Raw genomic sequence first — 69117 nt, 5'->3', positions numbered from 1 at the left:
TATTACCAGACGGTGGTAGAAAGAGTATTACAGCACAGCATGGAGGCACAGATATACAGCACCGTCACTTCTGATGTAAGCAGTAGCTTTATTCATCCGCAATATAATCACTCTCCACTGATTGACATAGTATAAACCCAAGCACACAATGCGTTTCTGTAGAGGCTGATATGCACAGTGGTTTTCCTTCAGCAGATGGATATAGGCATCTGATACACTTGTCACTCTCTCACAACGAGGACACCGGATTTATTATCCACAATGGGGAGTCTTTCATCCAGCCAGGACTGCTGATACAGTACTCCATAAGAACCCTGAGCTACCCCTCACAGGCTGGAACAATCTCCCTATCTTCTCCTAACTCTCCCTGACAAGCAGGTTAACTCTCTGTCAGGGCTGGCTTAGCCCTTCCTCCCCTGGGCTGGCCTATCAGCTGTCAGCTAATTGCCAGCTCTCTTCTCTTTCCACAGTTACCAGCTCTTCTCGATGATGCTTGTCTGACCTGCCTATTTAAAGCCTTCCTGCTCACTTTTCCATTTGACTTCGCGTTGGTCACATCACAGGGAACATCTGCGGTTTGTTTCAAGACTGGCTTGCTGACATCCCACCTGGCTTCTTATCCTGCTTGCAGTTGCTCTCCTTGGATCCCTGACTTCCGGCCTGGCTGATTACCCGATCTGGTTAATGAACTTTGGACTGGCTGACTACCCGATCTGGCTATGCTTGACTACACTTTTTTCTATTTAACTTTTTATTTTTATTAATAAACAAGTTTGATTTGATTGTACTTCTGTCTCAGTCTGTTTCATGGTTTCTGACACTCTCCCACATGTGAACTGCACTAAACGTGGCTGGGCGGGCCCAGGTAATTGACTCTATTAATGGTCGTCTCCAGCTGGAGCTCCCCCTGTCACCGGAGCTGGCCTTGTTGGGGATTCAGGACGATGACTAAAGGCCCAGATATACCAAATTACTGCTGACCTACCTCTTATTCTATGCCAAAAGGGAAATTATATTGCGATGGAACGCCCCCTCCCCCCCTACGGTTGGAATGTAGGAAAAGTCGATCAATGCGGTGCTCCCGTTATACAAACTCACCTACATGAATAGAAATTGTCCCCAAAAATTCTCCAAGGTATGGATGGCATGGATGGTCTAACGGGTGGGGTTCATGGTGGGGAAGTGGGACCCCAGCATTCTTTTAATTATTTCTTGGAGGTGGAATATGGATGTATGCGGGAGGCGTGGGTTAGCCGCGCTGGTGCTTGAAATATGGTTTGTAACCTGATAAATATGGATAAGAACTGGTGTCTTTATTTCCCTTTCTTTTTCCTTATAACTCTTTTTTTCCTTTTCTGTTGTGCATTTACATGTTATGCCTGCCAAATGTACACGTATTATGTTTTTGGATTTGGTCCATGTTGGACTAATTTGATGTACCATGCCTTAATTGTTTGCAATAAAGGAACATTCTGGTTTGTTAAAAAAAAACGTGGCTGGGCTTTCTTATATCAAGTATCCACCCAAAAATGGCCGTCCAAATCTCTTGAACTTTGCTTGTCCTATCAGGACACTAGGCATCTCCAAAATTGTGCTATAGACAATATAGAGGCCAAACAGCTCACATAACATATCACATAGGCATTAAAAATAAGAATATACACTTGCTAACCCTCTACCTCCCAATTAGGCTGCCCTGCACCACAGCTGCCTACACGTGGCATTGGCCAACTACAATAAACAAGTCCATCAATGTAAGATTAAAACTCCAGTGAAAGCTGTGGACCAAAGTGTGAATTGTAAAAATGGAATGAAACTTACCGCTTGATGTTATCATTGTTTTTTTCATCCAGGCGGTTCGTCTGTCGGTGATAGGCTGCCATCACACTCCTTTTAATTCCCAGAAGGCAGCACATCCTGTCATTGAGCTAAAAATAAAAAAACACCCATAAGATTTTTTTTTTTCATAAACTAGCAATAAAAAAAACAAAACAGCAAAGATAATACAATTGAAATTGCACATACTTGATTAACGAATTCTTTGCCCTGGTCGGAAAGAATTTGTTGGGGACAGCTATGTTGATATATCATGGAGCAAAGACGCTGACCCACCTCAACAGCCGATTTAGATTTTAGAGCATAAGCTTCCACCCACTTTGAATAGTAATCTGTAGCAGTCAGGATATATTGATAACCATCCGCTGTTTTGGGTAAATGGCCTATGAGGTCAATGCCGACCAGCTCCCAGACAGCAGACACCTGTGATGAAAGACTTATGATTGAATGTGTTTTATACATACATACATACCACAGAATACATTTACCTTAAAGGGATTGTAAAGTAAAATTTTTAATTTTTTTAAAAATAATAAACATGTTATACTTAACTCCACTGTGCAGCTCGTTTTGCACAGAGTAGTCCCGAACCTGGTCTTCTGGGGTCCCTTGGCGGCTGTCTCTGCTTCCTCCCGCAGGTACTTCTCACGATCATGCAAGCTCCCTCGCATGGTGAGAAGCACATGGCCCCGCCCCCAGCACCATTGGATGTGATTGACAGCGGTGCGAGCCAATGGCTGCGCTGCTTTCAATCCATCCACTCCAGCCAATCGGCGGCCAGGCTGAGCGGCGAAGAGGACGGCGGGGGCGAGTGCGGGATATTCGAGGGGTCAGGTAAGTAAAACGGGGCGACTGGGGGCGCCGGCACTGTCAGATGTTTTTTCACCTTAACCACTTAACCGCCCATTGCTGATTAACGGCTTCAGGGCGGTTGTTTAACTCTGAGAGGCAGTTAATGAACGGCCTCCCAGAATTCTGCTCTTGCGCGCCCCCTGGGGCGCGCACACGAGAGCATCACGGATCACGGTAATCGCGGCTGATTACCACGTGATCGCTCCGTCAAATGACAGAGTGATCACTTGTAAACAAACCATAACATGACGCCGGTTCCTCCCTCCCCCTCTCTGTACCGATCGGTACAGCGGAGGGGGAAGAGATCGGTGTCATGCATCTGCATCTGCAGTGCCCACATCGCTGCTCACCGAAATGTAACCCCTCAATTCCCTGCCATTACTCTGCAACACTCTGCAATACCCTGCAACACTCTGCAATGCTCTGCAACACCCGCCAACACTCTGCAACACCCGCCAATACCCTGCAATGCTCTGCAACACCTGCCAATACCCTACAACACCCGCCAATACCCTGCAACGCTCTGCAATGCTCTGCAACACCCGCCAATACCCTGCAACACCCGCCAATACCCTGCAACACCCACCAATACCCTGCAACACTCTGCAACACCCGCCAATACCCTGCAACACTCTGCAAAGCTCTGCAACACCCGCCAATACCCTGCAACACTCTGCAACACCCGCCAATACCCTGCAACACTCACCAATACCCTGCAACACTGCAATGCTCTGCAACACCCACCAATACCCTGCAATGCTCTGCAACACCCGCCAATACCCTGCAACACCCGCCAATACCCTGAAACACTCTTCAATGCTCTGCAACACCCGCCAATATCCTGCAACACTCTGCAATGCTCTGCAACACTTGCCAATACCCTGCAACACTCTGCAATGCTCTGCAACACCCACCAATACCCTGCAATGCTCTGCAACGCAATACTCTGCAACGTCATACTCTGAGATACCCAGCCATACTTGGAGATACCCAGCCATAGTCGGTGATACCCTGCAATACCCAGCCATAGACATCCCCTCCCTCCCACCGCCCTCCGGTGCTTCTACCGACTCGCCAATACAATCAAAGCCAGAATCTTTTTTTTTTTTTTCAGACTTCCCAGCCTAGAGGTGAGATGCGGGGTCTTATTGACCCCATATCTCACTGTAAAGAGGACCTGTCATGCCATATTCCTATTACAAGGAATGTTTACATTCCTTGTAATACGAATAAAAGTGATCAAAAAATCTATTTTTGGGGAAAAAAATGTCAAACTAAAATAAATAAAGTAAAATAAACAATAATTTTTTTTTTTTTTAAAGTGCCCGTCCCCATGTGCTCGCATTCAGAAACGAACACATACGTAAGTCCCGCCCACATATGAAAATGGTGTTCAAACCACACATGTGAGGTATCGCTGCGAACGTGAGATCGAGAGCAATAATTCTAGCCCTACTCAAAACATATAACCAGTAAAAAAAAATTTAAATAGTCGCCTATGGGGATTTTTAAGTAGCGACGTTTGGCGTTATTCCACGAGCCTGTGCAATTTTGAACAGTGACATGTTGGGTATCGATTTACTCAGCGTAACTTCATCTTTCACATTATGCAAAAATTGGGCTAACTTTAGTGTTTTTTTTTTTCAGCACAAAACTGTTTTTTTTCAAAAAAAAGCATTCGAAAAATTGCTGTGCAAATATCATGCGAGATAAAAAGTTGCAACGACCACCATTGTATTCTCCAGGGTGTTTGCTAAAAAAAAATATATAATGTTTTGGGATTCTATGTCATTTTCTAGCAAATAAATGATGATTTTTACATGTAGGAGAGAAATGTCAGAATTGTCCTGGGTGCTCCAGAACGCCTGATGGCGCTCCCTGCATGTTGGGCCTCTGTATGTGGCCACACTGTGTAAAAGTCTCACACATGTGGTATCGCCGTACTCGGTAGTAATAGCAGAATGTGTTTTGGGGTGTAATTTGTGGTATGCATATGCTGTGTGTGAGAAATAAACTGATAATGACAATTTTGTGAAAAAAAAAGTAAAAAAAAAATCTTGATTTTGCAAAGAATTGTGGGAAAAAACGACAACTTCAAAAAACTCACCATGCCTCTTACTAAATACCTTGGAATGTCTTCTTTCCAAAAAGGGGTCATTTGGGGGGTATTTGTACTTTTCTGGCATGTTAGGGTCTCAAGAATTGAAATAGGCCACCAGTACTTCAGGTGTCATCAATTGTTAGATATTGGCACCATAGCTTGTGGACTCTATAACTTTCACAGAGACCAAATAATATCCACCAATTTCTACTTATTTTTACCAAAGATATGTAGTAGTATAAATTTTGGCCAAAATTTATGAAGAAAAAATTATAGAATATACAGAATTAATCTGCTAAATTTTATAACAGAAACAAAGAAAAATTCATTTTTTTTACAGAATTTTCTGTATTTTTTCTTTTATAGCACAAAAAAATAAAAAACCGAGCGGTGATTAAATACTACCAAAAGAAAGCTCCATTTGTTTGAAAAAAGGACAAAAATTTAATATAGGTCCAGTGTTGCATGACTGAGTAATTGTCATTCAAAATGTGAGAGCACCGAAAGCTGAAAATTGGTCCGGTTATTAAGGGTGTTTAAGTGCCCAGTGGTCAAGTGGTTAATGCATAGAATGCATTAAGGTGAAAAAATATTTACCTTTACAACCCCTTTAATACGCTCCAATGCCTTTGAAGCTGCCAAAGACTTTCCAACCTTCTGACAATGGTCACATTCCTGGATCTGTTTCAAAAAAAATAATTCAAAAAATAGACCAGTTGGTAAACACGTGTAAAGCTCGCATAAAAAAATGATAGAAGAAAAAACATAAAAAAAATTAGTGTGTACCCAGAGCTCAATATCCTTGCTCATGCCTTTCCAGATGAATCTTGACGACATGGCCATCCTTGTCTTCAAAGTTCCTGAGTGACCGCCCATAGAATGGAATTCTCCAATGATCCTCCTAGATTCTTCCCTGGATCTAACAACCATTTTCCCCTCAAAGTAGACCTCGTCTCCTGTAATGAAAGGGAACAATTAACAGCTCATTCATGAAAAAGCTATATTCCAAAATGAAGTTGATGGTATTTTGTGATAATAACCTTGTATTGTACATTGGGAGGTGTACTTCTTAAGACGGTACTTCTGTGATTTAGTATACCCAGATGGGTATTCTCCCGCTCAGAGAAAGTCGAAAAGGTCTTGCGACTTCTCCATACCTATAAATATAGAAGAGTGTGAGCCATGGGCGTCCGCAGAACTTTTTTCAGGGAGGGGCATCATTTTAAGGTCACCCATGCTCTGACCCTTTTCGACAATGTCATTATCACATTATCACTGTCATAGACTGCAGACATAGTACAGGTGATGGTCAGAGACTGTGGACGTGACACGAGACACTGTCAGAGACTACGGACATGGCCCAAGAGACTGTCAGTGGCTGCAGACATGGCACACAAGACTGTCAGAGATGGCATTCATGGCCCAAGAGACTTTCAGAGACTGCGGACATGGCCCAAGAGACTGTCAGAGATGGCATACATGGCCCAAGAGACTGCAGACATGGCACAAGAGGTGACCAGAGACTGCATACATAGCCCAAGAGACTTTCAGAAACTGCATACATGTGGGGGGGTGACAGAGAGAGACGGGGGGGGGGGTGACCAAAAGGTGGGGGTGACAGAGAGGAGTGTGACAGATAGAGACAGAGGGGGGGGTGAAAAAGACAGAGGGGTGAGAGAGTGGGAGTGACAGAGAGGGGTGATAGGAGTCATCACTCCTTATCCGATCCCTGATTCCGGGGTGGGGGGGGGCACTTGCCCCCCCTTGCCCCTACCTGCGGACATCCATGGTGTGAGCTCAAATACACCAAAATACAGGCAAATCTTACCGTCTGGGAGTTCAGATAAACCAGGCATTGCTAGGCAAAAGATGGTATCAATGCAAAGCCTGTGAGGGAACAATATAATGTTAAGACTGTGAGCTCAGATAAATAAATACTCCACCAAGATATGCTATATACTCACTGTATGGGTATCTGTAAAGACTGGAAACTGCTCGGCAATGGATGTTATCAAATGCAAATCCTGTGAGGGAACAATATAAGGTTATGACATTGAGCTAAGAAAAAAATGTTCTATTTAGTGTAGTCAGTGTTATAAGAAAATACACATTCCTGTACAAAAGAAAAAAAAGGTGTATGGAACACCAGGGGGAAATTGGGACTTTAATTGAAGCACCGGGCAGCAATAGATATACTTGGATGAATAAAAAGGAAATTTATTGAAGGACTAGGTAGAAAATATATCTATAAATGATACTGATGACAATGATACAAATTGTATAAGTATATAAACTGAGGCATGGTAATGCAATCACAGTACAATATATAATGGTAACAATAATATACTATACAGTATGTTGGAAACAATGATGATCTCACATGATATAAAGCATTCAATTCCTTGATTCATCCAAAACAGTACAATGTATGCGATAGTTCATCTATTATTACTAGCGGGACCTATGGTCTCATTGAACCTGGAAAAGTAGAAAATAAATACATGATGGTACATAAACTTGTGAAGTCTTGATAATAGTAAAAACACGGCAGTCGGTAGCTCGACGCGTTTCGTGGCTTGGTGCCACTCATCAGGAGAAAGCACGTGTGATAGTCTGAAAAATTTAACATAAATGTAAAAAAAAAGGATAATAATAACTAGGGAAAGCAGAATAAGGAGAGGGGTATCAACCCCACAACTTAAACTTACTTGTTAAGGTCTAATGCGGTGCCCATGTGGCGATGGGGCAGAAAAAGCAATCCGGACATGGCTCCAAATGGGAGTTGAGGTGGAAGGTCTCACGGACTGGGAAGGGGAGATACCCCAGGCGGCCACGGCAGTTAAGGGTAGACTGGGGAAAAAATGATGAGCTGTTTGTGAACCGTGATGCAATAATATCAGGAGTGTATGGGAAAGGTGGGGAAGGGAGGAAAGGGACAAGACACACTGCGCAGTCTATTACACAAAGCGCATTGTATAAAAAGCAGAGGATGTGTAAAGCTCTTGTATTTCTTGGGATATTTATTTGTAAAGAAACATGTCATGTTTACCACCTCTGTGAAGTTTGTTTAGCACAGATGCACGCATGTTATTTGCACGCATGTTATTTGCTCTACTGCGGTCCCTCAGCAGCGCTCGTGGCTCCTCCTGTTTTCTAATGCTCCATTGGAGGGCGTTCTTCCTTGGGGCACTGTTCTGCTGTGTCCATGGGATGCTCTGTGCCCATGAGACCCGATGTCTGCCAGTGTCCCGCGATCTTGCCACGAAGCTACAGAATGGGGAGGTGCCTGTGTATATAATATGCTCTGCCTGATGACAGGGAGCAGGAGATCACTTTCTGGTCAATTTTAGTCCATCCCCCCCACAGTTAGAATCACTCCCTAGGACACACTTAAAGTGGAAGTAAACCCTCCTATCGTTTTCAGTCAAGGAAGCTGCCATCTTGGCCTCTAATAATTCTTCAACTGCCATAATGCTGCACATGTGATCAGTTATGACACCAGCCATTGGATGGTTTGAAAGTTTGGTTGAGAGCACAGCCAATGTGAAAGTTAGCATTTCCGGGATGCCGGGAATGTAAAAAAAATAAAAAATAAAAAATGCCTTTTTTTGTTTATAGTGCAAAAATAAAAACTGCAGAGGTGAACAAATATCACCAAAAGAAAGATCTATTTGTGGGAAAAAAGGATGTAAATTTTATTTGGGTATAGTGTCGCACGTCATGCACCCCTGCAGTGAGAAGATGTGCTGTATTCTATAGCAACCAATCAGTGAGCAGTATTACTGTACAGTAATCTCTAGCAACCAATCAACAAGCAGAAATCATGTGCTGTAACCTTTCGTAATTAAAGCGGAGGTCCACCCTAAAGTGGACCTTCCGCTCACTGGAATCCTCCCCCCCTCCGGCGCCACAATTGGCACCTTTCAGGGGGGAGGGGGGTGCAGGTACCTGTACAGTACAGGTATCTGCACCCACTTCCGGGATAGCTCTCTGCGGAAAGGGGCGTAGATTTACGCCCCTTTCCGAAAGTCCCCCACTGCCTGCTGGGAAACACACAGATCCCAGAGGCAGCGGGTCCATCCTCATTGCGCAGCGCGACTCGCTCATGTGCAGTAGGGAACCAGGAAATGAAGCCGAAAGGCTCCACTTCCTGATTCCCATACCCAAGATGGCAGCGGCAGCACCCGAGAGACGATCGAGAGATCGGCTTCGGGTGCCGACATCGCGGGCGCGCTGGACAGGTAAGTGTCACTATTTTAAAAGTCAGCAGCTGCAGTATTTGTAGCTGCTGGCTTTAAAAAAAAAACAACGACGGAACTCCCGGCGGACTCCCGCTTTAATCAGTGAGCCTTAATGTGTGCTGTAACCTCTAGCAACCAGTCAGTAAGTGGTAATGATATACTGTAACCTCTGTCAACCAAATCGCAATCGCTGCCTGATCTGATACAGTAAACTGATTTTAAGTCTAGCTGCTATTTATTGTATGTCTCAGAACAGGTGGAGAGTGAAATTGCCTGGAAGGGGGCCCAAGATTTTTTTTGCCCAGGGTCCAATCAATATTAAAGACGGCCCTGGGTGGTGGTGTTAGTTTTCTGCCCCACCAAAAATATTGAGCAGCAGCCGCCACTGTAAACCATATTTACAATTAGGGGGAAAACCTTGACACTAGTGGGGGCTGCAGAGGCCTAGATCTATAGCCATATTTATTCATTACAGGAATTCGCCCATAGTGTGATGCAAGCCAAGTTATAGGATACCATCTTTAGCTGCCAGCAAGCAATCACGACCCTCGCTAACCTTCTGATAACAGGTAACCTCTTATTGAGTTGGTTTCTAAAATTATCATATACCCTAACGGGCTATAAATCATTGCAGACCCTCTAGTATATTGTAGTGCATAGATAGTGTATGTATCACATGTACTGGAAGCACTCTACTACTTTTTTGTAGCACCCATTCATTCTCTGGTGTTCGAATACCAGTGGCCCTGGTACATGGGGGACCTTCCGTGGGGGCAAATTGGGGCTCTGTGGCAGTTGCGCATTTTACAAATCCATCCTACTCAGGCAGATACAACACCTGACCCTCTGCATAGTATTACACGACCTTACTTACCTTTATCGTCCGAGGTGGTAGGTACCATGTGTGTATTTTCTGTTATGTGATCTGTACCTATTTCCACATTATGTATTAGTATACATGAGTTTTAATTTGTATGTACTATTCTATTCTTGTTGTGTATTTTTCAATAAATAGTGTTTATTTTCATACCTCTTCATGGTTTCCTATGCCTTCAAAGTCCGACCTAGCTTTACTGTTATAGTACACCTTTTTTCTTGTTCATTCCCTGTACCTATTTCCATCACAATGTCATTCTTTTTATTAATAGAATACTGTTGAATCTCCTTCCAAAAAAAAACCCCCTGAGGAAAGACCTGAAATGCACCAGTAGAATGGAGAAAGAAAGCAGACCTCAGACGTTTGTCACCTAGATGTCTTTACAATGAGCAGTTTTTTTTTTGTTTTTGCTTTTTATTATGTACATGCTTACGTTTTTCTGTTTCCATTTTCTTAAAATAATTTTAATATGTTGAAATAAATTGATATTTTTTTACTATATATGTTTACTGTGTACTTTTTACCGGTAAAGTCCCAGTCTCTAGTGAGGGACAATTTTGTTTGTTGTGTATTTGGGATGGTGGCAGACAGACACCTGACTTTGCATTAGTGAAAACTTTTGCCAAAAGACTGTATGCAAACTCAGTGCAAAGTATATGCCCATGGGCAATATGTTAAAAGATAAAACTAAAACCTGTTTGGCTCACAGCCAATGTTAAAAAAATCTATACATAATAAGAAAAGAGCTTTTATATATAAAAATTAAGGAACACTATTATCGTTCATATGTTACAAAGACTATAACAGAATATGTAAAAAGGAAATAAAGGATGCAAAAATTCAAAATGAATGACAGATTGCAAAAGATAGTAGGACAAACCCCAAAAAATTCTTCAAATATATTAATAGTATAAATGTCAGGTCTGAGCATGTAGGCCCTTTACAAAATAATAATAATAAAATTGGGTGACTGGGGACAAACAGAAGGCAAGTTTTATTAAATGCTTTCTTCAGCTCTGTGTATACAAAGGAGCATGGGGGGGGTCATGTCCATAATGGGAGTGGTATTGACAGCCCTAACTGATCCACAATAGCTCAAAAGTGATATGGTCCAGAAATGTTTGGACAGAATAAAAGGTGGATGGAGCACCTGGACCAGATGGCATCCACCCAGAGATCCTAAAAGAATTGCGATCTGTAATTTCAAAGCCATTGTTTTTAATTTTTAGGGACTCGTTAATGACTGGAATGGTACCACTAAATTGGCGTAGGGCCAATGTGGTGCCCATATTTAAAAAGGGATCAAAGTCTTTACTAAGTAACTATAGGTAGTTTAACTTCTATAGTCAGGAAGATACTGGAGAGTTTAATAGAAGACCATATTAGGGATGAGCCGAACACCCCCCGGTTCGGTTCGCACCAGAACCTTTGAACGGACCTGAAATTCGTACGAACTTTAGAACCCCATCAAAGTCTATGGGATTCAAACGTTCGAAATCAAAAAGTGCTAATTTTAAAGGCTAATATGCAAGTTATTGTCCTAAAAAGGGTTTAGGGACCCGGCTCCTGCCCCAGGGGACATAGATCAATGCAAACATTTTTTTTCAAAACTGCAGTTTTTTCGGAAGCACTGATTTTAATAACGCTTAAAGTGAAAAAAAGTGAAATATTCCTTTAAATATCGTGCCTGGGGGTGTCTGTAGTATGCCTGTGAAGTGGCACATGTTTCCCGTGTTTAGAACAGTCCCTGCACAAAATCACATTTAATGGAAAAAAAGTCATTTAAAACTGCTTGCGGTTTTAATGTAATGTCTGGTTCCGGCAATATGGATGAAAATCAGTGATAAAAATGGCATGGGTAGCCTCCCCTTGCCCATTACCAGCCCCCTTGGGTCTTGTACGGATATTAAGGGGAACCTCGTACCCAAAGTAAAAAAAGGAAATGCGTGTGGCCCCCAGGCCCTATATACTCCGAACAGCATTATACAGGCAGTGCAAACAAAACAGGGTCTGTGTAGGTTTGTTGTGTTAAGTAGAATCTGTTTGTAATTTTGAACTGGTACATTTTTAAAGTGTAGCTCCAGTCAAAAAAATCTATTTTTAAGCTTTTTGCAAAACATAGGGAAGGGTTATCACCCCTGTATAATTTTTTTGGCCGTCCATTTTTTTCATCTCAGTTCATGTTGTCTCCTTCTGTTTCCAAGTAGGAGACATTTGTAAGTTGGATGTTTGAAAGTAGGGGCCTGCCCTATATGCTCTGCAGAAATGTAGCCCTAAGGTGTTGGTATTACCACGTTAACACTGTAAGCCATCAAAGTGACTCTTGGTGGGCGCTGGAGTGCCCTGCTGTGAACTATTATATCAAGAATTGTAATTACATGCCATTGTTGAACAGTGGTAGAAAAATTGGGCCTTTGGTGGTTGTGGTGGGGCTGCTGCCACAACACTAAGTCCTCACAGTTACTCTCGGTGGGCGCAGGAATGGGCCCTGCTGTTAAATATTATATCAAGAATTGTAATTACATGCTGAAAAATTGGACCTTAGGCACTGGTGCCACAACACTAACACCTCACAGAAACTCTAGTTGGAGTGCAGGAATGAGCCCTGCTGCAAAGCATTGCATCAAAAATTGTAATTAGGTGCCCCTGTTAAACAGGGGCTGAAAAATTGGGCCTTAGACACTGGTGACGGCGTCTAGAACCAAAAATGTGCTTCCAAGCTATCAGCAGGATCATTGAGGAGGAAGAGGATAGACAATCAACATAACAGGATAGTCACTCAGCATCAGCATAGGCAGTCTTGTTGTGGCAAGACTGCCTATGCCTAGGTCACAGGGATGTGACATTTCCAAAAAAAATATTTGGTTACATCAGCTTCAGGTGCTTGGTAGCTGGTGGTGATCCAAGACTGATTCATCTTTATGAAGGTCAGTCGATAAAACGAGTCGGTGGACAGGGGCACCCTGTGATCGGTTACAAAGCCACCAGCAGCACTGAAGGTGCGTTCCATAAGAACGCTGGATGCAGGACAGGCCAGTATCTCAATTGCATACTGTGCAAGCTCTCGCCAGTGATCCATCTTCAAGACCCAGTAAGCCAGAGGATTTTCGGTGGGAAAGGTGTCCAAGTCTGACCTTGCCCCTAGGTATTCCTGCACCATGTAAATCAGACGCTGGCTATGGTTGCTGGAACCGATCATACCTTGGAGCTGCGGACTAAAAAATTGTCTGAACGCATCGGTCAGACGGCCACCTTCTCCACCGCTCCTTCTGACCGAAGCCTCAGCAACACGTTGTCCAGGACCAGGAGTTTGTAACCTCCCAGTCTCTGGGAACGCGTTGCACAGACCTTTCTGCAAGGCCTCCCGGAGAGGTCTCATCCTCTGCTCCCTCTGCGATGGCAAGATGAGGTCGGCAACCTTACCCTTGTACTGTGGATCAAGGAGAGTGGCCAGCCAGTAATGGTCCCTCTCCTTGATCCGAAGAATACGAGGATCCTTCCGCAGGCTTTGCAGGATCAGGGACAAAAAACAAGAAAAATAGCCCTGGGACTTTAAATGAGGTGAGAGGCGTTTAGCCAATGTCCACAGCAAACACTGAGACAAAATCAATTTATTTGTTTCAAAGTGTTCTGTAACAGAGCGGCAACAACAATGATTGTGAGTTACCTGGCATAATAGCCAATGTACACAACACAGATGAATGTAAATATACAAAGATTTATTACAAATGATGTACATACATGAGCGACATTAAAACTTAAAAGTTGGCCTGGTCAGGAAGGGGGGGGGTAAATCTTCCGGAGGTCGAGTGGTTAGAAGCAGTTGTCTCTACAACATTGCACAAAGTGTCAGATTACAATCTGGAATACGGAAAAAGCTTTTTACATTTCTTTTGTAAAATAAACATATCAGTGCCTATGACACCCCAACATAAGAAAGGCCCATCTGTCTGTATACGATGATACAACATTGATTGTATGGTGGAGTGATTGTCAATCCAACTATCAGATCCCTGTATGGTGAGGAATGGTTTGGTAATGGAGGAGGATTACAGACTGGCACTGGACATTTACTACATGACCAGAAATAGGACCCCTCCCCCTAAATAACTGATATGTGTTTGTGAAATTTAACCCCTTCACGTTGACCATATGGAAATATGCCTTCTCGCCTTGAAGGGGTTATACCGGGGTGATATGCAGCTGCAGGCATCACCCCAATACAGCTTTTTAGAGCCAGCAGTTGGCTTTCTAGTGATAACAACCGATGCAGCTCAAAGCTGCTCGGCTGTTATCCTAAGGAGGGGGAGGGGACGTCCCTCCGCCATCTTCCGCGGCTCTCCCGTCCCACCGGGATGCCCAATCAATCAGCCGATACGTCCGCCGGCTGGTCAAAGACCCAAAAAAAGCTGAAATCAGCTTTGGTTCTCTGATCTAGTAACCCGGAAGCAATGTCATGACAATGGCGTCCCCAGATCCCTCCATAAAGAGTACCTGTCACTGACTATTACTGTTTACATTCCTTGTGACAGCAATAAAAATGATCAGATTTTTATTTTTTTTAAAGAGACGTGCGTAGAAGCGAATGCATATGTAAGTCACGCCCACAAATGTAAACGGTGCTCAAACCACACATATGAGATATCCCCGCAATCGTTAAAGTGAGAGCAATAATTCTAGCACAGGCCCTCCTCTGTAACTCTAAACTGGTAACCTGTAGACATTTTTATATTGTCTCCTATGGAGATTTTTAAGTACCGTAGTTTGTCAGCATTCCATGAGTATGTGCAAGCATGACATGTTAGGTATCTATTTACTCAGTGTGAAAATGAAATATGAAGTACTTGTGCGCTGCTATGGACCTCACAACCAACCAAAACTCATATACAAAATAAATACCAAAGAATAATATATCACCCTAAAAATACACATGAAAAACTTGCAACCATTAGAAAGTGACCTCAACACTCTAAAACAAATAATGCTAATAAAAAATGGTGCGCTAATTCAAGTAGCTATGCAGCAAAAAAAGACAAAGATGCTGTAATAAGCAACAATGTGCGATAATGTAAAACAATGATAAAGTACACTAATCAAGAAGTTATGCAGAACAAATAAACAAATATGCATGAATGATTATCCATAATATAAAAAAATAATAATAAAAATGCAATAATGTGCAATATTAAGTAAAACAGTGATAAAGTACGCTAATACAAGAAGATATGCAGAAAAAAAATAGACAAAAATGCATCCCTAATTTAAAAAATAAATAAATAAAAATGCAGCGATATGCAATAATATGTCATAATATGTGAAACGGTGAAAAAGTGCACTAATTCAAGAAGCTAAGCGGCAAAAGTAAAAATAAAAAAAGAATGACTACCCCTAATTAAAAAAAAAAATACAATATATAAGATAATATGCAATAATATATGAAACAATGATAAAGTACTCAGATAAAAAGCAGATATTCATCTGATTTTACATAAAAATATTAGGATAAGTCCCAAATAATAAGGTGCATGTGCATCAAAAAAGTAATGCAATGTGAAGATCAAAAAAAAAAAACAATATTTAAATAGTGTAACATCATCTTTCACATTATACAAATCATTGGGCTAACTACTGTTTTGTTTTTTTCCATTCACGAAAGTGTCTTTTTTTTTCCCCAAAAAAAATTGCGTTTAAAAGGCCACTGTGCAAATACCGTGTGACATAAAATATTGCAACAATTGCCATTTTATTCTCTGGGTCACTACTAAATATATATATATATAAATAATGGTTGGGGGTTCTAAGTAATTTTCTAGCAAAAAATATGGAATTTATCTTGTAAATAACAGATGTCAGAGAAAGGCTTAGGCATGAAAGGGTTAAATAATTTTAAAAAAAAAATGTCAGTTATTTTTTTGGCACACAGCCAGAGGATTTGAATTCCAACTGCCAGAGAGCTAAAAATAGCTCAGCTCATACTGCTATGGCAGAGGTGTTGTCATGGCAACGCCAACTGCCTTGAGACGGCCCTATATAAGGACTCTCCCGGCAGTTTCAGCTCAGACAGAATTTGGAGGTGGAGTGAAAGGAGCTATTCTGTTTTCTCTGTGTTTTTCAGTATTTTCTCTGGTTGTTAATCATTTGATAATGATGCGACTTTTTGGGAGAAATAAACTGTATGAGATGCGAGATTCCCTGAATACCATCACAGAGGAATCTGTTTTATTAATGAAAGTGGGACCTTTAATAGAGGATCACCCACTTACCACCCAGCCCATAATGCCCACCCCCCAGAAGGGTGGGTTTTGGGCCATTAGACAACTACTGAAGAAGTGGAAGGGAAGATACAATGTGAAGAATCCTCTGATCACCAACAAAGAGGACAACGTTGTACTTCTCAGCGTAAACCCCATAACAGAGGACCGCCAGCCTGAGGACACCGCCCCTCCAAGGGGTGAGGAGAGGGTAAATGGGCGGGGGGACGAGGAAGCTGCACCCAGACTGCAGCCCATTCCTCAAACAGAGTCCACAGACAATGAGGTCATTGGTAAGTATTATAATAGAGAATTATAATCCAAGTACTACAGGAAATTATAATGTATATCACCTACATATAAAATAGTACACAGACACTCACATATATACTATATACACTGGGGTTTCTGCAATATACACCAAGAGGGGTCACTACATAGTTTTTTTTTTTTTAAACGATTTTTTTTCCCAAAAATTTTTTTCTCTAACGATTTTTTTTAAAAAAAACTTTAATTTTTTTTTTTTTTTTACAAAATAATTTTTTTCTAAATTTTTTTTTTTCCAAAAACGATTTTTTTTTAAAAAAATGATTTTTTTCAAAATTATTAGAATTTTTAAATTTTTTTCCCAAAAAATTTTTTCGAAAAATTTTTCCCTACATTTTATTTCCAAAATTCATTTTTTTTCCCCAAAAAATTATTTTTTCATGGGGTGGTCATAAATTATTTGGCTGATAATGGGGTGGACATACTGTTTTGGCTGATCATGTTGTGGACATACTGTTTTGGCTGATCATGAGGGGGGTCATAATGCTTTGGCTGATCATGAGGGGGTCATAATGTTTTGGCTGGTCATGGGGTTGTCAGCTTTTGTCACCTCCCACTCTAGTTTTGAACATTTCGCCATTCATTCCTATGGGACAAATTTTGCTGCAAAAACGACGATATTTCGACGATATTTCGTGAACCATTCGGCGAAACGTTCCACAAAGTAATAGCACACCAATCGTGCGTTTTTTACCGCAATTTTGCCGCGATTTGTGTTTTTAAATCTGTTCAACACATTTCCCCCCCCACAAAAAAAAGCATATAAACGCAAAATGCAAATCACGTTAAAATCTTGGTAAAAAACACAGAAATTAGAGCAAAAAGCACTGCAGAGATGCTGAAAAGCCACGTGCATAGATGTGATTGGAGCCTATGAGCCCTTTCACACGGGGCAGATCCGCTGGATGGACTCCGCTAGCTCAGTGGGGGATGGCTCCATTCATCCCCGCTGAGCAGGTGGATCTTCACTCGCTGTGCAGAGACGGACCTGTCAGAGCCCCGCTGTTCTCTATGGGGAGATCGGATGAAAACGGACAGCCTGTCTGTTCTGATCCAATCCCATTCAATCGAATCCGCTGGACGGAGATCGAAGGTATCACCATCCGTCTGTTTTGAGCGGATCTTGTTGGATGGGATGGCAGGCGGGTGTCAGTCATGTGGTCAGACGTGTTCTGGGCTCTGTATGGGGGCTGCAGGAGAAGATTCCTTCTATTTCATCATATAGTGTCCAGAACATAACTGCCCACAGGACTCCCCCCTCCCCCGCAGACCCCCCCACTCTGTATTGTTCAATTATAACATTTTAATGAGATCACTATATAGATTTCTGTCTATAGAGCATCACTAGAGTTCAGGTGGCCTCCTTGTTGTACAACTGCTGAGATAAAACCAATATAGATTATTGTACTGATTATTAATTAGGATAAGCAGAATGATGTTATTGCAATGAGAGCAGGACCGGATTAGCATAGGGGCTATTGGAGCTGCGGCTCCAGGCCCCTTTCTCAAGACCCATTTCCCCCCCCCCAAGAAAAAGAAAACGATCAACTTTGAGGGTTGTAGCTCCTCGCCGACCAGGGGTCACAGAGACCCCACATTTGGGGGGTAGGTAGCCGAAGACCTACCCCACCACTGCTTAAAATGTGGGGCTGCTATCAGCTATGGTTGTGGAGATACAGAGCTGCTTGCACAGCCGGTCAGAAGCTACATACAGAGCGGCCAGTTTACATACAAACTGACACCCTCTGCAGCAGACTGAGAGGATGAGCTCACAGGGCTTATAATAATTATTTGTATATTACTTATGGTAATTAACCCCTTGTCACCCAGGCCCATTCTGAGACTTCTCTCCTACATGTAAAAATCATCTTTTTTTTTTTTTTTTGCTAGAAAATGACTCAGAACCCTCAAACATTATATATATTGTTTTAGCAGACACCCTATGGAATAAAATGGTGGTCTTTGCAACTTTTTATGTTACACGGAATTTGCGCAGCATTTTTAAGCGTGTTTTTTTTTTGGAAAGAAACTGTTTCATTCATAAACAAAAACTAAACTTAGCATGATTCTTTTTGTATACTAAGCTATGCTTTACATTTTTTTACAGGTTACATGTTTAAAGTTATAGAGGAGGTCTAGTGCTAGAATTATTGCTCTCGCTCTAATGATAGTGGCATATGTAACCTGTGTGTATCTGGCTCTGATACTAGCCAGTGCCTTCCCAGGGACTGACTGGTATCTCTCACCACCCTGTCCCCACACACCCTCTCACCTGCTGACCTGTGGATGGGGGAATCACTCCCGCAGTGTTATCGTGTTCTGCCTGTGAATACAATGATCATTGTTGCTAACTATAGCTGGCAGCACTGATTGTTTTGGGAAAAACTTGACAGGCTGGTTGTACTCAAGTCGGTTAATAGATTAACTTGTGTAAAACCAGCTAGCCCATACATAGATCGACTATGGCTGGTCTCTACTTAATTGGCTTAATTTCAACCCATGTATGGCCCGCTTAACCACTACGCAGGACCTAATTATCCTTCCACAAACCTTTACATTTTTATTTTCCAGATTCCTTCATCCTCCTCACCTGTACATAGTGCCCACTGTCATACTCTCCGCACTCCTCTCCTGTACATATTGCTCACCGTCATACCCTCCACACTTCTCTCCTATACATAGTGCCCATCGTCATACCCTACACACCAGGGCTGGACTGGGACAGAAATTTGACCCTGGAATTCATCCAGACCGGCCCACTTACATTTTGAGTGTCCCATCAGCACCCCTTACATCAGAGTGTCTCATCACCAGCCCCCTTACATCAGAGAATCCCATGAACAGCCCTTACATCAGAGCATGGGTCTTCAAACTACGGCCCTCCAGTTGTTCCGGGACTACAATTCCCATCATGCCTAGTCATGTCTGTGAATGTCAGAGCTGCACAATGCCTCATGGGATGTGTAGTTTTGCAACAGCTGGAGGGCTGTAGTTTGAGGATCCCTGCATCAGAGTGTCCCATGAGCAGCCCCCTTACATCAGAGTGTCCCATGAGCAGCCTCCTTACATCAGAGTGTCCCATTACCAGCCCCCTTACATCAGAGTGTCTCATGAACAGCCCCCTTACATCAGAGTGTCCAATGAGCAGCCCCCTTACATCAGAGTGTCCCATCAGCAGCCCTATTTACATCAGAGTGGCCCACTGAGCCATCGGCCCACCGGGAAACTCCCAGTAGTCCCGATGGCCAGTACATGCCTGCTACACACTCCTTTCCTGTATATAGTGCCGGCTGTCATACCCTCCACACTCCTCTCCTATACATAGTGCCCACTGTCATACCCTCCACACTTCTCTCCTCTACATAGTGCCCACCTTCATACCCTCCATGCTCCTCTCGTATACATAGTGCCCACTGTCATACCCTCCACACTTCTCTCTTATACCTGCTGCCCACCGTCATACCCTCCACACTCCTCTCCTGTACATACTACTCACTGTCATACCCTCCACACTCCTCTCCTGTACATAATGCCCACTGGCATACCCTCCACACTCCTCTGCTGTGCATACTGCCCACTGTCATACACTTCACACTCCTCTCCTGGCATTCTGCCATACCCTCTGCACTCATATCCGGTACATAGTGCCCGCTGTAAGACCCTCCACATTCCTCTCCTTCGCCTGCACATATTTCCCACTTTTATACCATCCATACTCCTCCCCTATGCCTCTTACCCACAAAAACAGTTCTTTAAAATTGTACTGAATATCTTCAATGTTACCAGCTCTAGAATGGGCACACTTGTCAGTCCTTGTCAGTCCTCACATTTGTTCGGCCCCATCATTAGTACTCATTTAATTTTGTGATTACTATTGTGATGTATAGAGGAACATAGGGGATGTCAGCTACTCTAAATATAGCACTTGTAAAAAAAAAAGTGTCCCTGAAAATATTTTTGAAATGTTGGCAACTATGCACTTAGGCACTGCCCAAGGGCCACCGGGTCAGTAGGAGGCCCCATGAGAGGCTGCTGGGATCCTGTGATATTAAAGTAGTAGTAAACTTTGCTAACATTACTACTTTTTAGAGGCCCTGAGGTAGGTTATGCCACAACGTAAAAGAATGCACAGCATATTAGCACATTAGAGTACACTTAAACCTTCTGGGTTCTGTACCTTCGGTCACTTGCCTTGCCCGGGCTGTGTTGATGTTATTCCCACGCATGCTCATGTGCATCCTCTCTCTCTCATCCCCAATTTCTCTATCATCCTCCCTCCCTTACCCCTCACTCTTCCCCTTTTTTCTCTCTCATCCTCCCTCTCTCATTTTAATTTAATTTGTTATAACAAAAAAGATGTTTGCATTATTTATTTATTTATTATTTATAAAAGGCCCCACCAAAATCCTCAGCACCAGGCCCATGATATCTTAATCTGGCCCTGAATGAGAGGAAGGAAGAGTAAATCACAATCACACTAAGCAGGAAGCACAGCCTGAGTATGTAATGTAGCAGATCGGTGGTCTTTATCACCAAGATCTCAGCGCAGTCAGAGATCACATTAGGATTTCTATCTCTTGGTGGCCACAAACTCTAAATATCGTTCGAGGTTCACAATCATTTTATGTCCACAGATTCTGTGTAACATCAATAAATGATGTGTAAATAGCAGGAATATAAATAAATAATTGCTTTCTTTTTTCTCCCCAGAAGCAAAAAATGACCCAACCGCCACTGAAAGTGAGCACATAGTCCATGGGACTTTATCATCGGTCCAACCCAGCATGGAGGAGAAGCCCAGCGATGAGGAGATGTCCAGTGATGAGGAGACGTCCAGCGATGAGGAGTTGTCCAGTGATGAGGAGAAGCCCAGCGAATTTTCTATGGAAGATTTTACAATCCTTGATGAGCTTGGAGAGGGGTCCTATGGGAAGGTGCTATTGGCATCCCATCCCTCCTTTCAACAGAAGTTGGCGGTGAAGATGGTTAAACCAAGCAGATATCAAGGCTTCTATATTCCAGAGCGCTACATACTGGAATCAGTAAGGGACCATCCGTATATCACTCATCTGTTTGGAACATTCCAAACAGAGGTAAGTCTTTTTATCTCCCAGTCTTTTCATCCTATTCCTGTACTGCTCCCTCTACTGACCCAGACCCTCTAAAATCAATGTTATGCGAATTACAACTTTTTGGCAGTCAAAACTTTCATGAGGATAAGCCTCTCCCTTCCCCCAATGACAGTCTTTGGGTGTATCAATTAGTCCTTTGACCAATGACTTAAAGTGTGAGAGGCAGAAGGGAGCCCCATTTGTATCCCACACCAGCTTTTTCTATGGGCTCCGACTGTAGTTGGGGAAGCATTATAGGTAAGAGGAGAACTCTAGAGTGCTTCCTGCAAGGCTGGAGGTTGGTGAAGTCATCTGTACAAAGTAGAGGTTTTCTTTATAGAAATGAGGCTGCCACTGTGAACCTACTTCTGAAATTGCCTGGTTGCGTTTGGCCTCAAACATTGAAGCCACTGAGCCAGAGCCAGCCTGCAGCTAGGGGGACTAGAGAAGTCAGGCCTCCTCATCTACATGAGACTTCCAGAATGGTGACCAAAGTAATGAAGTGACTGGATCACTCTAAGCCCTTGTACACACGGTCGGCGATTTCGACAACCAAATCCGTCGGATTTTGTCCGAAACTGTTGCATACACACGGTCGGACAAAGTTGTCGAAAAATCCGATCTTTCAGAACGTGATGACGTAATTTCGTTGGGACTACGATGGGACTACGTTCAGGCTAGTAGCCAATAGCTTTGATGTAGGAATTTGATCTGAGCATGCGTGGCACTTTGTCCGATCGGAATTCTCTACACATGATCGGAGTATGTCCTATCGGACCAGTTGGTCGGAAAATATTTCCAACATGTTGGAAAATTTGGTCCGACGGAATCAGTCTGATGCAGATCACACACAGTCAGATTATCCGACAACACGGTCCGATAGGACACATTCCGACGGATTCTCCGACCATGTGTACAAAGGCTAACAGACAGAAAAGACTAGTATTGTGATCAGGATAGTCCAGCCATGGTGGCCAGTGTATCTTCTCTTCTCTTGAAGGAAGATTCCACATTGCACAGTCTGCCGGTGTGTGTGCCTTCCTATATTCCCCCACAAAGTGAAATCTTACTTGTCTCTAATGTAACCTTTATCTCTTATTTTCACACAGACTGATCTCTTCCTCGTTATGGAATTCCTGAGTGGCGGCAATCTACGGGAACTTATAGAATCTTCAGCTCCATTTGGCTACAACATGATAAGGTAAGTCCAATGACAGGGTTGCGATGGAGTCGGGGGTGGCTGACCACGGAGAACAGTCCATGACACAACCAGGCCCCTCCCACTGAGCCCTGCCCATCCACACCCCTATGTACTATAGGGGGAAGTCACTTTATCTTTACCTTTTATTGGTCTGTGATGATTTTAAATGCTAATCCATATTTTTCTTTCTCCTTCAGGCGTATCACTTCTGAGATTGTTTGTGGCCTGCAATACATCCATGCTCAGGACGTCGCCCATTTGTAAGTATTGAATTTGCTGACTAACAATCACCCCTTGGCTTCTGGTATGTTTTATTGAATCAGGAAGACTTTCCACCAGAGTTCCCAGTTGCGCTGTCTCCTTCCATCTGCTGCAGAAATCTCCCTGCTCATGCCATATTCTGCTTAATGTACAATTTATACAAAATCCAGCAAGAGGAGTGAGACCACCTCATGATGAATATAACAGGTGGGCGGAGCTGGAAACTCTGGAACAAAGATCTTCCTGTGGGCGGATATAAAAGAAGCCAATGTCCACCCATCAATCTTCATTCTTCTTTGTATAAATATTTATTGGTTCACTTCCTTTCTTCACAGAGATCTAAAACCAGAGAACATTCTGCTGGACAGCGAGGGTCACGTCAAGATTGCAGACTTCAGCGTCTCACGGAGTAGAATCAAAGACACCACAAGGATTTCAGGAACTGTGGGTACAGACGGTTACATTGCCCCAGAGGTAAGATTCCCGATATCCTGATATTAGACAGAATTGTAATATTTACTACGGATATAGAGAAGAGATAAGGGGGCTCCCCTTTCATTAAGGCCACATTCACACATGGGGGTTTTGAATCTTGTCTAACAAATACCCAGGTGTGAAGGACAAATCGCACAACGCACATTTCAGTTGGCATTCATTGGAATTGCACCTAAAAAAGCAGTGCCGAGATTGTCACATGATCAACTGTGCTGCAATCGGGGTGAACCGCATTGCATGAAGCATGTTTCCTAAAAGAAGCTCCTGAACTGTTTTTGGGGGGGGGGGACAAGCTTCAGGCAATGTGAAGCTCAAAACGGCCATATGTGCATGCAGCCTAAATGGATAGGGTTAGACCCTCTGTCAGGTTTTTATTAGTGTCCTCATTAGGGAAATCACACTCTTTATGTGTATTGGTGATCATTGTGAGTGAGAAAGAAAATGCAGCAGGATGCAAAATGTTACAGATGTCCCCAGAACATTAATATAGGGAAAGTCTTCCAAGGGTGACACCTGTTTGGGGACAAGATCCTAAGAGTAGAGTTTCTCTCACTTTTGGGAGAATTCCTTTGACTTCCTCTTGAATCTCGGGGACAGGAAGTGAAGGCAAATTCCCCCGATGGCACATAGACAGCAATAATAAGCTGGCAGGGGTCTCAACCCTTCCGTACTCTATCCAAAAACTTAGAAAACAAAAGTTTTGTCTATATATAACATTCACAAGCTCCGCCTTAGTTTGATGTATTTTGAGCTCAATTTTAGGACTCTTGGGAGGCTTCATACATCACACATGTCAGCATGAAGTCATCTGTGTCCTCTGCCCGGTCTAGGAATGTTCTCATCCTTTTTTTATCTCCTTATGTTTCTACAGGCCATAGGTGCTGGCTCATACAACAAAACAGCAGACTATTACTCCTTGGGAGTGCTATTGTATGAGATGGCCGTTAGCCCGGATGACTTCAGAGAGATCAAGGAAAACCAGAGTGGAAGTTTGTTCATGACAGTCATTTCCCAGTTCAAAACATGTATGGACATAGAACTCTTTGAACTCATATCTATGGTGAGTATAAGCAGAGCTTTACCTTCTCTTTACAGACAAAACCCTTTCCAGGTTATACAGACCTTGTTAGGAGTTCAGAACACACAACCGTACATTACTGGTGTTGTCATCAGGAAGAAAACAATCATGGCAGTGGCAGATTTGATAGAAAGATTGTTTTATATATTCATCATAACGATTCATTGCAAAATATCCTTAGTTGTGTTTTTAGTTTTCCTTTAAATTGGTTGTAAACCCTTACAACACACTTTGACCTACAGGTAAGACCTAGATTAAGGCTTACCTGTAGGTCCAAGCAATATCTCCTAAACCTATACGGTTTAGGAGATATTTGCTGAAAGACAGGCAACGCTGTCTTTGGCACATGCGCCGTAGACAGCGGCGCGCAGGCACACTGAGCACGGCATCGTCAACGACGAAGATGCCGCGCGTGTCGGCTCCCGTCTGCATGAGTGGGAGTGACATCATCGCGGCTTCGCTGAATTACAGTGGCGGAGCAGCGAGACCCCACCGAGAAGATGGATGCGCCGGACTACAGGGGACAGCGGTGACATCGCTGGCTCCTGTGTCAGGTAAGTGACACATAATGGACTACTATGTGATGCACAGTAGTCCATTATGCTTTACCTTTGTAGGGAATGAAAGAGGAAGTAAACTCATCAGGGTTTACTTCCTCTTTAAAGCCTCTCATGAGAGAACATGACACAAATAAGGTACCACGCTCCGACCCGATCCAATCATCCCATAGTGGCGGGTTTACAAGCAAAATCAAGGAAGCTGAAATACGTCACTGTCAGAATCAAATATTACAATGGGGGGTTCTTTTGATCACATATTGTTATTGTTCTCTCAATGTTTCTTATTATAATTCTTTCTTCTTTACAGCTCTTATGGGAAGAACAGGATACACGGGCATACCTGGTACGTGACATCAGACGGCACCCATTTTTCCAGTTTATTGACTGGTCTAAGGTAGAGAAAAGACTGTCACCCCCAGCATTTAAACCAAAACCGGTAAGTATATGAATAATGGAGGGGTCCATATATATTGGGGGAGGGGAGATTTTCAGCAACATCTAGGAAATATTTTTGTACAGAATTCTCCCATTTGTCATTTTGTGGTTATTGCACAATCACATTGTCTGGGGACTTGTCTAAAGGAATTTTGTTTATTATTGGTAATAATTATTATGTATGTGTCAGGTGCACAGCTTAGACCTGCTTTATGCTGGAAATAACACCAGAAACACACTTCCTGTTATGAGGTGACAACCAGTGTTGGTCATCTTACTTTAAAAAAGTAATTAGATAAGTTACAAATTACTTTTCCCAAAAAGTAATTGTGTTAGTAACTCGGTTATTACATTGGAAAAGTAATTAATTATTCAGCAAAGTAACTAACTTTTTTTAATATTCTAAGGGGCGGGTCTAGTATTACTGTAAGCAAGGGGCGCGTTCCCCCCCCTGCATGTCTATTTCCCCTCTGTACCCCCCCTGCACATCTGTTCCCCCCACACATATATCTGTTTCCCCTCTGTACCCCACTACACATCTGTTGTCCCCCATACACATATATCTGTACATCTGTCCCCCCCAAACTCACGGATCGGATCGTTCCTGGGATCAGAGTAACGGATCGGATCCTTTTTCGGATCAGCAAATAATAATTGAATTTGCAAAAACCTGTGAAAATTCCACCACCATATAGTCCTCACTGTAATATCCACAATCTCCCCCACTGTAATATTGGCCGAGTATGGCTGGGTACAGCTGAGCATGGCTGGGTATTGCCGAGTATGGCAGGGTATTACTGAGTATTGACAGAAAATTGCAGAGTATTGGCAGGATATTGCAGAGTATTGGCAGGGAATTGCAGAGTATTGGCAGGGAATTGCAGAGTATTGGCAGGGAATTGCAGAGTATTGGCAGGGAATTGCAGAGTATTGGCAGGGTATGGAGGGGTGGCTGTGACTACAATTGTCACAGAGCAGCGCTGTGGGCACTACAGATGCAGCCCACAGCGCTGCTGCCATCCAATCTCTCCCCTCCACTGCACAGATCTCAAACGCCGGTTTGTTTACAAGTGATCGCTCCGTCATTTGACGAAGCAATCACATTGTAAATGGTCGGAGGCTGCACCAAGATTGCTGCCACTCCCAAGACAGGCCAAAGCCACGGCCTTCCCTAAGGCCAAGGCCACGGAGTGCTCCACGGATCGCGGCGGGGACTCCCCTAGTGGCAGTAGATGTAATTGCGGTAACACCGCCCAAGTAGTGGGAACGGCATTACCATGAGGGGGAAGAGTAATCAGTTAGATTACTCGTTACCCTCTAAAGTAATGACGTTAAGTAATGCCGTTTACTTTAACTCCATTAGTTACATCACTGGTGACAACACAGACTCACTGAATTTATGGAGACATGTTGGCACCCTATTGTGATTAGAACTACAATCTCCTCCCCCTCTCCTTATCTCCATTACAAAGAGGGGTGTTGCTTTGTAGTACACTGACAGAAGCTGAGAAAGTGCATAACACCGAGATCTCAGCTCAGGCCACAGGAACTTACAAGGTCACTGGAATTCTGACAGGATTAATAGGTATTTACCTGTACCTGCTGAAAATTTACTTACCGAAATGCAGCCTCCACATGTAAGAACCTTGCTGGAATAGATGACCTTTTTGTTCTTGGGTTTAGATTTACATAAAGGTTGTGTTAATGCAGTGCTCCTTCTAACCACTAGAGGGAGCTAGGGTTGAAGGATCCCTCTTGGGGTAATCTTCTGCACATTGGGGGTTGGGTTCACCAAGCTTTGTCACCATTTTCTGTATCAATCAAACACTGACGAATGTCTTTTTTCTCTTCCCAGACTCTCACGGAACCTGAATATTTCAATATGACGGTAGAGGAATATTTGGCTCATGAAAATGAGTATTCTGAAGATTCTTCCCTGACCAGTGAAGAAGACTCTGTAAACTCAGAGGACCTGGAGGATTCTGAAGGTTCTTCAATGATAAGCGAAGAAGGCTCTGTAAACCCAGAAGACCTGGAGGATGCCGAAGATTCTTCCATAATATGCAAAGAAGCCACTGTAAACCAAGAGGTCCTGGAGGATTGGGAAGAGTCTTCCACCACAAGCGAAGAAGTCAATGTAAATGTGGAGCCCATTCCTCATCTAAAATCCACAAAAGATGATGTCATTGGTAAGTATTATAATAGAGAGTTATAAGGCAAGCACAGCAGGGCAATATAATGTATGTCACCTACATATATGCTATATACACTGGGGTCACCACTATATACACAGACACTCACATATATACTATATACACTGGGGTCACTGCTATATACACCAAGAAGGGTAACTACATAGAGTAAGTAGGTGTTAGAACCCCTGGCAGGTTTCCATTAGGGAGATTCACCATCTCCATTTGATCACCAATGTCACCAGGATGGAAAGTGATAGAAGATCCACCAGGACAGAAATAAACCTTCTGATGGGGACAATGGTCTAGGAGGGGACTCAGATATTTCTTCCTAAGTCTTGCTGTGTTTACAGAACAGAAAATAATTAAAGGGAAATCTCTCCATTGGGACCCTTCCTGTAGCAGTATAGGAACTACAATAGGCAATAGCTTGCAATTAACAGCAGAATTTGTCAGTTGTCAGTTGGCTGACTCTTCAGTTGACCGTTGGGCAGCCAATCAGATGGTGTCCGGTGTGAGGCGACAGGTATCAGGTATGAAGGAGATGCATAGACCTGCCAGGCAACCCAGTTGTAAACTAAAGGATTGCACATAACAGACTGACAGAGCTGCTGCCATCATCCCCATCATTGCCACTGGGAGTAGTCATGCGGACAGACGTGTTGTGGGCTCTGCATGGGGGCTGCAGGAGAAGATTCCTTCTATTTTAACATATAGTGTCCAGAACATAACTGCTCACAGGAATCATTCCCCTGCTCCTGTAGAGCCCCCCCCCCCACTATGTATTGTTCTATTATATCATTTAAATGAGTGCACTATATAGATTTCTGTCTATAGAGCATCACTAGAGTTCAGGTGGCACACTTGTACAACTGCTGAGATAAAACCATTATAGAATACTGGAATAATTGTTATTTAGGATAAGCAGAATGATGGGATTGCAATGAGAGGAAGGAAGAGTAAATCACAAACATACTAAGCAGGAAGCACAGCCTGCATATGTAATGTAGCAGATCGGTGGTCTTTATCACCAAGATCTCAGCGCAGTCAGAGATCACATTAGGATTTCTATCTCTAGGTGGCCACAAACTCTAAATATCGTTTGAGGTTCACAATCATTCTATGCCCACATACTCTGTGTAACATCAATAAATGATGTGTAAATAGTAGAAATATAAATAATTGCTTTCTTTTTTCTCCCCAGAAGCAAAAAATGACCCAACCGCCACTGAAAGTGCGCACATAGTCCATGGGACTTTATCACCGGTCCCATCCAGCATAGAGGAGAAGCCCAGCGATGAGGAGATATCCAGTGATGAGATGTCCAGCGAGGAGGAGAAGCCCAGCGATGATGAGATGTCCAGCGATTAGGAGAAGCCCAGTGAGCAGGGGAAGCCCAGCAAATTTTCAATGGAAGATTTAACAATCCTTGATTAACTCGGAGAGGGGTCCTATGGGAAGGTGCTATTGGCCTCCCATCCCTCCTATCAACAGAAGTTGGCGGTGACGATGGTTAAACCAGACAGATATCAAGGCTTCTATATTCCAGAGCGCTACATACTGGAATCATTAAGGGACCGTCCGTATATCACTCATATATTTGGAACATTCCAAACAGGGGTAAGTCTTTATCTCCCAGTCTTTTCATCCTATTCCTGTACTGCTCCCTCTACTGACCCAGACCCTCTAAAATCAATGTTATGCGAATAACAACTTTTTGCCAGTCAAAACTTTCATGAGGATAAGCCTCTCCCTTCCCCCAATGACAGTCTTTGGGTGTATCAATTAGTCCTTTGACCAATGACTGTTAAAGTGTGAGAGGCAGAAGGGAGCCCCATTTGTATCCCACACCAGCTTTTTCTATGGGCTCCGACTGTAGTTGGGGAAGCATTATAGGTAAGAGGAGAACTCTAGAGTGCTTCCTGCAAGGCTGGAGGTTGGTGAAGTCATCTGTATTCATATGCGGGTACAAGACTTTACATGGCCCCAGAGGTAAGATTCCTCATATTAGACTGAATTTTATTGTTTATTATGGGATATAGAGAAGACATAAAGGGGCTCCCCTTTCACTAAATGGAGAATTGCTCCACTGGGGCCCCAGTTGCTTTCAGTGGATCTCCAGGCCGGAACTATATCCAACAAAAGGGGGGGATTCTGAGAGTTGCAGCAGTGTTGGAGCTTCTTTGTGGAGGACATTGTGTCCGGTGTGTAGATGGAGGGATCTGTCCGCTCCGATTCACACATACAAATGGGATAAAAGTTTCAGGCTCACCTGCTGAACTCCTACTCTATGTCATGGTGAGAGCTTGTGAACATTGAGCTATTGGGGTCCGTATTCCTTTATCTATCCCCTTTAATATGAACAATTAAAGTGTACCTCAAGGAAAAATGGTCTTCTTTTAGTTTTGGATAGAATAAGGAAGATTTAGACCCTCTCTCTGGTTTTTATTGGTGTCCTCATTAAGGAAGTCACACTCTTTATGTGTACTGGTGACTGTTGCTCATGAGAGAGAAAATAAATGAAATGCAAAATGTTACAGCTGTCCCCAGATCAGGAATAGAGGGAAAGTCTTCCAATGGTGACACCTGTTGCAGGGACAAAACTCTAAAAGAAGAATTATTTTCACTTTGGGAATTGTCATTTGACTTCCTCTTGAGTCTCTGGGACAGGAAGTGAAGGGAAGTTTCCCCAACAGCATACAGACAGCAGAAATAAATTGGCAAGGGCCTTAACCCTTCCATACTCTATTCAGGACCTGTAGGCGGCATTAGAATTATCTGGAATAGATGTTATTGGGATTAGATATACATCAATGGTGTGTTAATGCAGTGCTTCTTCTGACCATTAGAGGGAGCTAGAGGTTGAAGGATTCCCCTTGGGGTAATCTTCTGCACATTGGGGGTTGGGTTCCCCAAGCTTTGTCACCATTTTCTGTATCAATCAGAAACACTAATGAATGTCTTTTTCTCTTTCCAGATTCTCAACAAACAGGAATATTTTAAAAACGGATATGGAGACATTTATGGCCTGTGAATACCGACACATTGCGATAAAGAAGCCGGAACAGGAGAACTTCAAAAACTTTTCCTACATCTGCAATAGTCTGATGCAGAAACTATCGCCATCTCCCCAAAAGGGAAAAAAATGTCCACCTGCAAGGTGATGGTATAATGTGCTAGTATCCATCGCATGGCACATTATGAAGTACTTACTATAAAACCAAGCCCTCCAGAGGCACATTGTCACCGCTAACAGGGCTTCCATCTTCACCCGCTCTTCCTTCGGCTTCACAGACTCCGGCCATTTGAATGGCCTAGCCACGATGATGTCACTCCCACATATGCACATGGAAGTCACGGCTGTGACACAGAGCTCTAGGGGGACGCCATGAGTATGTGTTCCTTTCAAAGCACATGTGGCGGTGACGTCACCAGCTGCAGCAACATCGAATATCTCTTAACCGATTCACTGTACCTATAGGTAAGCCTTATTATAGGCTGGAGGTACAACTGAAAAAGCTGACTTTACTACCACTTTACACCACTGATACACCCTGTGTAGTGTCAATATTAGCCTTTACTATTAGCACTTTAGATTGTGAACGTCCCATAGACTTTAATAGGGTTCTAAAGTTCACATGAAGTTTAGGTCCGTTCGCAGGTTCTGGTTTGAACCGAACAGGGGGGTGTTCGGCTCATCCTTAAACCTGTGTAAATGTGGCCTAAATGCTAAACAAAATATCTAATTTACGGTCTTGATTTGTGAACCTTAGAAACCCCAAACTGATGATTCAGGGACAATCCGATCGCCTTAGGGGGTCAGGAAGGAATTTTTCCCCCTTTGGAGACCATCTTACCAAGGGGGGTTTTTGCCTTCCTCTGAATCATCGTAAGGTTTCGGGGTCTGAAAAGGCATCATTTCTGAGGAATCACTGACCGATCTCCAATTGATAGATAGACAGATAGCTCAGGATTGCACTACGCACAGAGCTCAGGGTTCAGGATTGCACTAAGCACAGAGCTCAGGGTTCAATAGTCTGAAGCCGAAACTATCGCCATCTCCCCAAAAGGGAAAAAAATGTCCACCTGCAAGGTGATGCTATAATGTGCTAGTATCCATCGCATGGCACATTATGAAGTACTTACTATAAAACCAAGCCCTCCAGAGGCACATTGTCACCGCTAACAGGGCTTCCATCTTCACCCGCTCTTCCTTCGGCTTCACAGACTCCGGCCATTTGAATGGCCTAGCCACGATGATGTCACTCCCACGTATGCACATGGAAGTCACGGCTGTGACACAGAGCTCTAGGGGGACGCCATATGAAGTTTAGGTCCTTTCACAGGTTCTGGTTTGAACCGAACAGGGGGGTGTTCGGCTCATCCTTAACCCTGTGTAAATGTGGCCTAAATGCTAAACAAAATATCTAATTTACGGTCTTGATTTGTGAACCTTAGAAACCCCAAACTGATGATTCAGGGACAATCCGATTGCCTTAGGGGGTCAGGAAGGAATTTTTCCCCCTTTGGAGACCATCTTACCAAGGGGGGTTTTTGCCTTCCTCTGAATCATTGTAAGGTTTCGGGGTCTGAAAAGGCATAATTTCTGAGGAATCACTGACCGATCTCCAATTGATAGACAGACAGACAGCTTAGGATTGCACTAAGCACAGAGCTCAGGGTTCAGGACACATACTCTCTCCCAGGGTTGCAGCGAATGGTGGCACATGTGTTTTGCGATTTTTAAACATCGATATTGGGAGTAGTCTTTTAATTCAATAAATTGGATGTTTTAAATATACTACACTATGGATACGCCTCTTTCTTATTTATCATCTGAATAACGCATTCACGTTGAGGAAAGTAAAGTACCTGGAAAAGCATAATAAAGCGACACAGGGGCTCACACTGTGAAGGCACTTTAACCCCTGCAGGGGCAGGGGATCTGGTGAGTACAAACCATCACTTGCATGAAAAACGCAGGGATTAAGAAATTAACCAACTGTGCACAAGTCACCTTTATCACGTTTTTGGACTATTATATTTTTTTATTATTATTATTTTTTTTATATTTTTCATATATCTTATTTATCGGCGTATAACACGCACCCCAAGTTTAGGGGGGGATTTTAAGGAAAAAACTTTTAGGAGGGAAGTTTAAGGGGAAAAAAAAAAAAAAACTTACATTTATATGCCCATCAGTGACATCTGCAGCCTTGTCCACCATTGTAGCCTTATGCAGCCTTGTCCACCATTGCAGCCTTGTCCACCATTGCAGCCTTATGCAGCCTTGTCCACCGTTGCAGCCTTGTCCACCATTGCAGCCTTATGCAGCCTTGTCCACCATTGCAGCCTTGTCCACCATTGCAGCCTTATGCAGCCTTGTCCACCGTTGCAGCCTTATGCAGCCTTGTCCCCCATTGCAGCCTTATGCAGCCTTGTCCACCATTGCAGCCTTGTCTATTTTATTTTACTATTTGTTTTTTTAATTTTTAAAAATGCCGCCGCCGAGATACACATCTGGCTCTGTGCGGTAGTTCTCGGAGGGCCTTTGGGCAGGCTCTTCTCGCCAGCTTTCGGCCGCCTTCGGCCATTTTCTGCAGCTTTCGGCCGCCGAGAAGAGCCGAAGGCGGCCGGAAACTGCAGAGAAGAGCCGACAGCGGCCGAAAGTTGCCGAGAATGGCCGAAAGCCGCCGATAATGGCCGAAGGCGGGTGAAAGTCACCTTGAAGAGCCGAAGGCGGCTGAAAGCCGCCCAGAGGCTCAGAATTTCAGGGGATCGGTGTATAACACGCACCCACGATTTTCCCCTGATTTTAAGGGGAAAAAAGTGCGTGTTATACGCCGATAAATACGGTATATTTTTATATATATATATATATATATATATATATATATATATATATATATATATATATATATATATATATATATATATATATATATATATATATATATATATATATATATATATATATATATATATATAATTTTTTATATATTACATTTTTTATATATTTAATGCTGGGCACCAGTCACTTATATTGGAGTTACAACCATTTACTTATTTATTCACTGCCACTTTTGCTTCTCTGTTTTTTTTTCTCACATATATGCAAGTGTAGAGATATATATACACACATATATGTATGGTTTTTTGTATTAAGACTTTACTGAATTTCTAACACAGATTAGTGGACCCAACACTACACAGAGGTTCTAACACTTAATTTTTCACTTCTATTTTTATCCAATTTTTCACTAATTTTATTTATTCCAATGACCGATCTCACCGAACACCCTTTCTATGTTTTTTATATAATTCTTATAGTTTATTATCCAATTAGGATAAAATTCATTTCTGGTGGTCAAGGCACTACACAGATTCTGATGTAGTTGGCCTTACAAGATTTTGGATAAAGTCACCAACAAATATATCTTAAGGCCCAACGGTTCTTTCTTCCTTAATATTAGTGGATAAAACGTAGCTTTTTGGTTTGGGTTTATATTCTGCACTTTTTGAGGTATAGCGCCACGTCTACCTACACCTTTCCCATTTCAGGATTGCACTACGCACAGAGCTCAGGGTTCAGGATTGCACTAAGCACAGAGCTCAGGGTTCAGGATTGCACTAAGCACAGAGCTCAGGGTTCAGGATTGCACTAAGCACAGAGCTCAGGGTTCAGGATTGCACTAAGCACAGAGCTCAGGGTTCAGGATTGCACTAAGTACAGAGCTCAGGGTTCAGGATTGCACTAAGCACAGACCTCAGGGTTCAGGATTGCACTAAGCACAGAGCTCAGGGTTCAGGATTGCACTATGCACAGAGCTCAGGGTTCAAGATTGCACTATGCACAGAGCTCAGGGTTCAGGATTGCACTAAGCACAGAGCTCAGGGTTCAGGATTCCAGTAAGCACAGAGCTCAGGGTTCAAGATTGCACTACGCACAGAGCTCAGGGTTCATCGTTGCACTAAGCGCATAGCTCAGGGTTCAGGATTGCACTAAGCACAGAGCTCAGGGTTCAGGATTGCACTAAGCACAGAGCTCAGGGTTCAGGATTGCACTATGCACAGAGCTCAGGGTTCAGGATTCCAGTAAGCACAGAGCTCAGGGTTCAAGATTGCACTACGCACAGAGCTCAGGGTTCAGGATTGCACTAAGCACAGAGCTCAGGATTCAGCCCCTTCTCAGCTCTGTAAGTGAAAAAAAGTTGTGCTACTAATAAAATGTGATAGACAGAATGACTCAGCAGCTAGCATCAACAATCTATTGAAATTCTATAGAAAAAGCGAAAAATAAATAAAATGCAGCGCTAGTGAAAAAATGTAGTGATCTCCAAAACCATATCACAGTCATATGTGTTAAAATAATCCCCAATAATTTTAAACCACTTTAAAGAAACACCATAAACAGCGGAAATGTGCGGTGACACAATGTAACTAGTTCCAAACTGAGGGGAGAGGCAAAACTTAAACCGGACCTTTGAAGGCCCGTAATAGCAAACTGCTTCTCCAAAGTGTGAAAGAAATATATATATATTTTAAGATAATAAAAGCTGACTTCAAACAATTAAAGGAATAGTCCGTGAGTATATATAAAGAATGAACTTGCTCCCTCGGGGGGGTGTAGTCCTATTAAATAAGTAAGGAGTACTGTCTCTTCAGACTGCTGCTACACCATAAAGCCTGTATACATCCATACGTCACCAATGATAATCCATATGTAGGTAATAAACAGATAAGGTAAGCTTACCCCATAAGATGGACACACACACTATATAGCGGTGGGTCAAATGAGCGTTTGGACCGCCAGATTCAGCAGGTCTTTCAACAGAGACGCTGGCAATATGGAGACGTATTCTAACTACTTCCAAGAGGAAGAAGCAGTGGATGGCCGGTACTGCAATCACTCCAAAAGGTAATTGAACCCATGAAGCAAGCCAATCTCTGGATCTCTGGATGTATGCAACTCTCAAATGGTATGCAATGGTCGATTCCCACTCATAAAAAAGGGGAGAAAAAAAGGCTTCCACATAACCCTCCAGTAAGTCCATATAAAAATCATAAAAAACACATAACGCGGTAACAAAAAAGAGTGAGTTAAAAACCCGACATGTTTCGAAGGTCCTTCTATTGGGGCATCTGACTCACTGTTGGCCACCACTCTGAATATATTACCCTTTCAATTACCCAGAAAAGAATCAGCTGTGCTTTGCTGACAAGCAAATCCCTCAGTCAGCCAATCATAAGTGTTTCCCACAGGTTGGCGCCTCCCTCCACATATAATTAACCAATGTACACCACTGAGAACATGACTCCTCACCACTCTTTAATCACCTGACCAAACCTCAGCCGCCAGCGTCATTGCGCTCCAGCTCTGTGCGATCCAAGCCTCAAATGCGCTGTTAACCAGTCAGATCGGAGATGCAAATTACACATCTCCCTTCCGGAAATTCTCATTGCGCTTCCGGAAACGCGCTCCAAGCCTTGCGGTGATTCCGGCAAAAACCAGAAGTCCCCGCAATAGGCTGGACGGCCGGTCAGGGAGAGTCACCACAATGAATAACGCGGCCAGGTCAGCAGGAAAGGGGAGATCACTGCAGTGGGTTAAACGGCCAAATCCGGGGGGGGGGGGGGGGGAATTTAAACCAAAAAATTGTTATATATAACAAAAATAAAAGAAGCTGCGCATGCCCTAATCCACCTTTCAAATATATAAAAGGCGACCAAGGATGAGTGCAATACCCCAGCTCACAAAATGAGAATGGCATTACACCTAAAGTGCAAGCTTAGCCAAAAAAAAAACTTTTTAAAAAATTTTGTATACAAAACTTCATTCATGAAAAATACAGATCCAAACATGACAATATCATGATTACTAGAGACCACCTACAATTACTAAACCTACAAAGACTGGAAGAAAAAAAATAACCACTTCAAGATTTGTTAATAAATGTATTTATGTCCCACTCAATGTTTATCTCATGGGGAGAGTACAACTTGAGCCGTATATCCAGAATGTTTCAAGTTTTAAGACTCCCCTAACACGGGACCCCCCTCTCCAATGAGGGACCAATTTATCTGTAGCACTGACCCCCCCGAAGGAGAGGATGATTTTATTGGGCTTACCGTTACCTTCTTTACCTCGTGCGCGTTTAGGGGTTTCCCGAGGTAGATGACCCAAGAACTGTAGAGATTGACGCCAGATCCACTTAAAGCAGGGCTTGACAAATTTTCTTGGAATCTAGGAGCCAGCTAAAAAAGTTAGGAGCCAGGTCCGTAACGGCAATCCGGACCTGTCCCTGGCCTGACATGGAGACAAGTGAGGGGAAGATAGCGCGGCCCCTACCTGTCTCCAAGTCATTGCCCATAGCTCTTAGATTACATTTTATTTTTTATTTTTTTTAAATGACAATTGATTGTTTTTGTTTTTTAAATTGCATTTTAGTGTAAATATGAGATCTGAGGTCTCTCTGACCCCGGATCTCATATTTAAGAGGACCTGTCATGCTTTTTTCTATTACAAGGGATTTTTACATTCCTTGTAATAGGAATAAAAGTGACATTTTTTTTTAAAAAGAACAGTGAAAAAATAAAAAGTTAAAATAAGAAATAAAATAAAAATTTAAATGTGCCCTGTCCCGCCAAGCTTGCGTGCAGAAGCGAACGCATATGTGAGTAGCGCCTGCATAGGAAAGCGGTGTTCAAACCACACGTGAGGTATCGCCGTGATCGGTAGAGCGAGAGCAATAATTCTAGCCCTAGACCTCCTCTGTAACTCAAAACATGTAACCTGTAGAATTTTTTAAACGTCGCCTATGGAGATTTTAATGGGTAAAAGTTTGTCGCCATTCCATGAGCGGACGCAATTTTGAAGCGTGACATGTTGGGTATCAATTTACTCGGCGTAACATTATTTTTCACAATATAAAAAAAATTGGGCTAACTTTACTGTTGTCTTTTTTTTTTAATTAAATAAATAACTTTCCCCCAAAAAAGTGCGCTTGTAAGTCCGCTGCACAAATACGGCGTGACAGACAGTATTGCAACCACCACCATTTTATTCTCTAGGTTGTTAGAATAAAAAATATAATGTTTAGCAGTTCTTAGTAAAGGGGAGGAGATGGGCGGGCAGTGAAAGCTCCATTAGCATTGCTGGCTGTCATACTAACAGCCACCACTAGAGGGCGCCAGATTCCAGAAGGAAACATAGGACCGCAGAAGGCCTCAAAGCCGTGGCCTCAATTACCGGCCAGCGGTGGCGCGGCCCGACGCGATCACGCCGGGGGGGTGCACGGAGACAGGATACCCCCAGCTGTGCTGCCCATGCGCCAGGTCGCTAATTCTAGCGCAAATGTTACCTGGCGCCCGGGTTTTTTCGAGCCCTGACTTAAAGGGATTTTTATCTGCGAAAAATAGTTAACACAGTCTCTCAACGTAGGGTTAGAGGGTTTGGGTAGAAAAGTCATTCACAACTGGATCCTCACCCTTATTGGATAGTCCTTCTCTCACCAGGCCTAGCAGCCAACAGGGTGTTTAAATCAAGAACAAGTCTCTGCCACAGCCTTTGCTATAAAACACTTGAGTGAAAGTTTGTAGAACCCTTGTATGGAACCAGTATTCTGCAGCCGGTCTGGCGATACCAATCAGTGTCTGCCAACCCTCTCCTCCAATCCCTACACTGGCTCCCATTCAGCGTCTGCCAACCCTCTCCTCCAAACCCTACACTGGTCTCCATTCAGTGTCCTCCAACCCTATCCTCCAATCCCTACACTGGCCACCATTCAGTGTCTGCCAATCCTCTCCTCCAATCCCTACACTGGCTCCCAATCAGTATCTGCCACCTCTCTCCTCCAATCCCTACACTGGCTCCCAATCAGTATCTGCCACCTCTCTCCTCCAATCCCTACACTGGCTCCCAATCAGTGTCTGCCACCCCTCTCCTCCAATCCCTACACTGGCTCCCAATCAGTGTCCACCAACCCTCTCCTCCAATCCCTACACTGGCTCCCAATCGCCCAGCAAATTAAATTCAAAATACTAACCGCAACATACAAAGCCATTCACAACTCTGCCCCTGAGCTACATCACCAATCTCATCTCCAAACATCACCCAAACTGTCCTCTCCGCTCTTCTCAGGACCTCCTACTCTCAAGCTCTCTCTCATCTCCTCCTCCCATGCTCGTCTCCAGGATTTATCCAGAGCCTCTCCCATCCTCTGGAACTCGCTACCTCCACTGGTCCGGCTATCCCCTACTCTTGCTACCATCAGGCAATCCCTGAAAACTCATCTCTTCAGGGAAGCCTATCACCTCTCCAACTGATCTCCTACCACTTCCATCAACTCATCCCCCACAGTTATAAGCTTTTGTACCACCTGCCCCACCCTATTAGATTGTAAGCTCTTCTGAGCAGGGCCCTCTTAATACTCTTGTATTTTATTGTATTGTAACTGTATTGTCTCCATTTTATATTGTAAAGCGCTGTGTACATTGTTGCCGCTATATAAATCCTGTATAATAATAATAATCATTTTCCTTCTACTTCACAATTATGTGGCACTTTGTGTTGGTCTATCACATAAAATCCAATCCCAATAAAATACATTTATGTTTTTGGCTGTAACATGACAAGATGTGGAACATTTCAATGGGTATGAATACTTATTCAAGGCACTGCATATATATATATATATATATATATATATATATATATATTAGTTTACATCACGCAACAGTCTATGCCTTGTGAGATGGTGGAGGAGGAATGCTGGATCAGTAATCTGTATATGAGGTGAACATGCTGCTTTTCCCCTCATTTTCTATCCAAACAGGTTTTGTTTAGAGGGAATATTCAAGGAGGAATTCTGGTCAAAAACAGAATTAATTCTTATAAAGAACTATGAAATGTTTGCCATTTTTTCGGTAGAATGGTAGGATAACTGTGCAATAGAAAGTGCAGACAACCCCCTGCTCTAAAATCTACTGAGATTAAATAAATTACAGGATATGTGTGAGGAGTTTGGTGTCCACTTTCTCAGGTTTGTTGAATGTTGCTGTGGCACTATTCAACTTTAGTATCCACCTTTCCGGAGAGGAAGAAGAAGGGGACTGGTACATGAAGATGAAGGGCCTGCACTTGCAACATGAAGTGGAAGAGTGACCTGCAACATGACGAAGGAGAAAGGCCTGCAACAGGAAGAAGAAGAGGGACTTGCAACACGAAGAAAAAGAAAGGCCTGGAACATGAAGAAGAGGGGCCTGCAACGTAAAGAAGAAGAAAGGCCTGCAACATGAGGAATAAAAGGGACTTGCAACATGAAGAAGAGAGGCCTGAAACATTACAAAAAAGAAAGGCCTGGAACATGAGGAACAAGAGGGACCTGCAACCTACCTGTCGCTAGGTAGCTAGTTATTTATTTTATGTTCACCGTCGGGTTTTTATAGCGCTAGGTACCCCGATATACTACCCAATAACGGTTTTAACCCCCTGATTGCCCCTAGTTAACCCTTTCACCAGCGATCACAGTATAAGTGTCACTGGTGACGCTGGTTAGCCAGTTAGTTATTTAGGTTCCCCGTCAGGTTTTTATATAGCGCCAGGGACCCCCATATACTACCTAATAAAAATTTGAACCCCCTGATTGCCCCTGGTTAACCCTTTCACCACTGATCACCGTATAAGTGTTACAGGTGACTCTGGTTAGTTAGTTTGCTTTTTATAGCATCAGGGCACCCACCATTTATTACCCAATAAAGGTTTAACCCCCTGATCACCCGGCGGGTGATATCAATTAGGTTTTAGGGTCAGGGTCTGCGTCGCCCCAGGCAGCGCTAGGTTAGTGCCAGTACCGCTAACACCCACACGCAAAGCATACACCTCCCGTACTGGTATAGAATCTGAACAGATCAATATCTGATCTGATCAGATCTATACTAGCGTCCCCAGCAGTTTAGGGTTCCAAAAAACCGCATTGTTAGCGGGATCAGCCCAGATACCTGCTGGCACCTGTGTTTTGCCCCTCCGCCCAGCCCACCCAAGTGCAGTATCGATTGATCTCTGTCACTTACAAAACACTAAACACATAACTGCAGCGATCGCAGAGTCAGGCCTGATCCCTGCCATCGCTAACAGTTTTTTTGGTAGCGTTTTATATTTAAATCCGGAAGGCAGTGCTTGGTTTTCGGGGTCCCGTACGTGGCTAGGCTCCCAAAAAGTCCCCCACATGTGGTATCCCCGTACTCGGGAGAAGCAGCAGAATTTATTTTGGGGTGTAATTTCACATATGCCCATAGCATGTGTGAGCAATATATCATTTAGTGACAACTTTGTGCAAAAAAAAAAAAGTTTGTAATATTCCCGCAACTTGTGGCAAAATATAAAATATTTCATGGACTCAACATGCCTCTCAGTAAATAGCTTGGGGTGTCTACTTTCTACAATGGGGTCATTTGGGGGTTTTGTGCTATTTTACATGTTTACTTTACAATGTACAATCTAATCACAGGGGGGAGACTCAGGAAAAGACTCCTCCCCCTTCTACAAAGTTACAATGTACAGTCTGATCACTGGGGGAGGGAGACTGAGGAAATGACTCCTACTCCTACAATATTACAATGTAAAGTCTGATCACTGGGGGAGGAGACTGAGGAAATGACTCCTCCTCCTTCTACAAAGTTACAATGTACAGTCTGATCACTGGGGGAGGAGACTGAGGAAATGACTCCTCCCCTTCTACAAAGTAACAATGTACAGTCTGATCACTGGGGGAGGGGAGACTGAGGAAATGATTCCACCTCCTGCTACAAAGTTATAATGTACAGTCTGATCACTAGAGGAGGAGACTTGGAAAAGGACTCCTCCCCCTTCTATAAAGTTACACTGTACAGTCTGATCACGGGGGGAGGGGAGACTGAGGAAATGACTCCTCCTTCTTCTACAAAGTTACAATGTACAGTCTGATCACTGGGAGAGGAGAGTCAGGAAAGGACTCCTCCCCCTTCTACAAAGTTACAATGTACAGTCTGATCACTGGGGGAGGGGAGACTGAGGAAATGACTCCTCCTCCTCCTTCTTCAAAGTTACAATGTACAGTCTGATTACTGGGGAGGAGAATTAGGAAGTGACTCATCCCCTTCTACAAAGTTACAATGTACAGTCTGATCACTGGGGGAGGAGAGTCAGGAAATGACTCCTCCCCTTCTACAAAGTTACAATGTACAGTCTGATCACTAGGGAAAGGGAGACTGAGGAAATGACTCCTCCTCCTTCTACAAAGTTACAATGTACAGTCTGATCACTGGGGGAGGAGTCAGGAAAGGACACCTCCCCCTTCTACAAAGTTACAATGTACAGTCTGATCACTGGGGGAGGGGAGACTGAGGAAATGAATGCTCCCCTTTTACAAAGTTACAATGTACAGTCTGATCCCTAGGGGAAGGGAGACTGAGGAAATGACTCATCCTCCTTCTACAAAGTTACAATGTACAGTCTGAACACGGGGGGAGGAGACTTAGGAATGACTCCTCCCCCTTTTACAAAGTTATAATGTACAGTCTGATCACTGGGGGAGGGGAGACTGAGGAAATTACTCCTCCCCCTTCTACAAAGTTACAATGTACAGTCTGATCACTGGGGGAGGGGAGACTGAGGAAATGACTCCTCCCCCTTCTACAAATTTACAATGTACAGTTGGATCACTGGGGGAGGGGAGACTGAGGAAATGACTCCTCCTTTTTATTTTTTTACTTTCTGGTATAAAACATCCAATAAAAAACAGGAAAAAAAATCTAATTTCTTTATCAATTTAGGCCAATATGTATTCTGCGCAATGTTTTTGGTAAATAAAATCCCAATAAGTGTATATTGATTGGTTTGCACAAATGTTTTGGCGTCTATAGACTACGGGATATTTTTATGGCCTTTTTATTGAGTTTTTGTTTTTACTAGTAATGGCAGCGATCAGCAATTCATAGCGGGACTGCGACATTGCGGAGGACAAATTAGACACTAACTGACACTTTTGACACTTTTTGGGAACCAATGACACCAAAATCCTTGTATGAACTTTGAGGGGGCGGGGCTGAACTTTGGGAGGGGAGGGGCCTCTCATGGACCGGCCACCACTGTATTGTGCACTGTCCAGTCTTAGTAAATCAGCCCCCCCCGTATACTGTGGTCTGTCTCTTGCCTGTTCCATGCAGACGTTGCCGTTCTCATCTATGGTCCCCATTTCATCTTCTTGCAGAGATCTGCAGCTGATCCTCTTCCCCAGGCTGACTACGGACAGGGCGCCAACGACGGCCCCCAACCCCGGCTGGGGGAACCGGCCCTTCACCTTCAGGCGTCCGCAAGTCAACTACGGCTATGAATGAGAAAATAAGAAACTGTCATCTCTGGGACCTCGGCCAGTGTACTAGGACCCCTGGCACAATGGGAATGAACTACTGATTTACAGATCTCAAACCATCGCTGAAAATATCCGGGAAGGACGATTGTTGTAAAGAAAATATTTTATGACTGATAAATCCAAATCTAAAAGTTTATTTGTAAGTAATGAAATGTGGGGACCCAATTCTGAAAAATAAAAATTGTGGTAAAAATCCGGCATTGAATTATAAATGTCCAGACCTGTTTTTGGAGAAATCCCCGAGCAGCGGGCACCCAAAACAATCACTGGGGGACACCATGCACACTACATTTAAGGGGGTCACCGGGTGACACAGGGGGCTCAGAGTCATAGGGTGACAAAGGGTGTTCTGGGGTCACAGGGTGACACAGGATGTTCTGGAGTCATAGGGGAGACACAGGATGTTCTGGGGTCATAGGGGTCACAGGGTGACACAGGACACTCTGGGGTCACAAAGTGGCACAGGATACTCTGGGGTCATAGGGCTTGCAGGGTGGCATAGGATGCTTAGGGGTCACAGGGTGACACATGATACTCTGGGGTCACAGGATACTCTGGGTCATAGGGGTCACAAGGTGACACACGATACTCTGGGGTCACAGGATGCTCTGGGGTCACAGGATGCTCTGGGTCATAGGGGTCACAGGGTGACACAGGATGCTCTGGGGTCACAGGATGCTCTGGGGTCACAGGATGCTCTGGGTCATAGGGGTCACAGGGTGACACAGGTTGCTCTGGGGTCACAGGATGCTCTGGGTCATAGGGGTCACAGGGTGACACAGGATGCTCTGGGGTCACAGGATACTCTGGGTCATAGGGGTCACAGGGTGACACACGATACTCTGGGGTCACAGGATACTCTGGGTCATAGGGGTCACAAGGTGACACACGATACTCTGGGGTCACAGGATGCTCTGGGTCATAGGGGTCACAGGGTGACACAGGATGCTCTGGGGTCACAGGATACTCTGGGTCATAGGGGTCACAAGGTGACACAGGATGCTCTGGGGTCACAGGATGCTCTGGGGTCACAGGATGCTCTGGGTCATAGGGGTCACAGGGTGACACAGGATGCTCTGGGGTCACAGGATGCTCTGGGTCATAGGGGTCACAGGGTGACACAGGATGCTGTGGGGTCACAGGGTGACACACGATACTCTGGGGTCACAGGATGCTCTGGGTCATAGGGGTCACAGGGTGACACACGATACTCTGGGGTCACAGGATGCTCTGGGGTCACAGGATGCTCTGGGTCATAGGGGTCACAGGGTGACACAGGATGCTCTGGGGTCACAGGATCTTCTGGGTCATAGGGGTCACAGGGTGGCATAGGTTACTCTGGGGTCATAGGGGGTGACACGGGCTGTTCTGGGGTCATAGGGGTCACAGGGTGACAGGATGCTCTGGGTCATAGGGGTCACAGGGCTTGTGTAAAAAAATAAAAAAAAAAATGTAAATCCCACAAAATTGTCTCTGGTAGCGAAAGGGTTAAAGGATAAGTTCACCTTCGGGAACGTCTCACATCTTCTACCCGGAAGCTTTGTTAGTTAAAAAAAATGTATTCATTATATTAATATAGTAAAAAATGCCCCCTCCTCCACCCCCATACAAGAGCTCCATCTGTCTATAAAATGATATAAACTTCATTGTTGCATGGCCGAGTAATTGTCAGTCCAACTATCAGAGCCCTGTATAGGCACTTCCAGGACCGCCCACTGTATATATACCGCATTACTTTGACGTTAAATACCGAGGAGGGGAGGTTACAGCAACAGCTAGCCATCATAACCCCGGTATTAATTTTAAACAGAAGCCAATCCGGTGTCCAATAAAAGTGGCCCCAGCGCGGCAGATTCGCCACTGGATCAATTTTATGGGCAGCAGGAGAGTTGCCCCCCCTGCCGCTTTCTGGTTGTTTGCCCGTTTACAGGAGACATCGGTAATGGGGGGAAACGATCCGATCCTCGAAATAATGGGCAGGAAGTCGAGGGAGGGCAAGATGGACCTGCTTTGCCAGAAGGCCGTCAATAGACGTCCTTCCCTTTCCACCTGCAGGGCGCGCTGTGATCACAGAGTCAACGAGACTCGGCTGATCACAGATCGGAGTAAGGGGTCGATCCCGGCCCCCTACCATGTGATCAGCTGTCAGCCAATGACATCTGATCATGTGATGTAATCAGAAGATCATTAATCGTTTTTTTATCTCGTCACGCTGACAGCCGATCACCGGCTTCTGTGCAAGGGACATCGGACTCGAAGGGGAAGAGGCAAAGCTGCCTCATCTGTGCCAACCAGTGCCACCTGCCAGTGCCATGAATCAGTGCCAGCAATCAGTGCCACCTATCAATGCCCACATTGGTGCCAATCAGTGCCTCATGAGTGCCACCTACCAGTGCCGATCCATGCCCATCACTGTCACCCATCAGTGCCCATCACTGCCACCTATCAGTGCCAGCTATCTGTGCCACCAATCAAGGCCCTTCAGTGTCAGTCATCAGTGCCACCTCTCAGTGCCTACCAATGCCACTTATAAGTACCCACCAGTACCACTCATCTGTGCCACCTATTAGTGCCCTTCAGTGGCACTTATCAATGCCCTTCATTGCCACCCAGTGTCATTCATCAGTGCCCACCAATGCCACCTATAATTACCCACCAGTGCCACCTCATCTGTGTCACCTATTAGTGCCCTTCAGTGGCACCTATCAATGCCCTTCAGTGCCGCCCATCAGTGTCATCCATCAGTGCCATCCATCAGTGCCACCCCTCAGTGCCCACCAGTGCAACCTCATCAGTCCCGCCTATTAATGCCCATCAGTGCTACCTTATCAGTGCCCATCAATGCAGCCTATCGGTGCCCATCAGTGCAGCCTATCAGCGTACATCAATAAAAGGAAAAAAAATTACCTGTTTTATTAACAAAATATAAAATGTTTTGTTTGTTTTTTCAATTTTTCGTCTTTTCCAATTTTTTTTACAAGAAATAATAAACCCCCAGAGGTGATCAAATATCACCAAAAAGAAAACTTTATTTGTGGGGTAAAAAAAATGATAAAAATATCATAAGGGCGCAGCGTTGTACAACCGCGTAATTGTCATTCAAAGTGCGACAGCGCTGAAAAGTGGTCTGGGCAGGAGGGGGGTTTAGGTGCCCGGTAAGCAAGTGGTTAAAGGGACCTTTTTTTGTATAAAAGTAAAATAACATTTATTTATTTTTAATACATTTTTTGCTTTTGAGTGTATAGGTTGGTCTTTTTGACCTCAGATCTCGCATTAAAGAGGACCTGTCCTGCTTATTTCTATTACAAGGGATGTTTACATTAAAATAACAGTGAAATAAAATAAAAGATTTAAATGGACAGTGTATAAAAAAAAAAACTAAATAATGAGAAGAAAATGAATGTAAAGCGCCCCCATCCCTCAAAATGTTGTTTGGTTGTTTTTTTTTATTTTGTTTCCTCTCATGCTCTCCGGGGTAGAGGAGAGATCTCTCCATAAAGAGGACCTGTCATGCCTTAATTCTATCACAAGGGATGTTTACATTTCTTGTGATACGAATAAAAGTGCTAAAAACAAAACAAAAAAAAAACGTATTAAATGGACTGTGTAAAAAAAAAAAAAAAAAAAAAAAAAATGAATACAATAAATAACACATATGTAAGTCGTTTTTTTCTGGAAAAAAAAAAAAAAAAAAAAAATCAATGCTTTTTCTTTTTTCCTTTTTATTTTATTTTTTATTTTTTCAAAGGTAGAGGAGAGATTTTATGTTTTATAGCCCCCCACCAGATATCTCCATACACAGGACTTGTCATTCCTTTATTTCTAACATTTTTTATGATAGAAATAAAAGTGATCAAAAACATATATTTTTTTTTTAAAGGGACATTGTAAAAATAAAAAGTAAAATAAATAAGTAAAAAAAAGTTAAGCACCACATCCTTTTGAAGAAGCGAACGCATACGTAAGTCACACCCACATATGTAAACGGTGTTCAAACCACACATGTGAGGTATCGTCATGATCATCAGAGCGAGATCAATAATTCTAGCACCAGACCTCCTGTTAGTCTAAACCGTTAGCATGTAAAAATATTTTTTAAAAAAACTTTGCCTATGGAGATTTGTAAGTTCCGTAGTTTGTCGGCATTCCACGAGCGCGTGGAATTTTAAAGAGTGACATATTTGGAAGCAATTTTCTCGGGATAACATCAGCTTTCACATTATACAAAAGAATTGGGCTAATTTTACTGTTTTTTTTTCATTAAAAAAAAGTGTATTTTTTCCCAAAAAACTGCGTATGCAAGACAAATGCGCAAATACGGTGTGACATAAAGTATTGCAATGATCTTCATTTTATTCTATAGGCTCTCTGCTAAAATATATAAATATGTCTGGGGGTTTCCAAGTATTATTCTAGCAAAAAATCCAGATTTTAACTCGTAAACAACAAAATGTCAGAAATAAGCTTGGTCCCTAATAGTGAGGAATGGTCTGGTATTAGAGGACTATTACAGGCTGGTACTAGACAGAAATAGGGGACCCCCCACCCCCAAATTAACTGATATGTGTTTGTACACAGAGTCTTGCACACTCACAATAAACAACCCTTTTTTTCAGCAATAGGCAAAAAAATTATAATTTTCAAAAAAAATAATAAAGTCAGTTATTTTTTTCAGCAGCTGCCAAGAAATTCAAAATGTTCTATTCAGATTTTTTTTTTTAAATAAAGAATTTATAAATAATGAAATTCATTAAATAGTATAGCAAGGGTACGATATCCAATATACAAATATATTGAAAATAATATGAGAGTCCTATATAAAGAGACTGCCCCGGCAGTTGGAGTTCACACAGTAAGTGACCACTGACAGAGGAGGACCTGACCTGTGTTCTCTGCGTTTGTTGCTCATTATATAGAATGATGCGGCTTTTTGCGAGAAAAATAAAGTGTGAAGTGCAGGATTCCCTGAAAACCAACACAGGGGAACCTGTTTTATTGCTAAAAGTGGGTCCTTTACCAGAGGAACACCCACCAACCACCCAGCCCATAATACCTACCCCCCAGAAGGGTGGGTGTTGGGCAATTGGAGATCTATTGAAGAAGAAGAAGGGAAGATACAATGCGAATGATCTTCTGACTACCAAGAAAGAGGAGAACATTGTACTTCTCAGTGTAAACCCCATAAGAGGGGACCACCAGCCTGAGGATACTGCCCCTCTAAGGGGTAGGGCAATCGGGCGGGGGGTCAGGGCAGCTCTATGCAGAATCTGCCCTTTTTATCAGCTGAAATCCACAGAAGACGACGTTGTGGGTAAGTATTATGATAGAGAAATAGCACACAAAGTTCTGTAGGGCAAATGAATGCATAGATACAAAGTGAGGGGAAAAATGATTTGCTCCCCGGCTGATTCTGTACGTTTCCCACCGACAAGTAGAGTTTTGTGTCACGATATGTGACATAAGCTTAATACCGTGTCTAGTCCATGCATAGGGGTCAGGGATCTTATAAAGGTGGAGTAGGCTCGGGTTTAGCCATATCAGGGCATTTGGAGAAATGTCAGTTCGCTTGCACTTTTCAATGGCCAGTCCCGCTCTCCATGCTAGCAGCGTACCGAGCATGGGGGGTGTTAGAGGATAAGGGGCCTGAGGGCCTCGATAAATGAGAAATTGGAGGGCTTCCAGGGAACCGACAACCATGGGCGTCCACAGCAGGGGGCAAGGGGGGTCAAGTGCCCCCCCCTGGAATCCCCAAGGTGTTGCTGCCGCCATGCTGCATTTTTTTTCCTGAGTCCGCTGGCGGCTGCATCCTCCGCTCTCTCCTCGGATCACATCGCTGGCTCTGTGTTCAGCGGCCGCTCTGTAACACAGTCCCGCCCCCCCAGACCAGCTTGTGTGATAGTAGAGAGAATCACGTTCCGCCTATCACACGAGCTGGTCTGGGGGGGGCGGGACTGTGTTACAGAGTGGCCGCCGAATATAGCCATCCAGCGCTGTGATCCAGAGGAGTAGATGCCCATCCGTGCCAAAGTGCCTGGATAGGGGGATCGGGGGAGCTGCAGTGCTCTCCACCACCACCGCACTCTCCTGCTACCCCCTCCAGTGCTCTCCTCCACCACCGCACTCTCCTGCCACCCCCTCCAGTGCTCTCCTCCACCACCGCACTCTCCTGCCACCCCCTCCAGTGCTCTCCTCCACCACCGCACTCTCCTGCCCCCCCACAGTGCTCTCCACCACCACCGCACTCTCCTGCCCCCCCCCACAGTGCTCTCCACCACCACCGCACTCTCCTGCCACGCCACAGTACTCTCCTCCACCACCGCATTCTCCTGCCACCCCCTCCAGTGCTCTCCACCACCACCACACTCTCCTGCCCCCCCACAGTGCTCTCCTCTACCACCGCACTCTCCTGCCCCCCCCCCCCACAGTGCTCTCCTCCACCACCGCACTCTCCTGCCCCCCCCCCCCCCCCCAGTGCTCTCCTCCACCACCGCACATGGGCGTCCGCAAAGTTACTCAGGTGGCTGTGTATCATGCCCATATAGTCTAGAGAATGTACAGCTTTATACATTGCAATACATCTGTTGTTGCCATATTTTTATCTTGATGAAAACAGCCAATACAGTGACAGTATGAGATCAAAATATGGCCACAACAGATGTATTGCAATGTAAAAAGATGTACATTCTCTAGGCTATATGGGCATGGAACACAGCCGCCAGAGTCACTCCCAATACAAAGTGAAGATGAATTATGTTATATAACACATATGTATTACCAGTGGAAAGATTTTCATGAGATTGTCGAAAAGGGGCGGAGCATGAGTGGCCTTGAAATGATGCCCCCCTTGGAAAAAGTTCTGCGGACGCCCATGCCGACAACCGTAGCTTCCAGGACAGTTGAGTTTGTTTTGTCCGGTTGTAACCACCAGGCCACTGTCACCAATTGTGCGAAAAGGTAGTATTTATAGCAGTCTGGAAAAGCCATACCCCCCTGTGATCGTGGTCTCATTAAGGTTGTCAGTCGATATCTGGGTGGCGAGGGGCCCCATATATAAGAGGAAAATATCTGGTTTAGTTTTTTGAAAAACGACTTAGGCAGCCATTGTGGAGAATGACGGAAAAGGTACGCAAGTTTAAGGATAATCTTCATTTTAAGGAGATTTATGCGCCCCCAGAGCGACAATGGCAGGTTGCCCCATGATTTAAGCTTTGACTGGGCTTCTAGGAGTACTGGGGTAAGATTCAGTGTTAGGTAGTCTGATGCCGAATTAGATATGTGAACCTCTAGATATTTGAAGGAGTCAACCCAAATAAGGGGGTTATCTGGGAGCGATGTGGCCTTTGCCTCCTGATCAATCGGGAACAGGAGGGATTTGGACCAATTCACTCAGAGACCAGTGACCCCAGCAAAGGTGTCTAGGACAGTCAGCACCCCCCGCAACGATGGACCAGCATCATTTAGGAAGTGCAGCATATCGTCCGAGCCATCCTTTCCTCCAACAGCCCAATACGGAGTCCTTTGATGCGCGGTGAGGCCCGAAGTGCCTCTGCCACAGGTTCAATAGCAAGAGCAAATAAGGCTGGAGAAAGTGGGCAGCCCTGCCTGGTACCCCTAAAGAGCCTGAAAGGGGCAGACAGGCCTGGCCCCTGTCCGTCATCCCTTTGATGCGGTGAAGTTGTCCTGTCCCCTTAGCAGTAAAACACCCCCAAAGCATAATGTTTCCACCTCCATGTATGATGGTGGGGGATGGTGTTCTTGGGGTCATAGGCAGCATTCCTCCTCCTCCAAATACGCCAAGTTGAGTTGATGCCAAAGAGCTGGATTATGGTCTCCTCTGACCACAACACTTTCCCCCAGTTCTCCTCTGAATCATTCAGATGTTCATTAGAAAACTTCAGACGGGCTGTACATGTGATTTCTGGAAACAGGGGGACTTTGCAGGCGTCCTTCGCGGCGTAGTGTGTTACCGATTGTTTTCTTGGCGACGATGGTCCCAGCTGCCTTGAGATCATTGACAAGATTCTCTCGTGTAGTTCTGGGCTGAATCCTCACCGTTCTCATGATCATTGAAACCCCAAGAGGTGAGATCTTGTATGGAGCCCCAGACCGAGGGAGATGGACCGTTATTTTGTGTTTCTTTCAATTGCTAATAATCGCACCAACTGTTGTCACCCTCTCACCAAGCTGCTTGGCAATGGTCTTGTAGCCCATTCCAGCCTTGTGTAGCTCGTTACCTGTATAGAGGACACCTGGGAGCCAGAAATCTCACTCATTGAAAGGCGATCAAATATTTATTTCTCTCATTAAAATGCAAATCAATTTATAATCAATATATTATTTTTTTTGGTTGACTGCACATTGCACATTTTGAATTGTGAATAGGGAGGTTTTCTAAAAGTATGTTTTGATGCAAGGTATATACTGTATATACACAAATACACTGATCAGCCATAACATTCTGACCAGTGACAGGTAAAGTGAATATACAATAATTATCTGGTCGGCACCTATAAGTGGGTGGGATATATTAGGCAGCCAATGAAAATGTTGTCCCTAAAGTTTATGTATCAAAAGCAAAAAAAATAATGGACAAGTGTAAGGATTTGAGGGACTTTGACAAGGACCAAATTGTAATGTCCAGACGATTGGGTCAGAGCAACTTCAAAACTGCAGCTCTTTTGGGACGTTCCCAGTCTGCAGTGATCATGACTGTCCAAGAGGGGTCCAAGGAAGGAGAACCAGCCAACCGGTGATAGGGGCATGGGTGGCCAAGGCTCATTTTTGCACATTTGGAGGGAAGGCTCATTGATGGAGGTGGGGGAGGGAAGGCATATTGATGGAGGTGGGGAGGGAAGGCTCATTGACGGAGGTGGTGAGGGAAGGCTCATTGACGGAGGTGGTGAGGGAAGGCTCATTGATGGAGTGGGGGGGGAAAGGCTCATTGATGGAGTGGGGGGGAAGGCTCATTGACGGAGGTGGGGAGGGAAGGCTCATTGGTAGAGGCGGGGAGGGAAGGCTCATTGATGGAGACGGGGAGGGAAGGCTCATTGACGGAGGCGGGGAGGGAAGGCTCATTGACGGAGGAGGGGAGGGAAGGCTCATTGACGGAGGCGGGGAGGGAAGGCTCATTGACGGAGGCGGGGAGGGAAGGCTCATCGGTAGAGGCGGGGAGGGAAGGCTCATTGGTAGAGGCGGGGAGGGAAGGCTCATTGATGGAGACGGGGAGGGAAGGCTCATTGATGGAGTGGGGGGGAAAGGCTCATTGACGGAGGCGGGGAGGGAAGGCTCATTGACGGAGGCGGGGAGGGAAGGCTCATTGACGGAGGCGGGGAGGGAAGGCTCATTGACGGAGGCGGGGAGGGAAGGCTCATTGACGGAGGCGGGGAGGGAAGGCTCATCGATGGAGGCGGGGAGGGAAGGCTCATTGATGGAGGCGGGGAGGGAAGGCTCATTGGTAGAGGCGGGGAGGGAAGGCTCATTGGTAGAGGCGGGGAGGGAAGGCTCATTGGTAGAGGCGGGGAGGGAAGGCTCATTGATGGAGACGGGGAGGCTCATTGATGGAGGTGGGGAGGGAAGGCTCAATGGTGGAAGTGGTGAGGGAAGGCTCGTTGATGGAGGTGGTGAGGGAAGGCTCATTGATGGAGGCGGGGAGGCTCATTGATGGAGGTGGGGAGGGTAGGCTCATTGGTAGAGGTGGGGAGGGAAGGCTGGCCTGTGTAGTCTGATCCAATAGAAGAGCTACTAGAGCTCAAATTGGTGAAAAGGTAAATGCTGGTTCAGATAGAAAGGTGGTACACACACAGATCATCACAGTTTGTTGTGTATGGGGCTGTGTAGGCGCAGACCGGTCAGGGTGCCCATGCTAACCCGTGTCCACAGCCAAAAGTCTCTACAATGGGCACGTGAGCATCAGAACTGGAGCAAAGAGCAATGGAAGAAGGTGGCCTGGTCTGATCAACTCAAGAATGGTTTGAGGAACACAAGTGTGAGGGGTTTGAGCTATTAGAGATTTCACAGGGACTGGCACAGAAAGCCGTGCACTAAGTATGGATTCCCATGGGCCCAGAACTCCCACACTGTCCATATATATAAAAAATCTACATAAAGAGAAAAATGTGTAATACGAAATCATTCTCATTACACTGGTTCACTTACATATGAAAAAAGAAATGCATGTACGTGCCCATTCTGTGTAACATTAGTAAATGATGTGTAAATAGCAGGAATATAAATAATAGTTTTTTTTTCCTCTCTCCAGAAGAAAATAATGTCCCCATCACCACCAAAATCCAGCCGGCTACAGAGGATGGACCCACCACTGAGAGTGAGGATGCACTAACATCAAGCGCTTCCGTTAACAGTGACCAGCCATGTGAACTGTCAATGGAAAGCTTTAATTACCACGAAGTTCTTGGAAACGGGGCCTTTGGGAAGGTGGTGTTGGCCTCTCATTATGCCATGGAACAGAAGTTGGCAATAAAAATCGTAAAGAAAAGAGCAAAAGAAAAGATCTTCAGTTCTGCTCTTCTGGAGAGAGACATCCTACAAGCTTGTCGAGGGAATAGATTCATCACCCATCTATTTGGATCATTCCAGACAGAGGTAGGTCTTTTCATCTTTCCATTTCTTCATCTCTTTCTTCTACTGCGCCCCCTACTGATCCAGACCCCCTAAAACAATTATTCAAATGGTAACTTTTTTGAGAGTCAAAACTTACGCAGGGCTAAGCATCCCCCTGATTCTGATGATAGTCTTAGTTCTTTTAAATGAGTCCTTCAGCCAATAAGTGTTGAATTGTGAGAGGCGGAGGGGAGCTCCACCGTTGTGTCGCACACCAGCTTTTTCTGAGGGCTCCGGCTGTAGCCAGGGAAGCAGTATAGGTAAAAGCAGAACTCTAGAGAGCTTCATACAAGGTTGGAGGTTGGTGAAGTAAACTGTATAGAGTAGAGGTTTTATTTATAGAAACTGTTTACTAAGAGGCCACCATTGCTGACCTAAATTTGAAAATGCTAGTTGCCTGGCTTCCTCTGACCTCAAATCTTTGAGTCACTGAGACAGATCCGGCCTTCAGCTAGGATGACTGGAGAAGTCAGGCCTGCTCATCTACACAAGACTTCCAGAATGGGGACCAAAAGTACTGAAATGACTGGATCACCCTAAAAGCCACATAAAACTAGTATTGAGATCAGGATAGTCCAGCCATGGTGGCCTACGTCATTTCTCTGTTTGGATTTCATAACTTGTGTGCATAACTCTGTATATTCTTCAACAACGTGAAATCAGACATGTCTATAATGTAACCTCTACTTCTTCTTTTCACACAGACTCATCTGGTTTTTGTCATGGAATTCCTGAGTGGAGGTGATCTATGGGGATTGATGTCAAGCTCTTCGCCGCTGGAAGAGAACATCGTAAGGTAAGTCAGATGACGGGTCACACTGGACTCGGGGTGGCTGACCACAGGCAGTGACTTAGCCAGGCCCCATCCATCCATACCCTGTCCCTCTGTAACCCGTCCGTCCGTAACCCGCCCCTCCGTAACCCGCCCCTCCGTAACCCGCCCCTCCGTAACCCGTCCACCCACAACCCGTCCACCCACAACCCGTCCACCCACAACCCGTCCACCCACAACCCGTCCACCCACAACCCACTTTTTTTTTTGGTCTGTGATGGTTTTGAATGCTAATTCATATCTTTATTTCTCCATCAGATTCATCACTGCAGAAGTTTTGTGTGGACTGCAATTCATGCACGCTCGTCAGATCTTACACAGGTAAGGATTGGATCAGCTGGTTAATAATGCAAAGTTTACAGCTGAACCCTGGGGAAAAGAAAAACTCTCCCTTGTAGAGGGGCTCCCACCTCACTAAGGATTACATGATTTTTTTTATGCCTAGGGGACCAATAGCAAGGACTTCTGCTGACCTCCTTCCCGTCCCTTCTTTCCAACCTGAGGCTGTGGGAAATGGACTGTGAGAGTGGGGATTAGGTGAATAAACCGCCCTTTTATTGGTACCCAAGGCATAAACCATTGCAGTGTGGGGGGAGGCCTATTACATGGGTATTTTCTTTTTTTCCCCCCAAATTCAGCTTTAATGGGTCACTCGACCATAATTGTTCTTGTAGTTATGGGTACGTAATGTTGGGTGCAATCACTCCTTGGCTTCTGGTATTTTTTTGGTGAATCAGGAAGACTTTCCACCAGTTCCACAAGTTTCCAGTTGTGTTGCCTCTCGTAAAGTCTCCTTCCATCTACTGCAGAAGTCTCCCTGTTCATGCCATATTCTGCTTAATGCAGGATATATACAAAATCCAGCAAGAGGAGTGAGACCTCCCCATGATGAATTTGTCAGGTAGGCGGAGCTGTGAACCCCAGAACAGAGATCTTCCTGTAGGCGGATATAAAATAAGCCAATGTCCACCCATCAGTCTTCATTCTTCTTTGTATAGATGTAGATTTGTATCTTTTCTCTCTTAATATAATGTAGGATATCGCAGAGCTAATTGTTCACTTCTTTTCTTCACAGAGATCTCAAACCGGAGAACGTTCTACTCAACGGCAAAGGACATATGAAGATTGCAGACTTCGGCATGTCTGTGGCTGGTGTCACCGAGTCCAATAGGGTCAGAGGAGTTTTCGGTACACCGCCATACCTTGCCCCAGAAGTAAGTTTTGTGATATTCTGATATTAGACTTAATTTTAATTATTATAGGATACAGAGAGGCCATAAAAGGGGCCCCCCTTTCATTAAATGGAAAAGGTCTCCACTGGGGTCCCGATTGCTTTCGGTGGGTCTCCAGGCCCCAACTATATCCTACAAAAGGGGGAAGTTCTGAGAGTTGCAGCAGTGTTGGAGCTTCTTTGTGGAGGACATTGAGTCCGGGGTGTAGATGGAGGGATCTCTCTGGCCCGACTCACACATACAAATGGGATAAAAGCTTCAGGAACGGCTCACCTGCTGTACTCCTCCTTCTCTTTACCATGGTGAGAGCTTGTGAACATTGAGCTATTGGGGTCCGTATACCTTTATCGTATACTTTATGCCCCACCCCCAACATTCACAAGCTTTGCCTTTGTTTCTTATATTTTGAATCTGAGCACAATTCTAGGACTCCTGGGAAGCTTCATACATCACATACACTATATTGCCAAAAGTATTGGGACATCTGCCTTTACACGCACATGAACTTTAATGTCTTCCCAGTCTTAGTCCGGAGGGTTCAATATTGAGTTGGCTCCACCCTTTGCAGCTATAACAGCTTCACCTCTTCTGGGAAGGCCGTCCACAAGGTTTAGGAGGGTGTCTATGGGAATGTTTGACCATTCTTCCAGGAGAAATGGAGATGTCCTACCAGCAATAACATGACCCAAACCACATCCCAGAAAAATTTGAAAAAAACTGAGGAAAAGAGGCCCCAGGGATAGTGCGGGTGAGAGTTTTAATGAATATCAATAAGTAAAGGAGGTATGAAAAAATGTAGAAAAAGTAACAAATGTTATTTTTTCTACATTTTTTATTTTACTTATTGATACTCACTAAAACCCTCACGCACTATCCCTGGGGCCTCTTTTCCTCTGTTTTTCGACCATTCTTCCAGAAGTGCATTTGTGAGGTCAGGCACTGATGTTGGATGAGAAGGCCTAATTCATCCCAAAGGTGTTCTATGGGGGTTGAGGTCAGGACTCTGTGCAGGCCAGTCCAGTTCCTCCATCCCAAACTCGCTCATCCATGTCTTTATGGACCTTGCTTTGTGCATTAATGCTTAGTCGTGTTTAGGAAGGGGCCATCCCCAAAGTGTTCCCACAAAGTTGGGAGTATGAAATTGTCCAAAATGTCTTGGCTTAAGAGTTTCCTTCACTTGACTCTGTGCAGGCCAGTCAAGTTCCTCCACCCAAAACTGGCTCCTCCGTGTCTTTATGGACCTTGCTTTGTGCACTGGTCCAAATCATTTGGTGGATTGGGGATTTTGGTGCGGGGGTTGTTTTTCAGGGGTTAGGCTTGGCCCCTTAGTTCCAGGGAGGAGAACTCTTAAGGCGTCAGCATACCAAGACATTTTGGACAATTTCATGCTCCCAAATTTGTGGAAACAGTTTGGGGACGGCCCCTTCCTGTTCCAACATGACTGAGTTCCAGGGCACAAAACAAGGTCCATAAAGACACGGATGAGCGATTTTGGGGTGGAGGAACTTGACTGTGAGCCAGGCCTTCCACCTTTGGGATGAACTAGAGCGGAGACTGAGAGCCAGGCCTTCCTTCTCGTCCAACATCAGTGCCTGACCTCACAAATGCGCTTCTGGAAGAATGGTCACACATTCCCATAGACACACTACTAAACCTTGTGGACGGCCTTCCCAGAAGAGTTGAACCTGTTATAACTGCAAAGGGCGGAGCCAACTCTATATTGAACCCTACGGACTAAGACTAGAATGCCATTAATGTTTATGTGTGGAAAGGCAGGTGTCCCGATACTTTTGAAAATATAATGTACGTCAGCATGGAGTCATCTCTGTCCTCTGCCTGGCTCAGGAATGTGCTCATCCTTATTTCTCTCCCTTTTGTTTCTACAGGTTATTTACAACATCCCGTACTTCACCGCAGCGGACTATTTCTCATTGGGAGTAATGGTATACGAGATGGCCTTCGGCCATCATCCCTTCTGTGGTGTCACGGAGAACGTGGAAGAAGTGATGAGGGCAATACTGGATAATGATCCCCTGTATCCAGAAGACATGGACTACGTCCTCTATGAACTCCTAACAAGGGTGAGTATACTCTGAACTTTACCTTCTTTTAGGGGATACAAATCTCCAGCTTGCTATGGGGGGCGTCCGAGTCGAGCCGCAGCTCTGTTTGTCCATTCAGACACGGAGCTGCGGTTCAGCACCGCCACCCCCCATCTCTCTCCTGATTGGCTAACTCATTTTGATTTGACAGAAGCGGGAGTTGTGTAGTTGTTGACATGTTGTTATTGTTGCATTGTTTCTTATTATATTTCATTCTTCTCTACAGCTCCTGTGTAAGGACCAAGAAGTGCGAGCCTACATTGTAAGTGACATAAGATACCACGATTATTTCGAGGGGATCGACTGGGCCGACATAGAGGAAGGAAAGACACCCTCGCCATTGGAATCAGCAGTGGTAAGTATACCAATCACCCTGCTTTCTATACTTGGTGATCCCACCCGTAACACACTTCCTGTCCTGGGGTGACCAGGGTCTAGATCCAGGGGTGTCAAACTCAATTTCATTGCGGCCCCCCATCAGCATTATGGTTCCCCTCAAGGGGCCGGTTGTATCGGTAAGACTAGATATCCACTGTACTCCACCCCTACCACCCCTACCCCCCCTTACATCGGATGTCAAGAGCCACTCCCTTCCCCCTCCACCATCAGAAGTCAAGAGTAGCCTACCCTATCGTACATCGCAGTGCATGTCCCTTACCTTCTGCTGCTGCCGGGAAGAAGCTGGGGGACAGAGATGGGAAGCAGAAAGTGCAGAGTCTGGAGGAGGGCTGGACTCAGCTGCCAGAGAAGACGGAAGGAAAAGGGGGCGCTGCGGCTGCAAAGAGTCATAGGATCAGTAGGAGGAGTTCTTTCCTCCTCTCTGTTGAGATGGAGGGGCAGAGATGAGCCTCTCCGCAGCTGCATAGAGAAGTGTTCAGGATCTGGTGGAGAAGTTCAGTCCTTCTTTCTTCTGCCAACTGCTGAGACAAGGGGGGGCAGGGATGGGGGGGTGCCGCAGCTGCAGGAGATGGGTGAAGGCCACATGAAATGGTGGCCTAATGGGCCAGATTTGGCCTGCAAGCCTTCTGTTTCACTCACATGGTCTAGATCAGGGTGGTCTCCAAATTACGGCCCTCCAGTTGTTCAGGAACTACAATTCCCACCATGCCTGGTCATGTCTGAGAGTTCTACAATTCCTCATGGGATGTGTAGTTCCCATGTCCCATGAGGCATTGTAGAACACTCAGCTGGAGGGCCGTAGTTTGGAAGATCCTGGTCTAGATATAGTTCAGTGGTGTGCTGACGCAGTGCAATGCTTCTTCTCACCACTAGAGAAGAGCTGGGCTTGAAGGCACCTTCTTGGGGTAATCCGCAGAACATCAGAGTTGGGGGGGAGGAGGGGAGGTCATCAAGCTTTGTTACCATTTTCTGTATCATTTAGAAGCTCTGAATGTCTCTTTCTTTTTTATTTTCCCAGATGAATAAGAAACAAGTCTATAGAAGAATGAAGATGGAGAAATTCATGACCAGAGTAGACCTGGATCCTCCAATACAAGAAGAGGAGCAGAAGAAATTCAACGGCTTCTCCTACATCGGCGAGAGCATGAGGCTGCAGTTACTGGCCGCCCCTCCACCACCACCAGAGAGCCAGGGTTTTTTCCGGAAGGCCTTGGCATGTATAATGCCGTAGAACCAACAACGGCAACCAAAGACGCTTGGATTTGGAAGGTCTCAACATCTGGACAATAACATAAAAACATCCATTTTATTCCCCATTTACAGAAGAAAAGACGTAAAGTATAAAAAAAAAAGAAAATCATTGTGCTGACAACCATTGACCTCCCTTCCCCTGCCTTCCGGATTTAAATATAAAACGCTAACAAAAAAAAACTGTTAGCGATGGCAGGGATCAGGCCTGACTCTGCGATCGCTGCAGTTATGTGTTTAGTGTTTTGTAAGTGACAGTGATCGATCGATACTGCACTTGGGTGGGCTGGGCGGAGGGGCAAAACACAGGTGCCAGCAGGTATCTGGGCTGATCCCGCTAACAATGCGGTTTTTTGGAACCCTAAACTGCTGGGGACGCTAGTATAGATCTGATCAGATCAGATATTGATCTGTTCAGATTCTATACCAGTACGGGAGGTGTATGCTTTGCGCGTGGGTGTTAGCGGTACTGGCACTAACCTAGCGCTGCCTGGGGCGACGCAGACCCTGACCCTAAATCCTAATTGATATCACCCGCCGGGTGATCAGGGGGTTAAACCTTTATTGGGTAATAAATGGTGGGTGCCCTGATGCTATAAAAAGCAAACTAACTAACCAGAGTCACCCGTAACACTTATACGGTGATCACTGGTGAAAGGGTTAACTAGGGGCAATCAGGGGGTTCAAATTTTTATTAGGTAGTATATGGGGGTCCCTGGCGCTATATAAAAACCTGACGGGGAACCTAAATAACTAACTGGCTAACCAGCGTCACCAGTGACCCTTATACTGTGATCGCTGGTGAAAGGGTTAACTATGGGCAATCAGGGGGTTCAAATTTTTATTAGGTAGTATATGGGGGTCCCTGGCGCTATATAAAAACCTGACGGGGAACCTAAATAACTAACTGGCTAACCAGCGTCACCAGTGACCCTTATACTGTGATCGCTGGTGAAAGGGTTAACTAGGGGCAATCAGGGGGTTAAAACTGTTATTGGGTAGTACATGGGGGTACCTAGCGCTATAAAAACCCGGCGGTGAACAACAAAAAAAAACCTGCTACCTAGCGACACTAATGCAGCGATCAGAAAAATGATCGTTTAGTGACACTGGCAAAAGGGGGGTGAAAGGGTTAACTCTAAGGGCAATCAGGGGGTTAAATCTTTATTGGGGGGTAGGGGGCTACCCTGGACCTAACACTAACTGCCCTGACAGTTTTTACTTTTACAACTGACACTGAATGTAGTGATCAGTAAATAAATGATCACTGCAATCAGTGACACTGTGACTGGGGGGGGGGGTGATCGGGGGTGGGGGGGGGGGGGATTTGTGTGCCTGTGTGTTATTTAGTGTCAGTGTAGTGTTTGGTGCAGACTTACTGTGTCCTCTTCTCGTAGTCCGGTCAATAAGACCGCCCCGAGGAGAGTGACATCACTTCCTCCCTGCCTGTGTTTACTATACACAGCAGGAGACGCTTCTCATTCGCCAGGAGCGATCGAGAGGGGATGGGTAGAAACCAACAGCCATCCCCTCATCCCGGATCGCTCCTGAAGCCAACCGGACCGCCGCATCCAGCGGGAGGGGGTCCGATCAGACTCCCCACCCGCTGGAAGGCAAGCACGTACATGTACGTGCTTGTGCCTGTACATGCCATTGTAATGACGTACAATGGCATGCGGCGGTCCTTAAGTGGTTATACAGACTTCATTACATGTATACTTGGTAGTTGTGCACCCCGTGCGGGAAAACACCACCGTTCACAGACACAGACGTCCCAATCTGACATGCGTGCGGGTGTAGGTACACGGGTGCACACTGTCTGCATTCGGGGGCCGTGCACCCACACCCGCACGTATGTAAAATCAGGATCAGCGTCTGCGTCCATACATCTGCTGCGTCCCATAACCCATCAATGGGACTGCGTGCACAGGGGGGGGGGGGGGGCGCATGGAACGTCTAGGTTATCCTAGGGGAGGTGGAAGTGGGCACCTGTCACAACTAGGTACCTGCCCCTCCTCCCAACAAAAAAACACCAAGAGGAAGGGAAGTCAATGGCTGTCAGCACAATGTTTCTACTTTATGTGATTTCCTCTGTAAATGATAAATAAAATGGATGTTATATTGTATTGTCTTGACGCGGGAACAATAAATGTTCCAACTTCTTCGCATTTCTGGATGGGGACCCCCCTCTTTGATATCGGGGTCCCGGCTCTACATTCTGCACAGGGAGATGAATGGGGCACCCTAGACTGATGATTCAGGGACAATCCGATCGCCTTCTTGGGGTCAGGAAGGAATTTTGTCCCCCGCCCCCCTTTGGAGACAATCTGACCAAGGAAGGGGGGGGGGGGTTCGGTTCGCCTGCCTCTGAATCATCGTAAGGTTTAGGGGTCCGAAAAAAGGCCCGGCCTATGGGGAGCCGCAGAGGATAACAGTGACCAATCCTCTGATTTATCAAGGCCTTAGAATCATTTCCTTCTATTGATTTATTTACAATAAAAAAAATAAACAATTGGACAATATTAACCCTTTCATGACTAAGCCTATTTTTGGCATTTGGTGTTTACAAGTTAAAATCCATATTTTTTGCTAGAAAATTACTTGGAACCCCCAAACATTATATATATAATTTTTTTAGCAGAGAATCTAGAGAATAAAATGGCGATTGTTGCAATATTTTATGTCACACGGTATTTGCGCAGCTGTGTTTTAAACGCAACTTTTTGGGAAAAGGGACACTTTCATGAATTTAAAAAAAAAGTAAACAGTAAAATTATCTTTCACATTATGCAAAAAAATTGGGCTAATGTTACGCCGAGTAAATAGATACCAAACATGTCACACTTTATAATTGCACGCACTCGTGGAATGATGACAAACTTCGGTACTTAAAAATAGGCGACGCTTTGAAAAATGTTTTACGGTTACCAGGCTAGCGTTACAGAGGAGGTCTAGTGCTAGAATTATTGCTCTCGCTCTGACGATCGCGGCGATACCTCACGTGTGATTTGAACACCGTTTACATATGCGGGCGCGACTTCCGTATGCGTTTTCTTTGCTTCGCGAGCTGGCGATGGCGGGCACTTTAAAACATTTTTTTTATTCATTTTATTTATTTTAAAATTAATAAATTGTTTTTTTTTGTTTTGTTTTTTATCACTTTTATTGCCGTCACAAGGAATGTAAACATCGCTTGTGACAGTAATAGGTGGTGACAGGTACTCTTTATGGAGGGATGGGGGGTCATTCCAGTTCCTCCCCAGCACCCGGAGGCATCCGATTGTGAATCGGTGCTCCCGATCGAGCAGGAGAACCGGTAACAGAGGCGAGAGGCGGCGGGAGGGGGGGGACGTCCCCTCCCGCTCCGCCGAGCGGCTTTTAGCCACTTTGGTTGTTATGGCTGGATAGCCGATCACCCGCTGTAAAAAAACGGTACCAGGATGATGCCTGCAGGTGCGGGCATCATCCTGGTATACCCCCCGGAAGCCGAGTATGCAGATATGCGTACACTCGGCGGGAAGGGGTTAAATAAAGACTGTATTTATTTGTATTTAAAAACAAAAAAAAACAACAAAAACAAAACAAAACAAAAAAAAAAAAAAAGACACCCACAATAAACAAAACAAAAAAACAAAAAAAAAAAGAAACACAAAAAAACTGAAAAAATAAAACAAAGACAAAAGCTGCCTCACAACAGACGGTGGTACGGGAAAGGCGAGTCCGGTGACATGGCGGGCACTGCGATGCCATGTGATTTTTGCGCAGCACTTTTTTTTTTTAAAGTAGTGCATGTGCCACTTTTTTGCTTTCTCATACGATTTAGATGTAAAAAAAAAAAAAAAAAAAAAAAAAATCACACGGTACGGGAGTGCGCGAGAATCGCACAGGAATGCGGCTCGCGCTCCCGTCCCATCCTGGGGGGTGAACCAGCCCCGAACGTTCGTCCAGCTTTCGTCTGGGTTTACACTGATGAGCTGCATCCTTCGCACAGAAAAATTGCACCGCATCCCTGTGCAAATCACATGCGATTCGGTGCAGTGCGATCGTTTCAAACTGCACCGCTTTTGGGGTGTTGTTAACGTTTTAACTGGCACTCGCAGCAGATCGCATAAACGCAGTGCGATTTCTCTGTTGTTACATTTGGCACCTTTTTTGTTGGGACACTTGGTTTCGCCACAGCAAACTGATCCGGAAGTCCACCCCCCCCTTACTTTCTCCCATTCATAGAGTGCAGCGCGCTCCACGCATGTTCGGTAGCAAACTGCCTGTGAAGCCGCAAGGCTTTACTGCAGGTTTCCCTTAGTCATAATGGCGGCGCCAGCACCTGCCCGGGTGAGGACACCGCGGGATCCCTGGACGGGTAAGCGACCAGAAATATTAACCCCTTCACATCAACCATATGCAAATTTCCATTCATGGCATGAAGGGGTTATATACCGGGATGATATGCAGCTGCGGGCATCGCCCCGGCACCGGCGGGCGGTCAGCTTTTTAGTGATAACAACCAATGTGGCTAAAAGCCGCTCGTCTGTCATTCTTAAGCAGCGAGAGGGGACCCCCCGCCTTCTGCCGCTCTTCCTGTTCCACCTAGGGTGACCCGGATTGCCCAGGACAGTCCCGCATTTTGCCTTCATTCTAGGACAATACAGTGCCCTGGATTGAAACTGACACAGCCACCCACCCCCAGGGCTGATCTGATGCCCCCCCAAAAAAAGGCGGCCACATCGCCGCTTTACTCACTGACAGTACTTGTCCTGGCCGGGAATGTCTAGAGAGGCACAATCCCCACCCCCTCCAGCATTGGAACGAGGTAAAGCGGGTCTGGGCCGGCCAGGACAAGTACTGTCAGTGAGTAAAGTGGCGATGCGGCGGCCATTTTTTTGAGGGGAGTGATCGGTGCTTCTGCGTAAAGCGCGCACCCGCCGCCCCAGCTGTGCCGTGATTGGTTACAGCACAAGCTGATTTTTAGGAAGGGGGTGGGGGGTGGGTCCCTAAATGGCAGTTTGGAAATGTGGTCACCCTAGTCCCACCGGGAGACCCGAGCCACCATTCGGCGCCCATCCACCGGCTAGGCTGAGACCCCAAGGAAGCCGTATTCGGCTCTGATCGGGTCTCCGATGTAAAATCCCGGAAGTGATGTCACTTCCGGATTACTCGGCCACCAATGGCGCCAATTAAAATAAAAATAAAAAATGACTGCATTCAGAATTGCTGTGAGGTATCGCCTCGATCGTCAGAGTGAGAGCAATAATTCTATCCCTATAGACCTCCTCTGTAACACTAAAAAAGCATCGCCTATGGAGATTTTTTAGGTACTGTAGTTTGTTGCCATTCCACGAGGGTGCGCAATTTCAAAGCTTTAAGGTGGACTCCACCCCCTCCCCCCCATACAGCTCCACATTTCAATATAAAAACATTGTTTCCTTTCACTTACAATTACTGGTATTCTGAGTGTTGCTCCCCCCGGCCTCATTCTTCTGGGGTACTTCCTGTCTCATGTTCCAGGAGTAAAAATGGCCGCTGTGATACGACTATAGAGAAAAAGAGAAAAAAAAAAAGCAATTACTAATCACGTCTCCAGAGGCCTTTGTTGCCTTAATTATAATAAGGGAGGAGTTCCTCTTTAACCCCTTCCTGACGGATAGACGTCCTGGACTTTCAGTGGTCATACCGGGATGATGGGCGGAGCTACAGGCTTCATACCGGGATTTACTTTTTTCAGGATGTGACTTCCTGTGTTGTAAAAGCCATCCTAGTGACTGATTAACTGCTGGATGTCTTTTACAGACACTGGGAGGGGACATTCCCCACCTCCCCCCTCCAAATGGCAACTTTTGAGCTCTCCCATGCCATCGAAAAGCCTGATTTATATAATCTGGCGGTGCCACTGGGTTACCATAGAGCTGGCCGTGGACCAGATGGTTCCCAGGCATCTCTATGATTCTGGGAGGCTGGAAGCGACGCCATGACGTCACTTCCAGTTCTGGCAAACGTACTTTGTCCCGCACAGCAGACTACATAGCGGACTACAACTCCCAGAATCGGCGGCCTGTACCCCGTCTCCATGGTGATAGGTCTTCTATCAGAAAGCCGTTGATTCGTCAGATTAGGCAACCAGTCAGAATATGTAACGGAAGAGACGTTACGTCGCCGCCATCTTGCTACACCCAGCACTCGCCCACAGGAAGCATAGAGTGAGAAGGGGGCAAGCGGACATCTTGTTACACCCACCGGAGTTTTGCCTCTTACGCTTATTTGTAACTGTAATCTGAGTTTATATAGGGAAATACGGGACTTAGAGCTCCGTCTGACTGTTTAGATTTGAGTTTTAAAAGCAGCGGCGAGCCTGCTGATCTCACAGGTTTCCTAATCTGACCGAAGTTCGCTGCTTTTAAAATTCGACATCTAAACAGTCAGACGGAGTTCTAAGTCCTGTATTTTACTATAAAACTTCAGATTGCAGTTAAAAATAAGTGCAAGATGGAAAACTCCGATGGGCGTACCTAAATGTCCGCTTTCCCCTTCTCAGTGCATCCTTACTGTGGAGGAGTGTGGGGTGTAGAAAGATGGCGGCGACGCAACGTCACTTCCGTTACACACCGCGGTGTTCTTGAGTTCAGAAAGTGCAATGGAAGTGACGTTCCATCACGGCCATCTTGCTACACCCCACACTCATCCGCAGACTCCGGACCTCACCATACAACACAACAAGCCGCTTCCCCGGGGAGAGAGGGGGGAGGAGCTCCGGGGACAGTCCACCTCCGTCACCGGGACCTTCATACACCCCAATATTACCCCTCCCCCCATATATCTACCGACATCACCGAAACCCAGATAATACCCCCCTCCCCCCCATCACATACACCCCCCATCACCTCCAACTATTACCCCCTCCCCCATCCCCGCCAAATACCCCTCTGTCTTCCCCATCACCCACAAATACTCCCTCTCTTCCCTCCATTACCTCCAAATACCCCCCTCCCCCATCACTTCCAAGTACCCCCTCTCTTCCCCCATCACCGCCAAATACCCCCTCTCTTGCCCCCATCACCCCCAAATACCCCCTCTCTTCCCCCACCACCGCCAAATACCCCCCTCTCTTGCCCCCATCACCCCCTCTCTTTCCCCCATCACCCCCAAATACCCCCTCCCCATCACCTCCAAATACCCCCCTCTCCTCCCCCTATCATCCCAAATACCCCCTCCCCCATCACCTCCAAATTCCCCCTCCCCCATTATCGCCAAATACCCCCTCCCACTATCACCTCAAATATTACCCCATCACCTCCAAATTCCCCCCCCTCCCATCACTGAAACCCGGATAATACAACTACCCCCCATAACCTCCCCATAACCTCCAAATTATACCCACAATATAACACCCCTCCCCCCATATCACTGACACCTGAATGTATATCACCTCCCATCCCCCCACTGACCCCTGTATGAATAGGATGATCCATTATAAGGGGCAGGGGAATCAATAACCAATCTATATCACATCACCCCCACCACTGATCAATAACCAGCCTATATCACCAATTGTAACCAGCCAATATCATGACTAATAATCAATATCTCATCATTCCCAATACTTGGTGATCACTGTCTGATTATTCATTGTTATTGATCTATGATATACTGATATCCCAGCACTTATCACTGATCAATAACCAGCCTGTATCTTAATATTTTCACCCCCCCCCCCCCGATCAGTGATCAATAACCAGCCCGTATCATGATTATCACCCTCCCTCCAATCAGTGATCAATAACCAGCCCGTATCTCATGATTATCACCCCTCCCCCCCATCAGTGATCAATAACCAGCCCGTATCTCATGATTATCACCCCTTCCCCCCCGATCATCGATCAATAAGCAGCAATCACCTCTGATTTCTATAATACGTCTTTGTCTTCCATTATAACCTCCTCATTATCAATACTCGGCATTGCTGGTTATCAGTAATCACCAATCTTCATTCTTTTATCAATAACCGCCCATTGATATTCATTCCTTATAGATATCACCTATCAATATATTTACCAATAAACTGAATTATCTTTTCCTGTACCCAACACCCGTCTGTCAGTAATTATCCACCTATCAGGTGTCAGTATCTGGTCACCTGATCACACGACACCCAACTATCACCAATCATTTCTCTGATCATACCTCTGTTAGGCCGATCAATAATTATTATCCACAATCACCACCCCCCTTATACTGTATATTCATTGTTCTCTGAGCCGACACTCACTGTATAGAGGGAGGAGAGATACAATCTGCATGTGTAAACAGTGTTTATAAACATTGATCAGACAGAGATACAAAGTAGCATTGTTTATAAATATTGATCGGATAGGAGATACAAAGTAACATTGCTCAGACGGGAGATAGAGGGATACAAAGTAACATTGTTTGTAAACATTGATCAGACAGGAGATAGAAAGATACAAAGTAACATTGTTCAGAGGGGAGATAGAGAGATACAAAGTAACATTGTTTATAAATATTGATCGGATAGGAGATCGATACAAAGTAACACTGTTTATAAACATTGATCAGATAGGAGATACAAAGTAACACTGTTTATAAACATTGTTCAGAGAGGAGATAGAGCAATACAAAATAACATTGTTTATAAACATTGCTCAGATGGGAGATAGACCTTTTTTCAGATTTTCCATTTTTCCAAAAGCAGCTGAAACTGTTTAAAATGGTGGATAAAAGAAGAATAAAAAACAAATTTCCCGGATAAATTAACCCGATTTTAACAATAGGATTAAAAGTTGCCCAGAAAATGCTAAAAACAGCTTTATCTTCCTGTGGGGTATTATGGGGTGTATTACACTTTGTGTACACTAGGTGGAACCATTATACCATTTATTGAGAAAGCCAGCTCTGCCCAATAAGGGTGAAGAACCAGAAATGGACAGCAGGGGGCGAGCGTGTGTTCTGGAATACACTGACTGTCCATTCCATACATTCCACTTCATCCCGACAGTCAGATGGAGTTTTGTGGTTTTGCTTCTCTAAAGACCTCTGGGGGGTAAAATAGACCAAAGGCCGTTTCCTCTTCTGTAGATCTGCTGTTACCAGAGTACCCTTACCCACTCCGGGAAGATTTACCCCCATTCCTGACCAGGCCATTTTTTGCGATGCGGCACTGCGTTGCTTTAACTGACAATTGTGCTGAACCCAAATATAATTCACAGTATCTGACAAAAGTAAGTACCCCCCTCAGTCACATTTGTGTAAATCTTTTCTTCTCTCTTTTCATGTGACAACACTGAAGAAATGACACTTGTCTACAATGTAAAGTAGTGAGTGTACAGCTTGTATAACAGTGTACATTTCCTGTCCCCTCAAAATAACTCAACACACAGCCATTAATGTCTAAACCGCTGGCAACAAAAGTCAGTACACCCCTAAGTGAAAATCTCCAAATTGGGC

The 69117-nt window shown here is 44.8% G+C and overlaps 1 protein-coding gene across 1 annotated transcript; it reads left to right on the top strand.

The window, feature by feature from the left end:
• The first annotated feature begins 27460 nt into the window (after positions 1–27460).
• LOC143986163 (uncharacterized) lies at positions 27461–29391 on the top strand. Its single transcript, XM_077484770.1, has 2 exons — positions 27461–27815; positions 29023–29391. The coding sequence occupies exons 1-2, from the start codon at positions 27461–27463 to the stop codon at positions 29187–29189; spliced, it is 522 nt and encodes a 173-aa protein (XP_077340896.1). The 3' UTR covers positions 29190–29391.
• The last annotated feature ends 39726 nt before the right edge of the window (positions 29392–69117 follow it).

The sequence above is a fragment of the Lithobates pipiens genome, unplaced genomic scaffold, assembly GCF_037356315.1.
Source record: "Lithobates pipiens isolate NorthernLeopardFrog02 unplaced genomic scaffold, aLitPip1_a1.2 Scaffold_1, whole genome shotgun sequence".
In the NCBI taxonomy this organism is placed as follows: domain Eukaryota; kingdom Metazoa; phylum Chordata; class Amphibia; order Anura; family Ranidae; genus Lithobates; species Lithobates pipiens.
The sequence above is the reverse complement of the archived record's forward strand: the minus strand, read 5'-3'. Positions and strand labels throughout refer to the sequence as shown.

Excerpts from the sequence above, each read along its gene's own strand:
- LOC143986163 (XM_077484770.1), top strand. The coding sequence starts at position 27,461 with ATGTCTTTTTTCTCTTCCCAGACTCTCACGGAACCTGAATATTTCAAT. Across the intron at positions 27,816-29,022 it reads CACAAAAGATGATGTCATTG|AAGCAAAAAATGACCCAACC; the intron begins GTAAGTATTATA and ends TTTTCTCCCCAG.